Raw genomic sequence first — 72089 nt, 5'->3', positions numbered from 1 at the left:
CAGGCATTAACTCTGGTATCTCATCTGCCAGAGTTGCCTTTTTGATTGGTTTGGAGGGTTTTGGATTTTTCTTTTTGGAAGGCCTTTTTGGTTTGGTAGGTGTGGGTTTCAAAACAGTTGTTCTGCTGCTTTGATCACCTAGAGCAGTAGGCTCAGCAGCAGATACCTGAGGAGCAGTGGTAGCTGCTAAAGTCTGCTCAGGTACCCCTGCTTGTGTTTTGCAAGGTGCTAACATACGTGAAAATGTTTCAGATGTTAGACAGTTTATTGCAGTTATTTCACCTTGGTTTATTAGAGGCAAATCATCCTTACTGAATTTCTTTTGAAAATAATAGCTTAAAAACCTTGGAAACAGTAAAAATGATTTGCTTTCAACATTATTAACCAAATCTTTAAAGATTTCCCGAGAATAGTTATAATTTTCTTCTTGAAGAATCGCATATCCCAGATTTTGAATCTTTATAGGGATCTCATTGAAAGAAGTGGTTTTGTTTGAAACAAATACTAGGAGGGTATGAAATAAAAATCTTGGTGCAGGAGGAAAATAACCTTTTTCTAAAGTTAATTTCGTCATCATTGTGGCTTCATACCCTCTTTCAATGAAGTCAATGTGCAACTCGTTTTTGGTGAAGGAAGTTTTACCTGCCTGGTCATCGAGTTGAAAGACTTCGGAGATGGATTGTGGTGTAATGTGGACAGCTTTACCCTTTATGGAAGATTTGATTGCAGTGACAATGTCTCCTTGTTTTTCAAGGGTTGCATTCTTCCAAAACTCCCTTTGGGTTGCCAAGTAGATGGGTGCGTCGGCGGTGAGCAAAGTTTTGTACTTTGATTTTGCCATGATGGTGATAATGGAATCGAAAACATCTGTGGTTCCTGGTTTTGTGAGAAGACCCAGGAGATTGTGAGATTTTTTGAATGGAATTTCAGTGGAGGTTGCCTTTTGAGAGGCTGTTTTCGAAGATCTTGATGTGGGTTTTGCAGATGACTTCGATTTTGTCATTTTTGAAACGATTGATCGAAGAAATTTTGTGAGAAATGGAAAGAAAAATTGCTTTGAGAAGAGAATTTTTATGAATTCAATTCGACAGTAAAACCCTGTTTGGATGGTGAGTGGGGAGTTTTATAGGAGAGAGAGAGTGAATGCTGACATGGCAACCGTTACAAAAAGTCTGACTGCTATGTACTGCCCACGTGACAACTACTGGTGAAAATGAAGGACAGTACTTTTGGTGAAAGCAACGGATGAAAGCAGTGGAAAGGGGGCAGTGGATGATTTTTACTATCAGTGGATAGCATATCAGTGGATAAGACACTGCTTTTGAACAACATTGGTTATCAAGGAATGAGAGAACAGAGGTTGCCTTTCAGCAATGGGCAGACTTTTTGAAGTAGAGCAGACTTTTGAACAATCAGTGGTTATGGCAGACTTTTAAGGATTTTAATGAAATTTTCATTTTTAAGCTATTTTTAAGGATGGATTTTTGATAATCTGAAAACATTTTTTTTGCTTTTATTCATAGAAAAACAAGATGTTGCTTGTTATTCCATGTTCAGCATCCCAATCCTAGAGACCAGACTTTCAAAAGTGGCTGTATCAAGTGCTTTTGTGAGCACATCTGCCAGCTGGTCTTTTTTCAAAAGTGGCTGTATCAAGTGCTTTTGTGAGCACATCTGCCAGCTGGTCTTTAGTTGGGACATGATGCAGAGAAATCAAACCTTTTTCATAGCAATCCCTCACAAAGTGATGTCTGATGTCGATGTGTTTGGTGGTAGAATGAGAAACTGGATTTTTGATGATATTTTCTGCTGCCTGGCTATCCAGCATAAGTGGTGTCTTTAAGGCAGTGATACCAAAATCCAGTAACTGATTTTGAAGCCACAGGAGTTGGGCTGTACAGCTTGCAGCAGCAATGTATTCAGCCTCAGCAGTGGATGTTGAAACTGCTGCTTGCTTTTTGCTTTGCCAAGAAACTAAGCAATCACCTAGAAACTGGCACCCTCCTGAAGTGGACTTCCTTGTTGTATGACAACCAGCAAAGTCACTGTCTGAAAAACCTGAAAGCTTGATATTCCCATTAGCTGGGATACCAAGTGTGGGAGCACCTTTTATGTATCTGAGAATCCTTTTTACAGCAATGAGATTAGATTTTCTGGGAGCTGATTGACTTCTTGCACAGACACATGTTGCAAACATGATGTCTGGCCTAGATGCAGTTAGGTACCATAAAGACCCAATCATGCTTCTATAAAGTGTTTGGTCAATCAGCTCATCCTTTTCATCAGACATGACCAGCTTATTTGTGGCCATGGGTGTGCTGCATGGTTTACAATCATTCATATCAAATTTGGTTAAAAGTTCTTTAGCATATTTTCTTTGATGAATGAAAGTTCCATTTTGCATTTGCTGTACTTGGAGACCAAGAAAGCATTGCAGCTCACCCATTGCACTCATCTCAAACTCAGCTGTCATGAGTTCTCTAAACTCTTCACACATTTTGGTACATGTGCTTCCAAAAATAATGTCATCCACATAAATTTGGACGATCATTAAATCTTTCCCTCTCAATTTAAGAAACAGTGTTTTATCAATGGTACCTCTTTTGAAACCATTTGAGAGAAGAAAGTTGGAAAGAGTTTCATACCAGGCCCTTGGTGCTTGTTTCAGGCCATACAAGGCTTTGTTTAGCCTGTAGACATGACCAGGATAAAATGGATCCTCAAAGCCTGGAGGTTGACATACATATACCTCTTCTTGCAATGTACCATAGAGGAAAGCACTTTTGATATCCATCTGAAACACCTTCATGTTGTGGTTGACAGCAAAGGCCATGAACAGTCTGATAGCTTCCAATCTTGCAACAGGGGCGAATGTTTCATCATAATCAATCCCCTCTTCCTGTCTGTAACCTTGAACCACAAGCCTGGCTTTGTTCTTGACAACAATGCCCCTTTCATCTGTTTTGTTCTTGAAGACCCACTTTGTGCCAATGGGACTGACCTCTTTTGGCAGTGGTACAAGCTCCCATACTTGTTGTCTTTTGAACTGTTGGAGCTCCTCTTGCATGGCTTCTACCCAGCTGTTGTCTTTTAGTGCCTCTTGGTACTTGACTGGCTGATGGAGTGATAGAAAACCAGCAAAAAGACAAATGTTTTGGGTTTGGCTTCTTGTGAGCACCCCTTCATTGATGTTGCCAATGATTTGATCAGGTGGATGAGATCTCAAGAAGATTAAATCTCCTTGGTATGGTATGATGGCATTTGTTGGTGAAGGCTGCAAATGTGTATCATCTGAGCTAACCACTGCTGGTGACTTTGATGACCCAGCAGTGGCTTCAAAAGGTGGTGGAATGGGTGGTAATGGAGTGGACAACTGCTGACTTTTATCCACTGTTTGAGGACTTTTGTCAGCAGTAGTTGAGGATATGGAAGCAGTGGTAGATGGGCTACTTTGATCAACAACTGTTGATGTAGCAGTGGTTGAGCTTTCACAGATGTTTTGAACAACTGATGCTTTCCCTTTGGTGGCAGACCTTTGAGGGATGATGACTTCATACCCATAGTCTGGTGTTGCATCCTCTGATGGACCTGCACTGTTAGTCTTGACAGCAGTATTTTCAAATGTGAATTTTTCAAGATCAAACAGTTCAGCAGGATTTGCTGGGATTTTCATTGATGAAAGTTCATTGAACTTTACATCCAAAGTCTCCTCCACTACCTTGGTCCGTGCATTGAACACTTTGTAGGCCTTGGCAGTGGTTGAGTATCCCAGAAAATAACCACAATCAATTTTGGCTGCAAATTTTGAAATGGAATCTTTTAAGTTCAAAATAAAGCATGGGCGGCCAAATACCTTGAAGTATGAGATCAGTGGTTTGATTTTGTACAGAATTTCATAGGCAGTCTTTTTTGCCTGGGGTTGATTAAAACTCTGTTCTGGACATAGCAAGCAGTGTTTACTGCCTCTGCCCAGAAAGTTAATGGCAAACCTGAATCTGCAAGCATGGTTCTGGCAGCCTCAATCAAAGTTCTGTTCTTTCTCTCAACAACCCCATTTTGCTCTGGTGTTCTAGGGATGCTGTACTGCCTTACAATCCCTTTCTTCACACAGAAGGCATCCAACTCCCTATTTTTAAATTCTGTGCCATTGTCACTCCTAAAGCTTTTCACTGGAAGATCAAATTGCTTTTCAACCTGTGTCACAAAGTCTTGCAAAATGCCTGCAGTTTCATCTTTAGAGTGCAAAAAGAAAGTCCATGTAAACCTAGAAAAGTCATCAACTATAACTAAACAATATCTTTTCTTTTTGAGGCTCATGACTTGAACTGGGCCAAACAAATCCATGTGCAGCATTTGCAAGCACTGGGTTGTTTTGGACTCCTCAATGGACTTGTAGGAACTTTTATGCTGTTTTCCTTTTAAACAGGAAATGCAATGTTCAGGTCATGAAAACAATTTTTGTGGAAGGCCTCTCACCAACCCATTTTTTGAAATTTCTGTTATTGTCTTAAGATTTGTGTGTCCCAGTATTTTGTGCCAAAGTTCTGTCTCTTTGTTAGAGGCAGCTGAGAACAGACAGGCATCAGCTCTTGGACACTCTTTAGACATGTCAACAACATAAACATTGCCACTTCTTTGAGCAACAAGTTTTGTTTGACCATTTTTTATTATTGCTTCAATCTTTTTGACCATTTCTGGTCCAACAATCCTACAACAATCTTTTGTGAAGAATGACCCAAACCCTTTGTCACTCATTTGAGACATACTCAGAAGGTTGAATTTTAGATTGTCTATTAGATTGACATTTTCAAATTTTACATTGCCAGATTGCACTGTGCCAGACCCCAGAACTTTCCCTTTACTATTATTTCCAAAGGATATATCACCCCCACCATGGATTTTAAAGTCTTTGAGGAGGGCTTTACATCCTGTCATGTGCCTGGAGCCTCCACTATCTACATACCATAGACTATCAAAGCATGCAGAAGCTCCCTGCACATGAAGTAAAAGGATTAGTTCATTAAGGACTCCAAAGCCAACAGGGCTTTGGATGGGGTCTCAACAGTGTCTGGTATGGATGCAGTGTGATGGGCAGTGGTTAAGTCAGGGGTTTGGACAGTTTTAGTACTGTTTCTTGCTAACCACTGTTGGGGGTCTTGCCTAATCAACTGCTGGTAACCGAAAGGATGCCTATTCACTCTGGGTTTAGAGGGCTTTTTGTAGACCTCATAAACGTGTGGAATCCTTTGGTAAGACTGTTTTTCCTTGCCCTTTCTGAATTGATTGGCAGGAGGTGCATCAGTAACCTGAACATCTCTTTTGACAGATGTTTGGTCCAGCTGTTTTGTGACAGCTGTTTGAACTGGCACAAACAGTGGTTGTTTCTTTGTGAACTTGACAGATGGTGAAGATGCTGATGAACTCAAGGATGTTTTAGCCATGTACTCATTCTTCTTTTCATTAAAGTTTTTGAGGTACACACATGCCTGAGTTTTATGGTTTGTTTTACCACAAACACTGCAACTTTCAGCTGAAGTAGTGACACTTGTTTTGGTTAAGTCATAAGCTTTTAGATGGAAACAATCTTTTGTTAGATGGTTCCTCTTCTCACAGAATTCACAAAACAAGTTATCAATTTTCTCTTTCTTCTTCCTATTTTCAGACTCCTTTGTAGCAGAGGTTTTGACCACTGCTGGAATATCCTTAAGAGGAATGACTTTAGCTTTTGGAGCCTTAACACCATCAGTTGATGTAAAGTCCATTGGCTTGAAATTTTCAAGGATATCACACTCATCAGACCATCTTGGTTTAAATTGATGATTTTCAATCTCCTCAAATGTAGAGGGACCCACTGGTCTGTCAAGTGTGATTTTGTTACCAAGTTTGTCAGTGATTTTCACTTCTTGGCCATCCTTGTTTGTTGGGATGAACTCAGTAGTTTCATCAGTGGTTGAAACAGATTTTTCAAAAGCAGTGTTTTCATCATCATGTTTTCTATAACCAACCCCAAATTTTACATTGCTTTTTATCTGTTTCTCAAGCATAACCTCATACCCTTTGCGTGATTCCACCCATTTTTCACAAGTGATCTGGGTGGATTCTAACTCCTCTTTACAAACTTGGTATTTTTCTACCATAGTTTGGAGTTGGGTTTTGGTTATGCTTTGCTCTTCTTTCAAACTGCTAATCTCTTTTTCTTTTTCAGTCAACTTGTTTTTAAGTTCTTTTAAAGATCTTTCAAATTTGACTTCATCAGTTAAGATTTTGTTCCTAAGGTTTTCATTCACCTCTTTGATGTTAGCAAAAGCAATAATGCAATTGTCAGAACATAGTTTTTCTAGAACTTGAGGTGATACCTTGGCAGCAGCCATCATTGCACAATCACATTTAGGATTTTCTTCCTCATCAGCTCTCTCTTCTTCCTCACCAGCCTTTTCATCTTTCTTGTCTTCTTCAGACCATAGATCTGTCATTGGTTCAATCAGGGTACCTGAACTTTCTCCCAGCAGTATTTCATCAGTCACAGCAGTAACCACTGCTTCAGTCACCTCTTCCACTGTTTCAACCTTCAGCTGTTCCTCCTCAGATTCAACCCCCTCCTGTATTGACTCTAATGCCATCAAACAAAATTCATTGTGAGAAGAATCATTTGAAGCATATAGTGCAAAATTTTCATCATTAAGATTTTCAGGCATACTGCTCCAGTCAACAAACTCTTGACTAAAGAAACTTTGTTGTTCAGGTTGTGTAACTACTGGAGCAGTAGTTTGAGGTGCAGATTGCACTTGTGCCTGGGGAGCAGGGGTTTGAACAAATTGGATCTGTGGAGCAGCTGTTTGGACATAATGCACTGGCATAGGGGCAACAACATAGTGAGCAGTGTTTACATGTCCTGCTGGGGCATATTGGGCATAGTGCACAGTGTTTTGAGTTTGAGGTCTAGGATTTGAACTAGGGTGAGTGACTATGGGACCAGTTGTTTGACTCCTACATTCCCTAGCAAAGTGTCCCAACCTGTTACACTTGTAACACTTGATTTTCGATTTATCCAACCCAACCCTTAGGTTCCCATGAAGACCTGGAAATTTTCTCCCAGTTCTCTTATAAAACTTGCTAGTTCTAACACTTAGCAAGGCCAGTTGGTGCAGGATGTCCATTTCTTCTAAGTCAGTGGGGTCGAAATGCTATAAATCATTGAGTTCAAAGCTTAAATTGTCTGACATCTGGTTTTCATTTGCAGTGAATGCATAACCTGTAGAGTGAGGATCAGGGTTGTTAAAGTTTGCACCAGCAGTTATGTCAATGAAGTGATCATAACCCTGATCCTTACCACTACCACCAGATTCTTCTTGACCCAGAAGAGCAGTGTTACCGAATGAATAATCATCAACGGTTTTCCCTGACTCTTGTAACTTCCTTTTCTGGTTCAACTCCCTCTCAAAGGTCAGGAGTCGACCATGGAGTTAGGTCAAGGTCAGATCCTTGAACTCAGGTGCAGTTCTGGTGACAATAGCTATTGTGTCCCATTTTTCTGGCAGTGATCTGAGGAACCTGCTATTTTGAGTCGAGTTTGAAAACGTGACCTTAACAAGCCTCAGTTCACTGATGAGACAACTGAAACGCTCAAATTGTTGAGTCAGTGATTCACCTTTAACATGACAAAATGTTTCATACTGTTGGTTCAGGATTTCCCTATTGTTTTCTATGACCTCTTCGGTACCTCCAAACTGTTCCTTAAGTGCGTCCCACAACTCTTTGGCACTGTTACAATGTAACAGTCCAGCATATATTTCGTTGGGGAGCGCTGATGCAACAATACTAAATGCTTTAGCATCCAGTTCAAATTTTTGATAATCCGTTTCAGTATAATTTTCAACAGGTTTAGGAACTTGTTTTTTAGCATCTTCAGCGCTTGGCACTGTAGGAACATGAGGACCAAAGATAACAGACTTCCAACAACCTGTGCTTTGTTGAGCGAGGATGTGACCCATCCTCCTCTGCCAGATGTTGTACTCATTTCTTTTTAGCATAGGTGGTTTAAAGAGCGAGCCAATGTTGTTTTTATCGTCCTGAGATTGTGACGTCATTCTTGTTGTTTTATAGGTACTGAGAAATCAACTATAATGGTGATTAATCCTTACTCTGTTTTTCAACGACGAAAAAACGATCAGTATCAACTGTTTTGAGCTGAACTATTTACGTCAAAATGATTGTTAAATCAAATTTGACTGTTCTAGCTCTGATACCAATTGTTGGATCTGAGTTTCCTTTTGATTGTATTTTTGTTTGTAAAATAAGATGGAAATGAACGAGTGTGCAGCGGAAATTAAGATGAACACAAACTTTGTATACAATCAAATGAGAGTAATACTTTTAATCAAACATCTTTACACAAAGAACCGAATGATTGAATTTATTTCAATTACGATTACAATGATGATGAATGAATGCAAACTCCCCCTCAGCCAGAGCTCAGCAGTTTGTTCGTGCAAAGAAGACGAATGATGTGAAGAGCTAATAGAACAATACAAAGTACTGTACTATTTATAAGCACTTGCAAACTACTGAGCATCTTTAGCTGACATCACCATGAAAGTGACATCTAACCTCCTAACAAACTCTAACCTCTGATCTATACATACACTGCTTGTGTTAACTACTGCTATTACATTCTATTACATAACAGACTATAGAACAACTGCTGCAACCTTCTACTGCTATGAACCCAGCAGCACTTGTCCGGATCAGCAGTGCTTGACTCAAGGCAGTAGATTGAATCAGCGGGACTTGAGTCTTCATCAGATCTTTAATTGAGCAGCAGTTATTGGTCAGCAGTTAGTAAGATCAGCAGATAGGAGGTCATCAGTTGTTGTAGTCACTTTCAAGGGGAGAGATATGTATATCAGCATCTGCTTATTCTGAATCCACTGAGCTGATCCAGTTTTGGCTTTACATTATCTGTTCCTCTGATAGGGTTCAATCCCAACAATCTCCCACTGGAACAGATAATGCCAAAACTCTTCATTATTGTGGATATTTTATTGCCTCATCAACAGTTCCCTTATTTGACCTTTAAATTGTAATTCAAAGTTCAGGGCATCTGTATCTTCATCATCCCTGCTAAGTGGAAGATCAAGGAGATCCTGCAAATCTTCAAGACTCAGGCCAAGAGCTTGTTCCCTTGATATTATCTTCACTTCTCCACCAGACCTGAGCAAAGTCAATACGCGGGTCTGTTTGTCAGTTGCCTAACAGTTTAGCACCAGGAATCAAGGCCAGTGTTAAGGCATCTAGACCTGCTACCTTTATGTCGGCAGCTGATCTATCTCTGTCTCTTACCCTGGATGCGGTCAGGCTAAGATCGCTAAAGAATTAGGAGGAAGGTAATAGAAAACGTGAGGACGATAACTCATAAAGATCGGAGAAGAAGCATAAGGGTAACACTGACTTCAAGAAGAAGTTTGGGTCCAACAAGAGTAGCCAAGAAGCTGAGGAAAAACCAAAGTGCAAGACTTGCAAGAAACGTCACTTTGGGAAATGCAGGCTTGAGTCCAAGTCTTAGTCTGGACCATCTGCATGTGGATTATGCAAGTCTAAGGAGCACAAGACAGTAGACTGCAAGAAGATTAAGGATGCTACGTGCTACAACTGCAACGAAAAATGGCACATCAAGACCATCTGTCCTAAATACGCCAAAAAGCCTGAGGAAGCCAAAAAGACCAATGCAAGGGTCTTCCGAATGGATGCACGAGAAGCTGTTCAGGATGATAATGTGATAACAGGTACCTTCCTTATAAATGATATTTACGTAAGGGTGTTATTTGATTCAGGTGCTGATAAGTCATTCGTAGATAATAAGTTCTGTGAGTTGTTGAATTTACCTGTTAAAACCCTAAGCGTGAAGTATGAGGTAGAATTAGCTGATGGTACCCTAGAGACAGCCTCAACTGTGTTAGATGGATGTGTTATATCCATTAGGAACCACTCCTTCCCGTTATCCTTACTTCCTTTGAAGTTAGCCGGTTTTGACATAGTTATAGGCATGGACTGGTTATCTCATAACCAGGCTCAGATCGTTTGCAACAAGAAGCAAGTGGTGATCAAGACTCCGTCTGGTGAGCCACTTATCATTCAGGGTGATACCCTGTATGGACTGCTTGAACAAGTATCTATGCTCAAGGCATCTAGGTGTTTGAAGAAGGGTTGTGTCATTTATATGGCATAGGTAACTATTGATGAGCAGAAGCCCAAGGTTGAAGATATTCCAGTCATTTCTGAATACCCAGAAGTTTTCCCTAAAGAACTACCTGGTTTACCACCAGATAGGCAAGTAGAATTCAGAATTGACATCATCCCTGGAGTTGCGCCTGTCGCAAGAGCGCCTTACAGGTTGGCACCAACAGAGATGAAGGAATTGAGGACACAACTAGATGATTTGTTAGCCAAAGGTTTTATTAGACCTAGTTCGTCTCCTTGGGGAGCGCCAATCTTGTTTGTGAAAAAGAAGGATGGATCGATGCGTTTATGTATCGATTACCGCGAGCTTAACAAGGTCACCATCAAGAATAGGTATCCTTTGCCCAGGATCGACGATTTATTCGATCAATTGCAAGGGGCAAGCTACTTTTCTAAGATCGATTTGAGGTCAGGCTATCATCAACTGAAGGTTAAAGATGAAGATGTACACAAGACTGCATTTAGGACTCGCTATGGTCATTACGAGTTCTTAGTGATGCCTTTTGGGCTCACTAATGCACCTGTAGCATTCATGGATCTCATGAACCGCGTCTGCAAACCCGACCTAGATAAATTCGTCATCGTCTTCATCGATGACATTCTCATTTACTTGAAGAGTCAAGCTGACCATGAGAAGCATCTCCGTTGCATTCTTAAACTGCTTCATCAAGAAAAGCTCTATGCCAAATTTTCTAAGTGTGAATTCTGGCTTCGTGAAGTCCAATTTCGTAGATATGTTGTTAGTGAGCGTGGTATCCAAGTGGATCCCGCTAAGATGGAAGCCATTATGAACTGGCAAGAGCCGAAGATACCTATGGAGATTCGCAGCTTTCTAGGACTGGCAGGATACTATAGGCGATTTATCAAAAACTTCTCAAGAATTGCAGCACCCCTGACTTTACTCACCCGCAAGAATAACAAGTTTAACTGGGGGCCTAAGCAGCAAGAATCTTTTGATATTCTTAAGCAGAAGTTGAACAATGCTCAAGTATTGACGTTGCCTGATGGAATTGGTGAATTTGTGGTATATTGTGATGCATCACACACCGGGATGGGATGTGTGCTTATGCAGAAACGCAAAGTTATTGCCTATGCTTCTCGTCAGTTAAAGGTGCATGAGAAGAATTACACCACCCATGACTTGGAGTTGGGTGCCGTTGTATTTGCACTAAAACTGTGGAGGCATTATTTGTATGGAACCAAGTGTGTGATCTATTATGATCACAAGAGCCTTCAACATCTGTTCAATCAGAAGGACTTAAACATGAGGCAGCGACGATGGATGGAAACTTTAAATGATTATGACTGTGAGATAAGATACCATCCGGGCAAGGCGAATGTGGTCGCTGATGCTTTAAGTAGAAAGGAAAGGGTGAAGCCCATAAGAATCAATGCCAAGAGCATTGAATTAAAGAATAGTTTGAATGAAAGGTTGTTAACTGCGCAGAAGGAAGTTGTATTGGAAGCTAACTATCCTAATGAAAAGCTAGGAGTAACTGAAGAGCAGTTATCCTACGGCAAGGATGGAATCCTGAGATTAAATGGACGAATATAGGTTCCAGTTTATGGAGGACTTCGGGATGTTATCCTCCAGGAAGCCCACAGTTCTAAATATTCCGTTCATCCTGGATCTGATAAGATGTACCGGGTTCTGAAGGCAAACTATTGGTGGATAGGCTTGAATAAGTCTATAGCTACCTATGTAGCCAAATGTCTGACGTGCGCACAAGTTAAAGCTGAACACCAAAAGCCGTCAGGTTTGCTACAACAGCCTGAACTTCCCACATGGAAGTGGGAGATGGTGACAATAGATTTTATCACCAAGTTACCAAAGATGAAGAAAGGGAATGATACCATTTGGGTGATAGTGGATAGGTTGACTAAGTCAGCCCACTTCCTACCAATTAAGGAAACACACAGCTCGGATAAGTTAGCTCAGCTGTACGTGGATGAGATTGTATCTCTCCACGGGGTGCCAGTATCTATCATTTCTGATAGGGATACAAGGTATATATCCCATTTCTGGAAAAGCTTTCAGCAATCCTTAGGCACCCGACTAAACTTCAGCACTGCATATCATCCGCAAACGGATGGTCAAAGTGAGCGAACGATTCAAACACTGGAAGATATGTTAAGAGCTTGTGTTATTGATCTAGGTGGAAGTTGGGATAATCATCTTCCATTAATTGAATTTTCGTATAATAATAGTTATCATTCCAGTATACAAGCGGCACCATTTGAAGCCCTATATGGAAGGAAGTGCAGAACGCCTGTTTGTTGGGCAGAAGTTGGAGATATCCAACTAACAGGACCTGAGATAGTCCTGGAGATGACAGACAAAATTATGCAGATTAGAGATCATCTCAAAGCTGCCAGAGATAGGCAAAAAAGCTACGCGGACAAAAGGCGTAAACCCTTAAAGTTCGAAGTAGGTGATAAGGTTCTGCTTAAAGTATCACCCTGGTAGGGGGTGATGCGATTTGGTAAGAAAGGTAAGTTAAGCCCAAGGTATATAGGACCATTCGAGATCATCGAATGTGTAGGAACAGTGGCTTATAAGTTAAACTTACCTGAAGAGCTTAGTGGTATTCACAATGTATTCCACATCTGCAATCTGAAGAAATGTCTAGCCGATGAATCACTAGTCATACCACATACAGATGTGCACATAGATGAGAGCTTGAAATTTGTGGAAAAACCTTTGTCGATCGAGGATCGACAGGTTAAGAAGCTTTGAAGGAAGTAGGTACCAATTGTGAAAGTTAAATGGGATGCCCGCAGAGGTCCCGAGTACACGTGGGAGGTAGAGTCCACAATGAAAGAAAAGTACCCTCATTTATTTCAGTAAATCTTGAGGTCGAGATTTCTTTTAAGGGGGTGAGGATGTAACACCTCGAAAATTCATGTCCAATATTATATTGACATGTGTCATGGACTTTAAACGTGTAAAGAATTAATTCAGAAGGACTAAAGTTGACAAACAAAGAATCTACGTATGTAAAAGGATTCAAAGTGTCAACAATGAATAAATATACCTCTCAATAACCCTACACGATGTTTACACCCTTAAACGAATGAATCATGGATCATACGAAGCTAATTGTGGAAGAAAGTGAGAGATTACAAACTACAAGGGTTAAATGTGTCAACATGTTTAATTTATACCTCTGAGTGACCTTTTAGCAAACCCAAAGCTTTGTAACGATTAATTATACTCACTAGAATAAGTGATAAAAATTTCACAAGGTTTCGATAAAATATGAGAAAGTTATGATAATATTCGTATAAAAGGGGTTAAAAGCGTCAACGTTGAAATTAAAGGCTTTACGGGTGATCATAAAGTTAACCGAGGACTTAACGGTGTTTGGTTATGCCTTGGAGCCCTTAAAAGTCAAGTTAAAGGGTTGAAAATGCAAGAAATAAAGTTAAAACCACCTTTAAAAGGACCAGGGACCTAAAGTGCAAATAATGAAACTTGTTTAACCTGATCCGGAAGCCATACCGGCCGCGTAAGATCCTTATGGATCCTTACGCGGGCCGCCTGAGGGTCTGCAGCGACAAAAAACATCACAACTGCCTGTTAAAGCCTGTTAACTGACTTAAGGGCCTGTAAAATGATACAAGGGGCTGTGCAAATGGATTTACATGCAATAGGGATAGTTGTGATGATCAGGAATCCTTCATAGACTTGCTTGGCATCATCTAAATCAATTGAATTCACTATATAAGAAGAACTTTGTTGCAACATTTTGATCATTCACTTGAAAACTTTCACAACTCATTTTTTGGAGGTTCCTGGAGCTCAAGACAAATTCCTAGTGATCATTAGTCGTGTATAGGACTTTAGTAAGTGTCCTTAACCTTTCTTAATTCAGTTTTACTTAGTTAATTAGCCTAAAGTCAAACCGTCGTAATTAAGGTTTGACTTCGTGATTAATCACAATTTGTCCAGTCAATTCTCGAATTGAAAGTACCTATAAGTTGGTATTTATGTGGGTAATAAACCCTTAAAAGGGTACTCTCTGATTCCCACTCTAACTAGGTCAATTGTCGGGTCAAAGCTAATTATAAAAAGTCAACAGAAAGCTTAATTTTAAATAAATACATAATTAGCAATGTAGAAGCCATGCAACCTGTTTTATCACTAATATAACTTGGTAATTAATGTAAGAACATGTCTAAACATGTTCAACCCGACAATTTCCAGTTTAAGCTCGGTTTGGAACCGAAAGTCGCATAAGTGGACTTTTACTTTGACTTTCAGTTATGACCCATTAGAGCATAAGTTAGAAATGCCTTAGAGCTTATTTAGGACCAGGTTACATGGTAGTATAACCCTATGTGATTATACAACTTGGTTCATTAGTTATCTAATTCATTTGCATGTTTCCGTTATATGCTTAATTGTTGACCATTATGCCCTTTTGACCTTAAAATGATATTTTTGAAAATGTGAAAGAATATAGACCTTTATTACTGAAAATATAAACATGTCCCTAAATTTTCACATCAGTTTGAGGTCTAGATTAGGAGTTATGATCAATAGCGTAATTAGAAAGCTTTTTATTAATTAATCGGCGTAATTAGCATATAGCCTATTTAAACCCAAATTTTTATACCAAACTTTTTACCTACTGATATAAAATAATATTTGGTATTTTTGAAGATTTTTATTTATTTTTAGGCTGAGCATAACATAGGGTTCTAAGCTTTATTCGGTAATTGTCGGTTTTGCCCTTTTGCCCTATAAAATGAGTTTTACAAAACATTTTGACACCAAACCTTTTGCTACTGATTTTATATAATAAATAAAACATTTTAAGCTTTCTGGAATGATAAAAATATCAGCTTTTCTTATAAAACCCGGAAATCGCTTAAAATCGCCTTTTTACGCGTTTTTAACGCATAGTATAAGTTAAAACTATTTTTAACATATAAGGTTTGATGCCTACTGATATTTTTAGTAAATTTTTATACTTTATTAGATTTCCAGTTTTGACCTTTTAAGCCTATGTGAAATTACCAAAATGCCCTTAAGGTGCATAGTTTGGTTATAAATGACAAATTTCACATATATATAATACCCTACTTTTATGACTTATAAAAATGAATATTTTTACTGATTATATCAGACTTGAAACTCAGATTTATAAATAATCTCTTTTATGATCTTTAAAATGACCAAAATACCCCTACAGGGCATAATGTGAGTTTAAATTCATTTTGGGCATAATGGAAAGTATCCTACTGATATCACAACATATTTAAGGCATATTAACTTAGGAAACATGTTCATGACTCAATTGGTTACCCGTTACGCACTTTTTGTGTTCGGATCGGCTTATGTAACTATTTGCATAAATTAGCCGAAACGGGTCAAACCTTATCATTTTTCTCTCAAAATCCAGAATGTGTTTAGTTTACCCATATTAAACAAGTATCCAAGCTTCTCGGGTTTAAACCACAATCTAATCCGGTCTTCGCTTAATCACGCGTTTTGAAACGTATCTTCTTTTAAAACTAACCGGTCTAAGTTTAGGCTTAATTAAAGACCCGTTAGGAATCTAATAGGTTATTAAAACCTTCGTTCCAGATTAGGAGCCTGGTAAAAGCTACGTGCACTTGCTATTTGTGATTATTACTTGCTCAGGTAAATACTTTTAACTTATTTTCCTTATACGGGCTTGGGATACGGTATTATAATAATACCGCTTGGTCGGGTGTGTAGTCATTTAAATCATATTGTGATTAATGTATTTACATAACTCGTTTTAATCTGTATTATTTGGTGTATGGCTTTTGGGGGTTAAATGACCATGTCTCGGATATCCTTGGCATCATTCAAAGAAATGGCCACGACCTAAGCACGGAGTGTAGGCATACACCTGACAATTGCATATGTAAAAACTGGTAATCCACTTAAAGGAATCAACCTTGTGGGCATTATACCTGTGGAGTGTCAGTTAATCTTAACCGGCTCTTCTAACCGGTACTAATGGACGACAAATAAGTAAAACTATATACACGATTATTTTTTTAAATAATTGTCCCAAGTTATAAAAGATATTTTTGCCTAAGTGCATTCAAATTAATTTTCTTAAACTCTTTTCAAAATGAGTCAGTTAATTGTATTTACCAGTGTAAGCTGACGTTTTTTCCAAAAAGACTAAGTGCAGGTACTAGACGAAATGGGCTGGCTACTCCTGGCATCATTAATCAAGTCTTGCAAGCTCTAGATGTTAAAGTCTGTTGAACAATTTTCCTTTTTATCTTTCGATCCGCCTGTGGATCCATTACAGTCCGTTTGTGATACTTTGATATTTCTATTTGTTCGGTTTGTAATGTGATTCATCTCTTTTGCTTTCGCTGTGCATTTAAAATTGTGTTGTTTGACTATGATGATATCAACTACGTCACGATGCTCCCCACCGGGCCCACCGGTAATACGTGGAAATATCGGGGTGTGACAATCACACACTAGCTCTAAAGTATATCATGTTTTAAACTTTTCTGGACTGGCAAGATTAAACCTCACTTAGTCTCAAGATTGTAAACACGAACTTGTTTCACTATCGCACGATGAGCTTTTAGAAATCTACAAAGAAAGAGGATATATGAAATTTTTACTACCCCCTTTTCTTTGTAAATTACCGAGTCCAACCAAATCTTATTATCTTCACCTCGAATGCACGATAAAAGTCCCAAATTTTCCCTAAACTCTAGTAAGGAGCAAATCCGAACACTTATAATCTTGTAAACGACCAGGGTCCACCATTACCGTACCAAAATTTCAAAAAAGTTTCTATCACCATCTTTTTCCCACGCGCTCGTCTCATCGCCACAAACAAAAATTTCCTTTTTTTAATACTCACCTATTCCGGGCAACACTAATAAGCCGGAACCATCCAATAATCTGGAAAAATATTCTTATTTGGAATACTTACTCCCAAATTATACCTGTCAAAATTAGTGAAATCTTCCAAATTATACAACTTCTTCCAAACTTCTGATCACAATAAAAAAATCGAAAAAACCTGAGCTTCAGACAAGTTTTCCGAACTAAACAACAAACTCTAAACAATGCTAAGTTCGGAACAAGTGCAAACTCAGAGAAGTTTAAGTGAATTCGGAAACCCTTGTAAACTTGGAACAACTTGTTAAACTCGGAACTTATCTTGTAAACTTGGAACAACCTATTAAACTTGGAACTTATCTTGTAAACTCAGAATAACCTGTGTAATCTGGAACACTTATAAACTCGGAACACTTTATTAAATCCGGAACAATGACAAATTCTGAATTCCAAAGAAATTCAAAACACAAATTTGGAATAACTTCAAATTCGGAATACAATTGATATGGAACAATAGTTCGGAATGGTTTATAAACCCGGAATTCTTGTAATTTCAAAACAACTTATTATTGTAAACTCGGAATTTGGAAATTCGGATGAATTTCTAATCCGAAAAACCACAAACCTGGAATAGATTAATTTAGAGTAGCCGGGAACAAATTAGTCTGGATTACACAATCCTCTTCCGGATTATCTACCAAAATGTGACTTCACATTAATGTCATTGATAATTTGGAAGGGAAATTCGGACAAGTATCTCGGAACTCTTAACACTTACAGAAATTTGGGCAGAGCCTTTATTAGATCAACACCTTAGGTCTAACAAAAACCGATCAATTCAGATCCAAAACTCTTTAACACGACTCAAATTTCTTCAGATCTGAACCAAACCCTCCCAAGTTCTTCAAGTTTTCTGCAGAAACTTCATTTGAACATATCAAACTTCATTTTGATCCAGAAATCAGAAACACACTCTAAAAACATCAAAATCTCATTGAATCTCACGTCTCCATGATGTTTGGTGACAACCAACATCAAATCAAGAGCAATGGTGATTTGGAAGGCGGTTAGGCCAATCCGAATCGGTAACCATGCTCTGATACCACTGTAAACGCCACGTGACCCCTAGATCGATGACACACAACTTCCATTGCACTTGAATAAGACATGAAACCCTAAAACAGAGAAGATAGAGTCGAAGATAAAAATCTTTCATTTATTTAATCATCACAGATTTACAACACCGAACGAGTATACATCATCCACAAGCTCATTTAGATCACAAAGATCTTAACCCTAGCTTTATTTCTCTAACGTTCTCTTTCTACAATGTTCACACAGAACTTTATAGAAAAGCTTTTCCAAAATGCTTGCCCTAATCTAATCTATACAACACATATATAAAGACTTGAGCGCAACCTCGGACAAAACATATTGTCCGGGATACAAAACAAAAAATCCAGAACAAACACATGCTGTTGAGAACTATCCAACAATCCAGAACACTTTATACAAAACACTATTAGTGTAATTCCAAACAATAACCCAGAACACCTCATTCCAGATTACTTAACAAATAATCGGAACCCATAGTTCTAAGATATTCAAGTAATTCGGAACCACAGATAATCCGGAATCCTGTCATGCTTCACATCTTTGACTTCTCTGACTTGGACTTCTGCTTTGGTTGACCAGAACTGATAAAGCCATAGTTACCCAACAGGTTACTGCACTTATATTAACAAACCCACAATGACGAACATCCTCACTTGTACATTTATAACCAACATTCTGTCTGGTTCACCGTTTAATTTATCGAAACCATTTACGAATCCACGTTAACTTATCAAGTCTCAATGACTTATAACAACCAGTAAACGATTATAATGGATATAATTTTCATCCTCTCTGTGACTATAGAACCCCCCACCAGTATTCACACCGTTGGTTAATAAAATTTGATCAAGAAGCCTCTATTAACAAGATAAAAGATGACATTCTTAATTAGGAAAAAAATATCTTCTTCTCGTCATATATTTAAACTCTAGAAAATGTACTACAAACCGACTATGCTGAATTCAATCGCTAGTACATGTATATACTTTTAACTTGTTTATTTAAAACTTGGGATATGGTATAAAACCCTTTGGTTCTTGTATCACATAGTGGTGCTAAATGCTTACCACGTATAATTCGATTTAATACATATTTATTGATTAACATAAAGCATTTGGGGGTTAATCATACATATATCCGTGCCCTATGATATCCATTGTTGTAATGACCATAAGCGCAGGGTATACACCTGTAATAGACGCAAATAATGTGTATATTGATCAAACACTAGCTAGTAGTAGTTTCCGAATGTGACACGCATGTAAAATTGGTAAATCAAGATACTTATCAAATGATTATGAAATATTTTATAAATGTGTCTGCTAACTGTATTTACCAACGAAGGCTAACGTATTTTAAGAATTGACTTATAGGTGGCGAACCTCATACGTAGGTTGGGCTAGGGTTTGGTTTGTTACCTGGAGGTTGCACCCCATTGTCAAGAACCAATGATGTCAGTAAGTCCTTTTTAAGGTTCAGGTTATATTGTATTGAATATTGATACACACTTTTAATATATTTTGGGAGTTTTATGTTTGTAAGCCATTTAATTGTATGTAAACTCTATGTTTTCGCTGCGATGTGAAAATGATATACAATCGTCACGCTAATGCCCCACATCTGAGCTAACTAGGAGAGCGGGGTGTGACAGGTTGGTATCTGAGCCACAGTTTGAGGGATTTAGAGACTCGCCTTTTGTGTCTAAACTCAACTAACAACTCACATTCCCATATTTGGTAGGAAATTACGAGTCTACGTCAGTAAGATTTAGGATAGTCATCCTGAGCCTAGTATTGATTTTAATGTTTTTTGTTGAACTTCGTATGGTAGAAGCACCATATGGTAGTTGGAAGTATCTTAATGTGTATCATATATTGCTTTCATGGCTGGCCATGAAGGTTAATGAATGACACCTCTATGATCTCGCAAAAATTAAATTATAGAGCATACAACCCTCCTAAATTGTTTTACGTAAAAGATAAGATTAATATACAGTTATGTTTAACTATATAAAAATTAAATGGACATAAGGCGGGCGGGTCAAATCAAACAGACCTGCCTATTTAATTAAATCTACGCAACATGTTCCATTTTACATTCTTTATGAGTGCTAAAAATATCAAACTGAAGCACCAGATACACTGAAACATATCTAAAATAAAAGGACATATGCCCATCAGTCAGACTTGAAAACAAAATACTTGTTTCACCATACCTGCATTAACCTCATGGCGACTTGTTAAGAACTTAAAGCTGGATGACTTCAAATCAATAGAAACTGTAATAAAGTAGGCCCTAATTAAGATGGACCACTCTCGAAGTACAATAGAAATCAAGATAATTCATGACAAAAAAAGACATGACTCTAGGCATATTTATTATGTGAAAAGTTGCTGGAACTTCCCCATTATTTTTGTCTTTAAGATACATGCTTAGATTAGTCATGGAGGTAATTATGCATTTGATTTAGTGGATAAATATGGGATCCCATCAGAAATTGTAACCACTCTAAGGATCTTTCCAAATCCATCCACTTCTAAATTTTTCTTCCTTTTTGTATAAACTTTTATCGGGCCCTTATCATTACTTCCCCCCCCTATAAAATAACTTGTCCTCGAGTTGAGGATAATGAACCTGCCTTACCAGCTTCTGTAAAGTGTTTCTAAAAGGGTTTGAGTGTGAGATGGTGGAAAGTGGCAGAATTTTGAAGATTTGGTGGTAGTCATTGTAACTTGTAGTCTAGACCACAAATGGTGAATACCATTGACATCTCATTCCAATTGGCTTGAATTGTGTTTAGGGTGGCTAAGAATTTAATACTGAGTACCAACTCACCCCTTAACGTAAACGGGTAAAATTCTTGGGTTATTTGAAGATTAGAGAGTTGCAGGGTGTCATCCTTGCAAAGCTGATTATATCATAGTTCCCGATTTGCACACCAAAAGGAGTCACAAATTGGGTAATGAGTTCTAGTTCATGAACCAACTTATCCAAAATGAAATTGTGTGTTGAGCAACTATCCACCAAAATTAAAATTCTAGTTGTATCCAAAGTACCATGAATTTCATAGTTGATGTAGGTGACTGACCCAAAAGTGCATGAAGTCTAATCTCAGCCAAGACATCAAGAGAGTTGTGGGTGCCTGTCACTCATTCCCTTTGTTGGTGTTCTATATTATCAACAATTTTTAAGGTGCCCGTTTTGCACTTGTGTTCCGTCCCATATTTGTTACCTCAAGTCTAAAACATTCCCCTTCAAAAACCGGTTGCGGTTTTTTGTATATGAGATTCGAACATGTGGTTTATTGGTGGTTGTGCCTGGAGTTTGGAGAGTTGTTGCGGATTCGGGTTTAGTTTGGTGGATTTAGGATTGGGTCTCAGAGTCATCATTTTTTCGGGTTTGGAACGACCAACCTTGGATTCATACTCCAATGCTAAACTCATGGCGTCATACACCATCCTTTGTTTATGAATTATGATATTGGCTTTGAGCTCTTCTTTGAGCCCATCTAGGAACACACCCAACAAACAATTTTCAGGATGATTCGACACTTTAGCTGCTGATGCAGGCCCAAGTATAGAGGATTGGGCCATGACATTTTTGGAGGCCCATGATCGAGCTTCCAAGGGTGATTGACGAAAACAAGCATAACTTTGGCCATGGGTCTCCATTTTAGGCGTTCGACCAGTCAAATCGAAGCTTGAAACGAGGAGCACGTCGTGGCAAGGCCCCAAAGAGGCCTTGTCTAAGTTTCGCCACAGAAAATGCATTCTAATGGGAGTTTTGGACATTTTTTATGTTTTTTCGGTGTTTTATGCATTTTGTTTTTGGGCTTGTGTTTGGTCCATGGCCTTTTTGTGGCCCATTTTGAATTTCAGTCTCTATTTATGTATTGTTCTTGTAATTCCAACGGTCAAAAATCAATTTCGATTTTAATCACTTTTCACTTCAAATTCTCTGCCCTTTTGGTTGAATTTTGGGGGTTTGGGGAAGATAATCATTGGTATTCGTAGTATCAACGTGATTTGTTCTTCGTTATCATAACACACGCTACATCAGTTGGTATCAGAGCCGAATTTCTCGCTCAAAATGCCTCCAAGGAGAACGACCGCTCGATGAAGTGTATGAACGGGAGTTGGAGCAACGACTTACGGCGCGAGTGGATCAACGTTTGGATCAAGTGGTCGATCAGTTGACTGACCGGATGGCTGACTTGATCAATCATAGGAGGCAGGGACCCAATGATGGGTATGGTTCTGATTTTAGTAACCCATTTGGTGATGGTTCAAATTCAGGTCTAGCTTGAATGAGAAGCTATTGGATGCGTAATCTAACCTTCCTAGTGAAGGATTGGGTGGAAGTGTTGATCAATTGTCACCTAGGAAAGATGGAATTCTTAGATTCAATGGTTGAACCTGGGTTTCAATATTCTGTTCACCCTGGAGGTGACAAAATGTACCAAGATTTAAAGAAGAACTATTGCTGGATGGGTTTGAAGAAATCCATAGCCACCTATGTAGCTAAGTGTCTGGCGTGTTCACAAGTTAAAGCTAAGCATCAAAAGCCGTCAAGACTTCTACAACAGCTTGAAATTCCCACATGAAAGTGGGACACGGTAACTATGGATTTGATTACCAAGTTACCTACGACCAAATGTGGTAATGACACGATTTGGGTTATTGTGGATAGAATGACTAAGTCAGCTCATTTCTTGCCCATAAAGGAGAAGCATATCTCCGACAAGTTGGCCAAGTTATATGTGGACGAGGATGTGTCCCTGCATGGTGTGCCAATATCTATTGTATCTGATAGAGATACTAGATATACTTCACATTTCTGGAAAAGTTTCCAGCAATCATTAGGCATATGATTAAACTTCAGTACGACTTACCATCCTCAGACAGATGGACAGAGTGAGCGTACAATTCAAACTTTGGAAGACATGCTTAGGGAATGTGTGATCGACTTGGGTGGTAGTTGGGATGACCATTCCCCCAAAAGAATTCTCCTACAATACTAGTTACCATACGAGTATCAAGGCTGCTCCTTTTGAGGCCTTGTATGGGAATAAATGTCGAACGCCCGTTTGTTGGGCTGAAGTTGGGGAAGCCCAACTATCAGGATCAGAGATTGTCCTGGAGACCATGGAAAGGATAGTGCAAATCCATGATCGTCTCAAAGTTGCCAGGGACATGCAGAAAAGCTATGCTGACAAGAGGCGTAAACCTCTTAAGTTCCAAGTAGGGGACAAAGTTTTGCTGAAGGTATCACCTTGGAAAGGTGTGATGCGCTTCGGAAGAAGGGAAAGTTAAGCCCAAGATATATAGGATCATTCGAGATAATCGAATGTGTCGGGTCTGTAGCTTATAAGCTAAACCTGCCGGAGGAGCTTAGTGGAATTCACAATGTGTTCCACATTTGTAATTTGAAGAAATGTCTAGCCGATGAGTCGCTAGCAATGTCACATCAAGATGTGTAGATTGATGAAAACCTGAGGTTCGCTGAGAAACCAATTTCGATTGAAGATCGACAGGTTAAGAAGCTCCGAAGGAAATTTATACCTATTGTAAAGGTTAAATGGGATGCCCATAGAGGCCCCGAATATACGTGGGAGGTTGAGTCCACTATGCGACAAAAGTACCTCCCATCTTTTTGAATAAAATCTCGAGGTCCAGATTTCTTTTAAGGGGGTGAGGTTGTAACACTTCGTAAATTCATGTCCGGTAATGTACTGACACGTGTCCATACTCTCATTTGTGCCAAATGTTGGACGAGAGGGACTATTTTTGTCAATATTTGAAAGTATGAATATGGAGGGACTAAAGGTGGAAACTTGTAAAAAAATGGTCTTTGTTCGTTGTATACGGACCGTAGACCTTTAGTCTATACGGTCCACAAAGGAGCGGAGAACCAGGTGTGCGCATGGTCTTTACAGATCGCAAAGGGATCCCCCTACGGTCCGTAAAAAGTTGCCAGCTATGAATTTTTGTTTGGGCATCAAGCGAACCTGCATGAAACCACTTATACGAAACCATGGGCTTCATGGCTGCTCATGCCACGTTCTAGGACACTTGTAGTGATCCTCTAACACCTGCTAACACCTGGAACAATCTCAAACATCCCATTCAAGTATAAATAGGTGTCCGTTTCACACTTCACAACTTGCACCTTCTTGAAATTCATTCTATCTCCATCCTCTGGAAGTTCCTAGCTGAAAGGAGCATCCAACTTAATTCTATTTCGTCCAAGGATCACTTGTAAGTGTTCCTCTCCTGTGCATTTTTCGTTTTATAGGCTTTTATAGCCGAAAGTCAAACAAAATCGATTTTTGCTTTAACTTTTGGTCAGACCATTATGGTCCAGCCATTGTTCGAGTCGAATATAGCTACGTGATCGTAATTAGGTAGGTGTTAATCCCTCAAAAGGGCACATCCTGAAAATCACGTTAACTTGGTCAATTGACGGGTCAAAGTTTAATTATTTAAAAAGTCAAAAGTCAGTTTTTCGTAAACTTTATAAACCGATCATATGAATGTTATAAACTATGTTTTGACACTTAAATAAGTGGGTAATTAATATCAGAACATGTAAAACATGTTCAGCCCGTCATTTCCAGTTTTAAGGTCGGTTCGCAACCGAAAGTCGAGCAGTTTGACTTCTGCTTTGACTTTCGATTCTGACCCGATTTAGCATAGTTAGCTACTTAGTTTAAGTTGTATTATGATCACATTATAATGTAGGATAACCCTCTGAGGTTATACTACATGATCATAATCAGATTCTGAGTTTATATGCAAGTTTCTATAAAATGCCTAACTTTGACCAAAATGCCCTTTTTGCATAAAACTTGGTTTTAATCAAAGATGAACTTACAAAATAAATACCTACTGATATGTTATTATTATTATTATTATTAACACGTTTTGGTATTATAATTCTGTTCATAACCTGGGTTTTTTTACAAGTTCCTAAATTATGTTATAATATGATGAAAATGCCCTTTTGGCACATAATATGGTTATAGACCATAAATACTATACAAAACTAATTATCTACTGATATGTTATTATAAATAACATATTTTGGTATTATGAAGTTGTTCATAACCTGAGTTTTGATATATGATCATAAATTATGTTCTATAATGACCAAACGCCCTTTTGGCGCATAGTATGGTTTTTAACCATAACTATTATTCAAAACTTATTACCGACTGATATTATAACATACTTAAAGTGTTTTCACAGAAGGTACTTGATCATAACTCAGATTTTATATGCAAGTTCTTAAACTATGTCGCTTAATGACTAAAATGCCTTTATGGTGCATATTTTGATTTTAAAACCTTAATGGTTATATAAGTTGATAACCTTCTGATGCTACAACTTATTTAAAGTATATTGGCATATAGAATTTGTTTATGACTCATCCGGTTACCCAATATCGCTTATATGCGTACGGTTAAGCTTGTGTAACTAGTTTACGTAACTTTAGCGAAACGGGTCAATTCTTATCATTTTTACTTCAAATTCCATAATGTATATTGTTTACCCATATTATACAAGTCTTAGTACTTGTTGGGTTTAAACTACATTCGATTCTGGTCATCGCTTAATCAAGCGTATCATAATGTTTTCTTTAGTTTAAGTTAACCGGTCCAAGTCTATGACTTGAATAGGACCCGTTAACATTCTAATTGGTTAATTATACCATCATTCCAGACTAGGGCCTTCCAGTAAATTGCAATCAACCTTAGTTAATTGATTACGGCTGAGCTATTTATAATTCTTGCATTTATAAGAGGAGTTTTAGCTCAGGTAAATACTCTTAACCTATTTTCCCTATACGGGCTTGGGATACGGTATATTATTATCGCTTGGTCGGGTATGGGATCATATCTTGGATTATGACTACAAAATATTCATAACCCATTTTAATCTATTTTGTCTAATAACTTAAACATTGTGGGTTAACGCGACCGTGTCCTGGATATCCTCGGCTCATTTAAGTTACTAATGGCCACGACTAAGCACGGGGTGTAGGCATACACCTGACAAATGCTAATGCTATTATAAAATGTTTTTCTTACCAATTAATTGGGGATACACCCCTTGTGGGTTTAAGTGGCGTGCCGGTTAATCATGTTATCGGTGTTTAGTATTGGGCCCCATATGTATTAACAGGCAAGTAAAACTGTATACAAGATCATTTTGAATTGTCGCAAGTTATTTATAAAATCATGCGCCTTGTGCACTAAAATGATTTTTGAAATGTTTTCAAAATGTGTTAGTTATTTGTATTTACCAGTGTAAACTGACGTATTTTCAAAAGACTAAGTTACAGGTTGCAAGAATACGTAAATAGGTTGGAAGTTGTCTGGTAATGTTAGAAGAGGAATTTGCAACTCCTTTACATAAAGCCTAGTATTCTGATCATCTCATTTTTGTACATTTTCAATCCGCCTGTGGATCTTTATTACAAGCGGTCAGTAATTATTATTTTGAACACTCGGACATTATTTTTGTAATAATATTTTAACTCCAAGACTTCCGCTGTGCTATTATTAGGGGGTATAAAATTCTTATTTTTTATTACTATTTTTATCAGCAAACTTCTATTAGAAAAGCCAGAAACATCCAACTAGTTAGCAAGGAGCTAGAAAAAGGCCGACATACAACAACATGAAACAAGCTCCCCGCTTCTACTGTTCCCTAAATGAAATATAAAAGACGCAATAAATAATCCATCATAATTATCTATTACCCGTCTTTGATCCTTATCTCCTTAATTCAAGATTAACGCCCTTCATTATTCCCCGCAATCTTGAATTAGGCCAATTTCTTCACATCCATACCATTATCCATAACTTCAATTTCTTGACCAAGTTTGGCATCCCTCTACCCGGGCCACCAGAACTACAACGTTCTTGACCACTGATCAAAGAAAAAACAAGCTCCCCACTTCTACTGTTTTATTCTTTTCTTGCTAGACACGACAAGATTCAAAGCCTCCCACTTTGACGAATCTTCTTCCGTCCGTCTACCCGCTAGTCCGATCAGATACTTCTGCTAAAAGAACAACCTACACCAGTTACTCCGTTCTTATCCTTGGCGGGAAAGACCAGGTCTTGATCTTATCTGGATTGAAATTGCTAATGCGTGAAGCTATCACCGCTAAACTGAAATGAACTGATCACTGGTCACCATCGTCATCCCAACAGTACTTCCCCTGTGACACCCGCTGACTCGAACCACAGTTCACCTTTTTTCCCTTTCTGAAAAACGTAAAGAAAGTAACCTTGATCGGTACATGAAAAACTTTGTTAATCGATCTGCACCCTTTGCTATCGACCGCCAACACAACAAGCCACCGCTATTTTCTCTTCTGCGGTTGCTAATCGAACCCCATTCAGCCCCTGCTGTCTTGTCTCTGATGCACCCAAGTAAGTTGGTTTTTTTATACCTGTCGTAGAAAAAGAACACTCACCATTTTTCTTACACGGCTAAGAAGCATTCGAACCCGACCTTGAACCCTTCTAATGTTGAATCGTCTCCACCAAAAGAAAAATTAAAACACCCTTTTTTCCTTTTTCTTTCTTTCCATTGTCCATGGCAATCAAGTTTCACCCATGTGACTTTGCAGCCTTCACCAACATTATTCCCTTGGCCCTCAAGTTTTTAACTTTTTTAAATATAAACTTAATTCCATTGATCCACTATCACATTAACATGTGACACGTAGCCACCTCTTGGGGTGTTTATAGAATCGAATATCGAATTTTTGAATTATTTTTATTTTTTCTTCAACTTGTATTCGATTAAGAACCAGCCAATTCGATCCGTATCAAATTTCGAATAATTTTGTTTTGGTTCAAATTCAGTTAAAATATGTAATAAATTCATATAAATTATGGGTTTGGTAATGGTTCGTTTAATACTTGATTAATTTATAATCTAACACAATAAAAGTTATACATCCATTATATATAAATATAACAAATAAATATGTATATGTTTAATTCGAATTTCGAATCGAATTTAAAATTATAAATTCGTATTCGATATTTTTGACTCGAATTAAATCGAATTCGAATTTTTTATAATGGAAGCGAATTCTTGATAATCGAATCGAACTAAATCGAATTTCAAAATTTTCAATTTCGAAACGAATTCTGAACAACCCTAGTAACCCCTATACTTCACTTGTGGCCCGATTAAACATCTTCCTACGCATGAACTTTCTTTTACAGCCCACACGACATCAAAGAAACAATCGAACTACTATTATTTCTCGAACCATAACACCTTTCGGTCTTCATTGATTTCCGACCTTTTTTCCCTCACTGCCAAACCTTTTTTTCTATTTTCCGTCTTTAGTCACTCCGTCAGTTTACCGTCGTTGCAACCCCACAAGGGGCGACTCCCCATTCTCGTATAACGACTCTAAAAATTGTAAAGCTTCAATACCAATTGTTGGAAATCCGACCCTTGAACGAACACACAAATAGGGTTTGAACGAACTCCACTTGACTCTTTTTATTATTTATCAATAAAAATACACAAATACAATAACTCTAACCATTTATTTATACTAAACTCAATCTAGTCCTAACCCGTCTCAAACTCTATTTATATTTATATAAATTAATAAACTCCTAGATAAACCATATATTAATTAAAACTAACAATTATCCCTAAATGAAATATAAAAAAACTCAATAAATAATCCATCATAATTATCTATAACCCATAATTGATCCTAATCTCCTTAATTCAAGATTAACGCCTTCACTATACATTGATTTAAACTTACATCCCACATCTATAATATAACTAAAATACACATTTATTCATAAAAAATAATTTGTTCACTTTTAAAAACCCCTACATCCAATTTCGCTTAACGTTGGGGTATCGCACACACCGGAATGGTGTGTGACGCCTTTAGATGCTGAGTTGGCTGGGTTTTTCACACACACTACACGAATTCTTATAAGAATTTAAATTTTAGACACAAAATTAAATATTTTCAAATTAAACCCTCTTCTCAACAAATAAAAATATAATACATACCAAGATAACATGAATAATAATTTCTCATCTTTTAAACAAAATAAAACATCCATAAATATTACATCAAAAATTTCGAATGTCACACACCATGCACACTAGTCTGCTACCGAGTTAATGGCAATTTACAGATAGTGTTGAGGAGAAAGGAGAGTCATATAGTAGTGAATGTTTTAATATAAATTACTTCTATTTATCATTTATTATATTATAACTTGTTTATTATGCAATCATATATATATATATATATGTCTATTTTATATTCATTTGTGAATGTGAATGTCAATAGACCCAATAGAGAAACACACATCAAGAAAATCTGACCTCAATTTGTGATCCACTTCATACCAAAAGTCCAAAACAAATTAAAGTACAAGTTTACAAACTAATTAAAACCTTAAACAACATACCAAAACAAATTAAAGTACAAGTTTACAACCTAAATTAAAACCTTAAACAACGTTGACAGTCAATTTCTATGAGTTCATAGTAATTCTTCTTACTCCATAAAGTCAAAGAAATTTATTGATTGCAGCATAAGAATCTGATCTTCATTTGAATCCAGTTTTTCCAGTCCACTCCCACAACTAGTCAAGCTTCTTTTCTCTTTCAACAACTCCCGTTGCTTAGCCATTTTGAACACTAGCGGCACCGAATTAAGGAAGGTGTCTTCAAGGCGGATTGTTGGCGGCACACAATAACAGCCATGGAAGAAAGGATGCTGAAGCGCTTCCATGGCTGTCGGCCTATCACTTGGACACCATGAAAGAAGTGAAGCAACCAAATTAACCGCATCAGAGCTTGCGGTCGGCAACAACTCAGAAAACCGCATGCCAGGAAAATCTGGAAACCGATATAACACATTTCTTGCAAGATCCAATCCCGAGAGCCATGTACTTTCTGTTGGGGTGCCTAACACGCCGCATATCTTTTGCATTACATCCGCATCAGAAGAACCATCAAAAACTGCTTGGGTGGTGTATAACTCAGCCATGATTGCACCAAATGCCCACATATCAACCGAAGAGTTGTAACACGGAGATCGTAGAAAAACCTCTGGGGCGCGATAGCATAACGTTGTAACATTATAATGGGTGTATGGCTGTTCACCATTTGTCTCTCGGGCAGAACCAAGATCACCAATCTTTAGTATATTCTTGGAAACAAGAATGTTCTCCGGTTTGAGATCACGGTGCATGTAACCCTTGTGGTGCATGTATGCTAGACCTTGAAGGATTTGGAAGCACATGTTTCTAATCTCGGATTCTGTAAAAGGCTTTGTTCGTTCAACCATAAGTTGGTAGAGATCGCCTTCCATGTATTCGAATATCAAGAACAGCGTGTTGTTTTCTCTTATTATTTCCTTGAGCTTTACGATATTCGGATGATTCACAATCTTGATGAGTGATTTAACTTCTCGCAGGTTCATGCTGTCTTCGTTCGTCTTGTACTCATTGTTGAGTTTCTTGATGGCAACCACTTCACCGGTTTGCTTGTTCATCGCCTTCCACACAACACCATACGACCCACGTCCAATTTCCATGATTTTTGTATACTTCTCCATTGCGTAACTCCTTATTTCTTAACAAAGTAAACAAGTAGCACTCACCAGATCGAAGAAAAAGTACGATGGTTTTGGTTTTGAAAGCGAGTAGTGTACTAGGGTTTGTATAGTATCTTATTTATACCACTCTTTCGGATATTCATATAAGGATTTGGAATTATTATCATTATCCAAGTCTTTCAAATTAATTAATACGAGAAAAGTTAATATTTAAAAAATCCTGATTAATTTTGCAGTACATATTTATTTAATGATTTTGAAGGGTTTCTGTTTTTCCTTTAATTATTTAGTTCAGATTTAACATAACAATTTTATTATTGTTTAGCTTAACTATTTAATTTATTTTTGTGTTTTTTTTATTTTTATGTCTTTATTTTATTTTCACTTACTATTAACTATTTTTTTTAAAACTGTTTATCTAAACAACTTTTTAATTGCTGAATTTAATTTGGTGAAAAAGTTTTTCCGTATTTAGATAATTAAAAATAAAAACTCACAAATCAAACTCAAACTGATATCAACATCATTTTGGATATCTTAAGACTTTTAGTTTATGGTTTTCGCTTTCGGTTTCTATAACGGACGGATTGTTTTCCTTTACTATTTAATTCAGTTTTTAAGGGTTTTTTTTTCTGAGGACGTGTCAATAAACTTTTCGGCATAGTATTACTTTTATTTTGTGTGTTTTCTCTTTATGTTTACGATTCGTGAACCCTCCCGATAGCTTATGAAATTCGTAATAAACAAAGCCCAACAAATTAAGATCCAGCAACGTCATCCATGGCATGCGGGCACAACCCCCTACTTTTGATTAGAAGTGATTCTTTTATTTTTTTCCCTTTGCAATTAAGAGTTGTAATTCACCTTAATTAAGTTTCTTTTCAAATGATCATTCCTCTTTTAGAAAGAATACCACAAAGAATGTAAAATGATATATCAATTTCTAAATTGTTAATTGGTAAATGAATATCATATTTTAAAAATTTATGATCAAAACATACGAAAGGTTTTGATTAGTTATCTATATTTTATATTTTATGATTTCTTTTAACTAACCTTTTTATATATACATTACTCTTAGGGAAGCAAATACAGTACACTAAAAAACTAATTTGAATTTACTTTAGAAAAATATTCGAAGCAAATACAACACACCGAAAAACTAATTTGAAATTAATTAAGTAAAAACATTCGAACCTGTAGAGGGACATGGCTTGAACTCTCATCCCACACCTCAGTATATGTGAAATTGCGATAACAACTTTGATGGATGTTTTTTTATCTGATCCTGCACAATCAGCCTTCAATCTCCAGAGATTCTTTGTGTGTTTTGCGATCACAACTTCGATGCAAATCTTGAACTTATGATCGCGATTAATGATCACAATGAACGTTGCGTAAATCCATATAAATGAGGAAATAAACTTAGTGATCGGGATTTCTATTTCATGCATAAATCTATACAAATGACACTATTCACCAAAACTACTTACACTCTCAAATAGAATCCACATGGTAGCCTCCCTTGTTATTTATAATTAAGTCAAAAGTTCGTGAAGTTTAATGATATCAATTTAGCTTTAGTGAAAGCAAGTTCTTAAAAAAGAGAGAATGACAATACTTCCAATTAACTTTTTTAGAAGCAAGCTTTCAAGTTAGTGGGAATAACAATACTCCCTATCATTAAGTGTTTTACCAAAAATTATTGAGCGTACACAAACAATCACAAACATGTTCATTTCCTTAATGAACAAACACGAAGATAAAATCCCGTTCTATAAGTATTCATAAACACTTCGTGAACACAATTATTTCCATTTCCTTAGCAAATGAACATAAATAAGGCCTTGTTAGTATTTGTTTGGTTCGTTCACCAGGTCAATGTACTCTTTCCTTAGTCTTGTTATGTTCTTTAGCTTTGAAATATTGGTAGTTAGTTCGTTTGCTTTATGTTAAAAAAAAGAAATTTGGGGTTGGAGATTTTATGCTTTTGGTTGATGTTGAATGGTTTTAGCGATCACTTCTTCCCAAAACCATACATTGGGGTCAATGTATCCCAAGTGTGGGGATGGGGGGAAAATTGTTTAAAATTTTTTTAAATCAAGTGAAACATTGTTAGAATTTAAACACCTTGTACTACCCCGAGTGACACACCGGCAACCCTTAATTACCCTTTTTCTTAGTGAGAGTTGAAGTCACAATTGTAAATAAATAATGATTGTCTTTGATGAGAGTGGCAAAGGATGAGGGTGCATTAGAACTTGTGCTTGAATTCGTTTTGAGGCCTTAGTTAAACATGAATGTAGAAAGGATAAGGGCATTTAGGTAACCTCGTCTTAGTGTGTGCGAGTGTGGGATTTGGGGGGTTGGACCTCATAAATTATATATATGAGCTTGGTAGTGAGAGGGGCGGGGGTTTGGACATTTAGTTGCCCATTTTGTGCCGAAAGCCAATCATTTGTAAACCCTTACCTAGTTTCCCAAAAAAAAAAAATACCCGATTTGACCCGGTCTTGTAGTGTTAGTAGTTGTTATAGTTGTGTTTAGTTATGTTATGTTGGATGTTCCTCTATGTTGAGAAAAAAAAAAGAAGAAGAAAAGAAAAGAAAAAAAAATGTGAAAAAGCAAAAAAAATATATATGAAAAAAATGATGTATGAGTTGTTTTGTATATAAAAGTCTTTGTTTTGTTTTGTTTGTTTCTTTGTGTAATATAAAGACCGGGTTAAGTCCTTCACTACTACATATATATTTCCATTTCCTACCCGTATGCCTAGCCACGTTACAACCTTAAAGTCCCTTTGATTTGCATTCATGTTTTGGCACTTGTTAGGCGGAGGACCGATTTAGGTACAAGCATATAGTTGTGCAATCACCCGTTTGCCTTTTGTGTGTCTAGCATATCTTTGCTAGTGTTTACTTGTAACCGAGAGGAGAGACATGTTTATGCTTGATTTATGTTGATCGCTTGTGCACTTGGAAATGATTTGTAATGGGTTGCTTGGGGCAAGCAACGGTTAAGTGTGGGGATGTGACGGGTGGTCCATGGGACAACCCTTAAGTGTGTTAAAAGACGAGTTAATCCCTCATTTGATCATGTAATTGTCTTGAATTAGATAACTACGGTTGCTTGTGTTTCAGGTATATTTGGAGCTTAAAAGTATGGAAATAAAGCTTCGAATAGACACAATTGGATTGTAGATTGAAAGACGGAGAATAAATGAAAAAATAAAATTTTGGAATTGAAAAATTAGAAGATAACATGATATAGGATGAAATTACGAGAACGTAGGCGAAAACGGTGAAGAAAACGGAGTTGAAACGAGAAAGTTATGAAGAAAACAAATTTGATTGCTGAAGCCTACCGTAAATTACGGTAGCTAACGTAATTTACGGTAGACTCTGACAAAATTTGATGCCGTAAGACAGTTTAAATCCCCCGTAAACCATTTTAAGCCACCGTAAGCTACGGTGGCCACCGTAGCTTACGGTGGAGCCTGCGAAAAAAGTGTAACTCCCCACTTCTAAGGTGTTTTATGGTGTCTTTCCATTGGCAATCATGGTGGGACGTTTTGGAGCAGTTCTTGGGGCGATTTTGGCTGTTTCTTCTTAGTTCTAAACAATTCTAAACAATTGGTTTGTGTTTTCGATTCATATGAACATTAATCCTTTTGTTATGATGTTTGTTCAAGCCATGAGTGGCTAAACTTTTTATGATTGTCTTTAGTTGAAGGTTTGTAAGACTTTATGCTTTGATTTCCTTATTTCTAGAATAACAAACTTTATCTTTATGTTTTGTTTGTTATGGTGTGTGATTAGTTGTTAGTAAATTATTGATTCTTATTTTAATCTAATTTGAAATCATACGTTCTTGGTGCCGTTGGCAATCGAGATATCATGGGTAGAATTAGGCTTGGGTAAGGGTTAATTGGTCATCGGGTAACAACCTCACGTTCTAGGAATCTGAGTACTTAGTTCCCTTTCATCACTACAAGTAATCACACATGAACTATGTCTATGTAGTTCTTTCTAGCGGAATGATACCATGAATGTCAATGCAAACCGGAAACTAAAGATAGTCATTCGTCTCTAAATTGTTTACAAACCAAAGCTTTCATTTTGCAATTAGAATAGTAATCTTAGTTTTTAAACTCAAATCAATCAAACCAACTCTTGAACTTTACTTTCATTGCAATTACTTTAATTTTAGTTAACTTAGATAAACCTTTAAATAACACATATTCCACAAACTATCTGTGTTCGATACCCACTTGCCACTAACTATTTAGTAGTAATTGGATTAAATTTGATTGTGACCATGACATCACGTCACCAACTCATTTACTCCATCTGCAGCGTGCAAATATTGCTAGTTTGAAGCCCAGCCCATATATGCTATATATATATATATATTAAAATCTGGAGGCCCTAAAGATATGGAGGCCCAAAGCCCAAGCCTCAAAATACTTGGGCTTGGGCCTGCCTTGCGAACGGTCATTTTCGCCTTGAGTTGCGCGCCCCCAACGTCTCTCTCGTTCACCTCCGCCAACACATTAACGTGATCACCCACTAACGCAACCCGCTGTACGGACGCGGTGTTCCGGTCGTTAATGGGTGGTGTGACACGTTAATGGGACCCTAGTTAAACGAGAACACATATTCTTAAAAAATTAAATCCGACAATGCTATTTATTACATTTTCATTTTAGAGATTTTGAGTCACATGTTAAAAAATCAGTTCCATAACTATCTATAAATATTTTAGGGACTTTCTAAATGACATGCTTAAAAATCAAATCCAATAACTATTTTATTTATAAACTAGCTTATGACCCGTGTAACACACGGGTTTGTTTTAGTCAATTAGATCAAATTTTCCATCAAATCAATCGTAAGTATATAATGTTTTAAAAATAATTCCTTAATCGTTTACATAAAATGTTATGAATAAATACACGTGTTCAAACGGATCAGGTCAAAACCTTGTATTAACCATCAATATGCACAAATCACAATTCGTTGAAAATCTCTTTATACACCACATTAGTTGTTTATCTGTAGGTTTACCATTGTTATCAACTATTAGTGATTAGACTCCATCTTGTGTTTTTACCCTTCATAAAGCAACATACAATTGACTATGAGAGAATACGGGTTATTTCAAGTACAAACCAACTCTAGAAAGTGACTGCCCTTGACTTTTGTTGATTGTCATTGGCGAAACATACAACAATGAAAATTGCCTCCTTTAAAAAGCAAAGGGAATTTTTTTTAATAGAAGGGATTAGGGCAATTATTCTTTCTTTAACTACAATGTGTGGAAACGTATCGAAATTAGCCCGAACACCAGCAAGTGATAGAAAGTCATTTAAAACCCACAATTTGAATCCACACACATAAACACATGAAATAAAAAAAAAACTTTGGATAAATACACCACTTAACATAGACAATTGATCAAAGCCATGCGATCTTCGGTAGAGGTCGCATTCCAATAAAAGCTTGCACGTATCTAAGTTAAACACATGCTTTGCAAAAAGTAAAATAAAACATTTAAGTTATTGTGCCCTCTAAATTCACTATTAGGTAAACTTTAAAGCTATACCTAAACATGAAATATATCAAACAGATAATCTTTACGCTACTGCTCAAGGTCTTCCAAATCCGTTGAAGGGAAAACAAAAATTGTTGACAGGTCAAAGTAAACCCATTTTGACCCGTTCTGAAAAAATACTCATCAAATATGTAATGACTATAGGTACTAACTACATTATGGGCAGTCACCGGGTAATCCTAATTAGTATCAAATGAGATTCTTACTACATTATGCGCAGTCACCGGGTCATCCTAATAAGTATCAAATGAGATTCTTTATAGAACTACAAAACATGTAAACTTTTTTTTTCTGAATTTTGAATAATATAAAGTCACTTGTAAAAGAGCTAATGGAAACTATTTTCATAATTTAAAACATTACATATAAAAGAAACTATGACTCGTTGAGATCTTCGGACATCTATTGAGCCGGTTCACAGTCTAGGTATTGCTAGAGAATTATGTGGTCATCTTCGTGCATAACTCATACTAAATAGATTTGCTACCATATATGAGAAGGATATGACCCTGAAAATAAAATTCCAGTTAAGTTAGATAAGGTAAAAATTACCAAGAAAATAAGTTTTCACATAAGAGAAAAGACAATATACCTGAAGTGGCAGGGAGTATGATTTATGTGGACTTTAGAGGTGCAGAAAGATTGAACTTGACACCGTCTTCTCGGCTCACACAACCATCGTTCATAGACGTCGAATTTGCAGTGGATCTAAGGTTACATTGTTTGGATACAATGGAGCTTCATCTGTTGCTAGATCCATTAGATATCGAAGAGCAGAGAGTTTAATCCGATGAACTGTTATAACAGGAAGACGATTCGGATAGCTTAACTGCGGCGAGAAGAAAGCGGCTGTGATACTGTGTGTGTTCGTTTGCTCCGTGAATTGAAATGTCACAAGATTTACACAGAATCGCTCTGTCTTCTTTGCAAAATAGAAAGGCTCTTTTTTCCTGTTTTCAGTAATTTAACCATATCATTTTGAATCGTTATAGACGTATATCAATGAAATCATGTGAATAATTAAAGGCATTAGACGTATATCAGCGCAATCGTATGAATATAAATAATTAACGGCAACCGAATTACATACATTCTGTCATAAGCAACCATTCGCTGGTTTAGATGGGTTGTCCAAATAGTGGCAGCCTCCACTTGAATAACCATCATCAATAATCATCAATAGGTGTTGATGTATCCTTTGCTACCTGTAATACATAAAGCATTTATCACAAAAAATACAAAAAAAAAAAAAAACAAATGGACTAATTAAATAGTTGTAAGATTAAATGACTAATGTACATGCTCCTCAACAATGAAACTAAATCCTCCAAAGGACTTGTACAAAAAGTGTGACGATTGTCCGTACACTTCTTTTCAAGCTGATGTTCATCTTCCGTCTCGTCTTTCAAGAAGCAGCAATCACCACAACATCGATACTCGATTTCGACAGGAAAATCCTCATGTATACTACAAAAACCAAAGCAACCAGTCGCTACCTAATACAAAATCCAATTCAATTTACTGTAGATACTTTTTAGAGAACTTAAAATTTAGAAGAAACATGAAAAGAATCAAAGAAATTGCAAGCTACAATAGTAAGAGGGAATATAAAAAAACAAAATGTAACTTCTGGCCTTAGGATAAACAACGATGGTAAGATTCATGTTTGAAAAAGAAAAAAAATGATTTTTGATGGTATAACTTCTCAAAATCAACTTAAACATACTTGTATAAAACAAATTCATTTTATCTTAATAATAGTATTGAGCTTGAACCAAAGAGCCGAACAGATTACGCAATAAATATGTTGATACTCCTTGATGCCTAAAAATAAATATATATAACTACTTTTAGAAAATGTAATCTTGTAATCGGTGATCAAATAAAGTATCATAAATGGCACCAACCCGTAACAGACCACCTTCTCAAACGGCTCATTTCTTGCAAATGTTTGAAACCAACCAACCGAAAGTTTAGAAAAAAACACCAACCGTGAAACCAAACCAATGACCGGTTTGGACGGTTTCACGGTTTTAAACAAAACCATGAACACCCCTACCATTCAAAATATAGGTAAATGGGTTTGTTAATAAACATGCATAGTATCTGGCACAATAACCCAGTCCCTTAAGCTATATTGCCAACAATCTAAACCTTAGTCTCCTGTTAAAATATTAAATCATAAAAAAAATCCATCAGTGGTTGAAGTAAATAATTTATTATAAACCCTATTATTAGAATACCAAAAAAGTGAAGTACTTTTGATGCCTCAAAAGAGACTTGGTACCTGCCGCTGCAGTGTAATGAAGGTAAAGACTTAAAAGATTGAGTGTTTTCCTGCAACATTGTTACCCATATCTAAATGAAGGTAAATATTGACCTTTTAGGTCAAATGGCTTAAAATCATCCACTAAGTCATCATAATTTACTAAAAAATGGTTCTAAATGAAGGTAAAACAACGCTGGGTAGAGAAAACATGAACTAAAAAAAATAGTTCTAATAGGAAGCACTAGAGACAGAGCATACACAGAGGCAAGTGAAGGGTCAGGGTACTTATCTTCAATAAGGCTATGTGGTATGGTGATGGTCCTCCCTTGGAGGATGATCCGTCACGTAGCATTTTCTTTAAAGAAAAATACCAATAATTTGATATAACAAAACAATAGCATAGATAAACTTAAGGAACTAAAAATGTAGGACTGTGGGCAGAATGAAAATGGATATACCTCAGTGAGGACTCTATGGCAAGCTGAGAAAACCGCAGGCATCCGAGAAGCAACATAAGCAATTGTTTGGTCATCTCTGTACTTAAAACCAATGTCACCATAATTTCTCTTAATTTTCCATCTTTTCGTCGACCCAACATATTTAAGAGGATCTTCAATTAGCTTCCTGCCATTGAAGCAGGAGACAGACCAGTAACTTTCAAAGGGGATCCTCCCAAATGGAGGTTACACTATCCGAGTACAATCGATACCATCACAAAACAAAGGTCACTTTCGTCATAAAGAATTCAGAAAAAAGAAGAAGAAAGATACATATTTTTTTTCACTATCTTGATAACCTTCAAATGGAAATTAAATATTATTACTTACATATTATAGCCTCCGAAAATCCACACATCATGAAACAACTACAAATCATAATAAAACCAATATTGGACATAAATCTTTAAACAAAACTCATGTATAAAAATACAAAATTTTACAAAATCCAAATTGTATACAAAACTAAACCCTAAAAACCCTAACTTTACTTACAGGTAACAAAGATTTCCAGAACTCCATATCAGTATTAGGTGCTTCAGCAACTTTTGTAGCCCAAGAAATAAACGTACACATTCTGGACAACCAGAAGACATATTAGAACTATAGAACATCAGATGTGAAAATTAGGTCAAATTATATGAAGAAGAATAGTGACAAGAATACTGATACATACCTAAATCGTCGGAACCGTCTTCTACGTCTTCACAAACGAATCTGAAGGTAAAACATGTGAAATCTATGTAAAACATACACAAATCAAACAATAACACATACCGATTGATGAAGAGAGATTGAAAGGAAATGGTTTTGCAACTATTCTTATTCAGATTATGCAACGACAGAGAAAGAAGCGTGGAAGCGTGATTGGAATTTCAAAACTCTAGGGTTGGAAGTTTCATTTGATTAAATGGCATGAAGGAGAGGTTGGAATGGCGTGCAAAAAAGCTGCAGGGTTTAACTGGGGGAGAAAGTTGGCCCAATGAATAAGCTGCAGAGTTTTAAATAATCTAGGTTATAGTTTAAAAGCAGTCATTAATTCTTTTCATTTATTTTTCTTTTTATTTAAATATAAAATTCTTTTATTGGTTAACTTATGTATGTATGTGCGCATGTATGTGGTCATGTATGTGTTTTAGAAAAAAGATAACATCATTTTTTAAAGAATTGACATCATCCTTTTTAAAATAATTGTCTATGATTGGGGGAAGGTTGTTTTATGACATGAGCCTTAATCCCCATTTATTAGATAAGTATGATGTGTATTTGTTCGTATTATTAATAACTTGACATGCAAAAAAGTATTGGTGGGCCTAAAGTTCATCAATCTTTTGTTAACACCGACACAAGTCATGCTTCAATGGCTTCTTGAGAAATGAGACTCTAATCGTAACTTTGGATGGGGGAGGTATTTCATACTTTCGAACTATGACATGGCACAATCATGGTAGTGAGAGGCTATGGACTCGAGGTTAAAAGTTTGTGGCTACAGACGGCTATAACGACGAAAGTAGAGAATGAGAGCGGGGACGTCGAAGGTTTGTGTAAAAACGCCAACGTTATTTGGCGAGAGGGGGATGGGTTTGTGGGTTAGGGATGCGTGTAGCTTAGTTATTGCTGGTTGGTTTTAAAATAAGATATAAATTCTGTAATATTAGAGTTTTAAAATCAAATCAACTATCATTACAAGTCTCAAAAAATATTTATATAATGGTTCATAACAAGCAAAATATTATATTTGTGGAATGAAATTATGTTATTTTTGTAATTTGTGACACAAAAATCAATAACTTCACGTAACTCGAATTGTGACTTTGGATTATCGAGATAGTTTATACTTCCATACAAACTGAACGCAAAACACTTGTTAAATTAAACACATTTAAATGCAACCTTTTATATTATAACTTGCTTATTATGCAATCATATGTATCTTATATTCTTCTGTGAATATCAATAGACCCAATAAAAGAATCACACATCAAGAAAATCTGACGTCAATTTGTGATACACATAATACCAAAACAAATTCAAGTACAAGTTTACAAACTAATTAAAACCTTAAACAACGTTGACATTCAATTTCTATGAGTTCATAGTAATTCTTCTTACTCCATAAAGTCAAAGAAATTTATTGATTGCAGCATAAGAATCTGATCTTCATTTGAATCCAGTTTTTCCAGTCCACTCCCACAACTAGTCAAGCTTCTTTTCTCTTTCAACAACTCCCGTTGCTTAGCCATTTTGAACACTAGCGGCACCGAATTAAGGAAGGTGTCTTCAAGGCGGATTGTTGGCGGCACACAATAACAGCCATGGAAGAAAGGATGCTGAAGCGCTTCCATGGCTGTCGGCCTATCACTTGGACACCATGAAAGAAGTGAAGCAACCAAATTAACGGCATCAGAGCTTGCGGTCGGCAACAACTCAGAAAACCGCATGCCAGGAAAATCTGGAAACCGATATAACACATTTCTTGCAAGATCCAATCCCGAGAGCCATGTACTTTCTGTTGGGGTGCCTAACACGCCGCATATCTTTTGCATTACATCCGCATAAGAAGAACCATCAAAAACTGCTTGGGTGGTGTATAACTCAGCCATGATTGCACCAAATGCCCACATATCAACCGAAGAGTTGTAACACGGAGATCGTAGAAAAACCTCTGGGGCGCGATAGCATAACGTTGTAACATTATAATGGGTGTATGGCTGTTCACCATTTGTCTCTCGGGCAGAACCAAGATCACCAATCTTTAGTATATTCTTGGAAACAAGAATGTTCTCCGGTTTGAGATCACGGTGCATGTAACCCTTGTGGTGCATGTATGCTAGACCTTGAAGGATTTGGAAGCACATGTTTCTAATCTCGGATTCTGTAAAAGGCTTTGTTCGTTCAACCATAAGTTGGTAGAGATCGCATTCCATGTATTCGAATATCAAGAACAGCGTGTTGTTTTCTCTTATTATTTCCTTGAGCTTTACGATATTCGGATGATTCACAATCTTGATGAGTGATTTAACTTCTCGCAGGTTCATGCTGTCTTCGTTCGTCTTGTACTCATTGTTGAGTTTCTTGATGGCAACCACTTCACCGGTTTGCTTGTTCATCGCCTTCCACACAACACCATACGACCCACGTCCAATTTCCATGATTTTTGTATACTTCTCCATTGCGTAACTCCTTATTTCTTAACAAAGTAAACAAGTAGCACTCACCAGATCGAAGAAAAAGTACGATGGTTTTGGTTTTGAAAGCGAGTAGTGTACTAGGGTTTGTATAGTATCTTATTTATCCCACTCTTTCGGATATTCTTATAAGGTTTTGGAATTATTATCATTATCCAAGTCTTTTAGATAATGCGAGAAAAGTTTATATTTAAAAATTTAGATTTATTTCGCAGTACATATTTTTTTAATGATTTTGAAGGGTTTGTGTTTTTCCTTTAATTATTTAGTTCAGATTTAACATAACAATTACCTTAACTATTTGTTTTGTTTTTGTGTTTTTATTTTACTTTTATGTCTTTATTTTATTTTCACTTACTATTAACTATTTTTTAAAAACTGTTTATCTAAATAACTTTTTAATTGCTGAATTTAATTGGGTGAAAAAGTTTTTCCATATTTAGATAATTAAAAATAAAAACTCACAAATCAAACTGATATCAACATTCTTTTGGATATCTTAAGAATTTTAGTTGGTGGTTTTTGCTTTCGGTTTCTACAACGGACGGATTGTTTTCCTTTACTATTTAATTCGGTTTTTAAGTTTTTTTTTTATTTTTGTTTTGAGGACGTGTCAATAAACTTTTCGGCATAGGATTACTTTTGTTTTGTGTGTTTTCTCTTTATGTTTCTAGAACGATTGGTGAACTCTCCCGATAGCTTATGAATTTCGTAATAAACAAAGCCCGACAAACTAAGATCCAGTAACGTCATCCGCGGCATGCGGGCACAACCCCCTACTTTTGATTAGAAGTGATTCTTTTATTTTTTTCCCTTTGCAATTAAGAGTTGTAATTCACCTTAATTAAGTTTCTTTTCAAATGATCATTGCTCTTTTAGAAAGAATACCACAAAGAAGGTAAAATGATATATTTGGGAGAAAAACTTTTTAAATGGTTAAATAATTAAAAAATATACAAACAAACCAAACCTGTATCAACATTCTTTTGGATATATTAAGACTTTTAGTTTGTGGTTTTCGCTTCTGATTTTTACAACAAATTGTTTTCCTTTTACTAATTAATTCATTTTTTAGGCTTTTTTTTTTGAGCACATGTCAATAAACTTTTTGGCATATTGTGACTTTTATTTTGTGTGTTTTATCATTATACTAGTAGTAAAACCCGTGTGCAAACACGGGTCGTTTTTAGAAAATCATGCATAATACATTTTAATAGAAAGTATAAATAGGTATATAGATATTGTACCAAAACTTGGTATCTATTATAGATAACAGACAACTATAAACATAGATCAACGGCTAATATATCAGTTAGTTACATACGACTATTTCCATTCTCCTATCCAAAACGAAAGTTCATCACCAAAAACAATATTTTGGTTCTTCAGATAATCACGCCATCCAACAATATCGTAGCTGAATCCAGTATTAGTTTTTTGAGATCTTGTAAATAGTTCCTATACTTCACCTTTTAGATTTTGGATCTTAACAGGCTTAAGAGTATCAGTATCCATGTTAGGATCTGTGTTTGAATTGTTTGTGTTTGTTTTAAGATGAAGAATGGAAGATGATAATAAGATGAACTAATATGCCAGCGGAATGAAGAAAAACTTTATAACACAAACAATGGAAGATATGCCTTCATCGTGAATATTTTTTGTTGAATGATTGAATATACAAAGAGTTTCGTAAAACTTAAGGTGTGTAGCCTCCTCAACTGTTTGGGGGTTAGCAGATTGAATAGGTTCATACACAGTCATTTGTTGGCTTATACTCTCAGTAATGTGTTGGAGAGAGGGATTGCTTTGAGTCTGAATTTCAATTACTCACTACTACAAAATTGGGCAGTTGCGACCAAAATTTGCCACCGAGAAAATAAGTGGCAAAATTTGCAACCGATTTGCCACCAAAATTTAAAAAGGTCACCTATAACTCATATTCAGTAACAAAATGGTGGCAAAATTTGCTACCTTAAATTTTTGGTAGCAAATTGGTGGGAAACATGATAAAAACCAATAAAAAGTTAATTAAATGAAAAAAACATTAAATTGTGACCGGATTTATGGTAGCAACTTGAAAATCTAATTTGACCGAGTCCCTGCGTGTCACACCCCAACCAATGGCGGAAACATCGGGATGAGACGAAGTGTGAAGATTGCTCGAGACATCATAACGCTATAATTGTGACAAGTATTTAAATAATCATTTCATTCCATTTCTAAAGGATCAATTACAAGGCTTTTGAAACAAAGTACAACAACACGAATAATAAAATGATACAATACAAATACAATTCTTTCTAAGTGTGTATCTAAGCATCCTATTAGATTCCATGCGCCGTCAACATCCACCTGTAACATGTTAAAAATAAAGTCAATGCAAAAGCAAAGGCGAGTATACAAGTTTGGTACATACATAGCATAAGATAAAAGTGTGAACAATCCCTCATAGCAAGCATGCGATTCAAGATAAACATTAAATATGGCATGTGTCTAACATATCAAACCAAGAAAACGCAACTTGCTCATGACATAACCAAAGTTTCAGTAGAGGCGGGTCGTTAATCCTATAGCGCTACATATGTCAAGGTTTGGCTCGTACGAAGTTAATGATAAGTTCAACACATAAGAATCACCCAAATTTAAAGTATCAAGCCATCACATATACAAGCATGTTATAGGAATGTTCATGTGTTTAGAAAAAAGTTCTTGTGTAAGTTTCAATAAGTAAACATGTTACGCCCCAAAAGTGGTAAAAGTAAAAAGGGGAAAAGTACGAGTATACTCACAAAATTGCTAAGTCTTCCGATTATCCAAGTGTCGATGAGTGTGAGGTTAGGATGATGGAACACCGATGTCACCCTATATGGGCCAACGCAGGCATATGAGAAATCGGAATTACGACGAAGGATTGAATTGGAAATTAGAGTATAGCTAGTTAGTATATATGCATATGTATACATATATATTTATATTGTTTAAGTAAGAATTCTAAATTAAGCCTATCAATAGCATTATAAAAGTGTTGACAACATAAATATACGTTTATACTTATTGTTATAAAAATCATTTAGACTTCGATACGTTTTCATTAGCGGTTTGCCTAAAAAGTACATATATATATTTTTAACGAAAATCGAACAGAGTTTCCTCTGTTTTTGTACGATCCCGACAACGCAAGTTGTCGTTAAAATTCTCAAAATTCAATAAGCAATAAACGGAACAATATGGATATATTTACTTATCTATTATGTTTACAAATTATATCAGGTGCGGTTCCGCGACAAAAATAAATAAATAAATAAATAGATACGAAACAACATAATTTATATGCGCGACGTTATTATACCGAGGCTCGTGTCTAACCCGTCGACCCGAACCAGATAAGACTGACTCGACCGGTGCTGACCCGAACTCGATTCTGACCGTTGACCGCGGTTTGACCGAGACCCGAATCCGCACCGAAACTGAAACAGAACCAGCAAACCTGATTAGAATTATACGAATTTGAAGCTTAAACAAACATAACCCGAATCAGATTCTAACCTGAACATGAAGTCTGAACCGGTTTGACTGAGCCGAAACTGAACGTGAGCCGAGACTGAACTGAACCCTGACTCGAGCCAAAACTAAACAGACTGCTCGTGAAACCCGAGCCGAGTTAGGATTCGAAACAAGTCAGAACCCGAAATCAGGCATGCCAGACCCGACCAAAAACAGAACTGAGACGAAACTTGAATCAGAACTTGAACCAACATAATCCGAATCAATCTCTAACCTGAACCACCGTCGCCTTGTTTCGACGACCACTAACGTCGTCGTCGTGCGCCGGAAAATCATCACTGTCGTCTTCAACACCAGCAGTTGAGACCTCCGCCGCCACCGCCGTCTTCTGTCGCGAAACCAATACCCACCGCCGCCGATGATTAATAGAGGGAGGAGACGAGCGAGAGAGACGAGAGGTGCGGTGTCGGGTTTGCTTGTGAGAGAGAGAGAGATGGTGCTGCTTGCCGTTGAAGGAACCGGCGTCGGCCAGGGTTGCTCCGGTGGCCTGATTACGCAGAGAAAGGAGAGGAGAAGGGGGGGTGTCGGCTGAGAGAGATGTGAGGGAGTTGGCTGCTCTTTGTTTAGTATTAGGGTTTAAAGATATCTTATAAGGGTAGGTTTAGTTAGTGGGTTGGGTTTCAGGTTGGATTTAACGAGAGTGTAAGTGAATTATAAACCAGGTTTTGTTCGACGTGAAGGTGCAGCTCAGTTGGTTATGTGCGCGTGTGGAGAAGCTTGTGACCCGGGTTCAAGTCCCGTGGTCATCAGTTTGTTTTATATTTTTTTTTGTTTAAAAAAAAGAAAACTAACTTTATCATTAAATTAACTAGGTTAGTTGTATTATTTTCTAACTATCAAATCTAACGAGACCAACCAGATTAAAACAAAACTTTTAAATTTGCAAAGGTAATTAATTTAATTAATTAAACAACGAATAAATAATCATATTTATAACGAATTAAATTTAAGATAAGGATTTTTCGATGATTATAACGAAACGACGAATATAAGGATACTAAGGTTTCCAAAATAAGAATACGAACAATGGTTTCTAAATATGGAAGGTTATGAAAAAAAAAACGCGGAGCGTTACAGTCTCCCCTCCTTTAGGAAATTTCGTCCCGAAATTTATTCAGAAGGAAGACTTGAAAGGGTTAAGGCAAACAAAGGGGGATCGTTTAAAATTGAGGCTTCGTAGTTTGAGACAACAGAGGATATTTGAGGTATCAGGGTGAACGATTGATCTAATAACGATTTTGAGTATAAGAATAGCATAAGAATGAAGTCTCATCGTGGATAATCGGATATAATATGTTTGTGAGTTGTTTAATGTTTGTATTAGGTCTAAATAGGTCCGTAAAACACTGAATTTCTCATGACACGTTTTACGAAAGTTTGATAACGTGGTGAAAACACTTATATATAGGAAGTACCAGCGGCGTATCCACCATGTTTTGACCATGTTACGTCCGTTTCGTTATTCGTGTCCTGTTCCGTTCTGTGTCTTACCATACACATTAGTACACTCTATGATTTTCATACGCCTATCACTACAATCCCGTGTGCACCCGCGATTGTTTTGATCGTCGCATGATCCGCATAGCTTGTACTAGTTGCGTATGAGTCAGGGTATACATAATTTATAACAAGATAAGAATGTGTACGTATAAGAATATAGTGTAAAAGCAGTCCATACTTAAGTATGTAGGGGACCCACGTAAGCGAATCTCTCGGATTACGCTCGCGTACGGGTACGAATGAGTGAATCATGTGTATGAATTAAAGCACAAGCATAAGTATAAGCATAACGTGTATGAAAGTGAGTATAAAATGCGAATACAACCATGAGTACAACGAATGACGTGAGTATAGACACAATTCGTATAAATGAGAGTACAAACAAAAGTATGAGTATAACAGAAATCTTATAAACGTGAGTATAAGTGCAAGTACGAATATAACGTAAATCGTATAAACGGGAGTATAACTGCGAGTACGAGTATAACATAAATCGTATAGATGAGAGTATAAATGCGAGTACGAGTGTGAATACGAGTATAAATATGAGTATAAACACAAGATGCATGAGTATAGATGTAAACGTGAAAATTAAGTGTAAAACATGAATGTTTAAGTATGAATAAAATACATGTGTATGAGTATAAGTGTACAAAGTTGTAAAAGTACAAATGAAAAACATAACTCGTATGTATATGAATACGAATGTAGTATAGACATGAACGTAAAGACAACGTAAATGTATAATTGTGAGTGTGTGTATAAACGTAAAACATACGAATTTTTGAATCATAAGTATAACATAAATGTGTAAGCGTGAACATAAGTGAAGGCATAAAATGTATAAATATGGATATAGGAATTAATGATTTTGTTTACAGTAATAATCGAAATACACAAGTTTATGCGCGTAAATGATTAAAAGTTTTGAGTATGAAAGAAAAAAAAAAGAACGAGTGACGTGCGTGTGATTGTTGAGAGATATTGACTGAAACGTGTAAAACGATATGCATATATAGTGGTGCGCGCAAAATGCGAAGTTAAAATAGATTGAGTTGTCATGGAATGTAAAAATCTAGTTTATGAATGTAAGGAGAATATAAAAGAAAACATCTTTTGATTATGCGAAATGATACTTTGTAAAAGAATGGAAATGCCTATTATGGTTTTAAAAGAATTTACATAGTTGCGAATTTGCCGGTTCTTATGAAGTTTCCTTGTCCACGTGTTTTGAATTTAATTGGCGTATCGAGTGAGGTTTTGAAAAAAAAATTTCTAGAGATTAATAAGTTTGCGCCGTTTTAAGTAACTTTGTATTAGAAGGTTTCGAAGTTTACGGATTTTCGTGAAGAGTTGATCCTTTAGAAAGAGGAATTTGGTATATGGATTTAGTGTTTGCTGAAAAAGTGTCTTTTAATAAAATGTTTTATTGCTTTTGAAAGAAGTTTTTGTAAATGTTGAATAATATTTGTAATATTTTATAAGTGTTTCAATAGTTATGTTGAATACAAAATTTTGTGAGCAATGGTTTTGTTGGACCGATTAAGTTGATGAGTAGCATTTCGTAACGTTTTGAATGTCGAGAAATAAGCGTTTACGAAAAATCTACGAATTTTGTGTGCGAGCTAGATGAAAATAGATTGTAAGATAAGAAGTTCGTTTATATAATCAATGCATTTTGATATAATTAGAGATTTGACTAATGATAAGCGATTTAGATATAAACATGATCGTGTTTACATAATATAGTCTATTAAAAGAAAGTATCGGTAACGATCACCTAGGTAAGGGAATCACCCCTAATCCGTTGATGATGTCGTTGTAAGATGAGAAAAGAAGTGGAGTTAATCATCAAGTTAAGGAAATCACTCCTATCTCAATGATATGTCTCTGCTCGTTGTTATAAAAGGGTAAATAAAATTACGTGAAATCATGCATGCTAATAATGTATAATCGTATGAAAAGTAAGAGTATGATGTTGCGCAACGATGAAATCTCGAAAAATTGATCAAAAGTGACAAAAGATCAAAAATAATAAAGCGTAAGTTCGAATAAAACTTGGATGGTCCCAAACGGAACATTGACTAACCAAAGTGATCGAAAGATCTTTTGGAATTAAGACACATGCTTTGGCCTAATAGGTGGAATACTCTCGCCGATATCTCGGTTAACGGTATTCACCCTTCCAGTCACTACATGTTCCCAATCCATCGAAAATTCGAGACTTGGCGGGATTTTTGAAAATCAAGGAGTGGGACTAGTCGACGAGGTGCGGGTTTCACCCCTAGCTTGACGACTTTGTACCCTAAGTGTGGTTGGTACTCGTTGGGTCAAAATTTAATTTCGACATGTTAACGAGGGTCCACTAGAAAATGATATTTGAAATTTGAAATTTCCATTAAGATGTGGATTTCACTTCTAACTTAATGGTGTAAATTCGTGCAACAAAATGAAATCAAACAAAATGAAAGTCGTTTACCAAATTGTGGGTTTCACGCCTATTTTGGTAAACTTGTCTCTTTTGTACAATATGAGTGTTTTCGAGTTTAAGAAAAAAAATCGACTAAAATGCTTTAGAATAGGGGAGTGTGTTAAAAAAATACGCAAACAAGTATAAACACATAAGAATGCACCTCAAGAGCGGTACATAAAGAATAGGACGATAAAACAAGTACCAACACATAGAGATATATACCAAGAATACACATAAAGAATCGAACGATGGAACAAGTATTTACACATACTAAAACAAGTATAGCATGTCAAGTGTTAACACATAAGCGACATATATGCTTAAAAGATCAAAAGAGAATAAATAAGAACAAATAAGGTAGCATGCAAGTAGTTTCAAGTAGAACACAAGAATAAAGCCCTAAACTATAGACTAGGCTAAAGCATTCCTACTTTTCCAAATTCCCTATAGTTATGGCTCTGATACCAATCTGTCACACCCCAACCAATGGCGGAAACATCGGGATGAGACGAAGTGTGAAGATTGCTCGAGACATCATAACGCTATAATTGTGACAAGTATTTAAATAATCATTTCATTCCATTTCTAAAGGATCAATTACAAGGCTTTTGAAACAAAGTACAACAACACGAATAATAAAATGATACAATACAAATACAATTCTTTCTAAGTGTGTATCTAAGCATCCTATTAGATTCCATGCGCCGTCAACATCCACCTGTAACATGTTAAAAATAAAGTCAATGCAAAAGCAAAGGCGAGTATACAAGTTTGGTACATACATAGCATAAGATAAAAGTGTGAACAATCCCTCATAGCAAGCATGCGATTCAAGATAAACATTAAATATGGCATGTGTCTAACATATCAAACCAAGAAAACGCAACTTGCTCATGACATAACCAAAGTTTCAGTAGAGGCGGGTCGTTAATCCTATAGCGCTACATATGTCAAGGTTTGGCTCGTACGAAGTTAATGATAAGTTCAACACATAAGAATCACCCAAATTTAAAGTATCAAGCCATCACATATACAAGCATGTTATAGGAATGTTCATGTGTTTAGACAAAAGTTCTTGTGTAAGTTTCAATAAGTAAACATGTTACGCCCCAAAAGTGGTAAAAGTAAAAAGGGGAAAAGTACGAGTATACTCACAAAATTGTTAAGTCTTCCGATTATCCAAGTGTCGATGAGTGTGAGGTTAGGATGATGGAACACCGATGTCACCCTATATGGGCCAACGCAGGCATATGAGAAATCGGAATTACGACGAAGGATTGAATTGGAAATTAGAGTATAGCTAGTTAGTATATATGCATATGTATACATATATATTTATATTGTTTAAGTAAGAATTCTAAATTAAGCCTATCAATAGCATTATAAAAGTGTTGACAACATAAATATACGTTTATACTTATTGTTATAAAAATCATTTAGACTTCGATACGTTTTCATTAGCGGTTTGCCTAAAAAGTACATATATATATTTTTAAAGAAAATCGGACAGAGTTTCCTCTGTTTTTGTACGATCCCGACAACGCAAGTTGTCGTTAAAATTCTCAAAATTCAATAAGCAATAAACGGAACAATATGGATATATTTACTTATCTATTATGTTTACAAATTATATCAGGTGCGGTTCCGCGACAAAAATAAATAAATAAATAAATAGATACGAAACAACATAATTTATATGCGCGACGTTATTATACCGAGGCTCGTGTCTAACCCGTCGACCCGAACCAGATAAGACTGACTCGACCGGTGCTGACCCGAACTCGATTCTGACCGTTGACCGCGGTTTGACCGAGACCCGAATCCGCACCGAAACTGAAACAGAACCAGCAAACCTGATTAGAATTATACGAATTTGAAGCTTAAACAAACATAACCCGAATCGGATTCTAACCTGAACATGAAGTCTGAACCGGTTTGACTGAGCCGAAACTGAACGTGAGCCGAGACTGAACTGAACCCTGACTCGAGCCAAAACTAAACAGACTGCTCGTGAAACCCGAGCCGAGTTAGGATTCGAAACAAGTCAGAACCCGAAATCAGGCATGCCAGACCCGACCAAAAACAGAACTGAGACGAAACTTGAATCAGAACTTGAACCAACATAATCCGAATCAATCTCTAACCTGAACCACCGTCGCCTTGTTTCGACGACCACTGACGTCGTCGTCGTGCGCCGGAAAATCATCACTGTCGTCTTCAACACCAGCAGTTGAGACCTCCGCCGCCGCCGCCGTCTTCTGTCGCGAAACCAATACCCACCGCCGTCGACGATTAATAGAGGGAGGAGACGAGCGAGAGAGACGAGAGGTGCGGTGTCGGGTTTGCTTGTGAGAGAGAGAGAGATGGTGCTGCCTGCCGTTGAAGGAACCGGCGTCGGCCAGGGTTGCTCCGGTGGCCTGATTACGCAGAGAAAGGAGAGGAGAAGGGGGGTGTCGGCTGAGAGAGATGTGAGGGAGTTGGCTGCTCTTTGTTTAGTATTAGGGTTTAAAGATATCTTATAAGGGTAGGTTTAGTTAGTGGGTTGGGTTTCAGGTTGGATTTAACGAGAGTGAAGGTGCAGCTCAGTTGGTTATGTGCGCGTGTGGAGAAGCTTGTGACCCGGGTTCAAGTCCCGTGGTCATCAGTTTGTTTTATATTTTTTTTGTTTAAAAAAAAGAAAACTAACTTTACCATTAAATTAACTAGGTTAGTTGTATTATTTTCTAACTATCAAATCTAACGAGACCAACCAGATTAAAACAAAACTTTTAAACTTGCAAAGGTAATTAATTTAATTAATTAAACAACGAATAAATAATCATATTTATAACGAATTAAATTTAAGATAAGGATTTTTCGATGATTATAACGAAACGACGAATATAAGGATACTAAGGTTTCCAAAATAAGAATACGAACAATGGTTTCTAAATATAGAAGGTTATGAAAAAAAAACGCGTAGCGTTACACTGCGTCTCAAATATTAGGGTTTTTTTTTTAAAAAAAAGAATTTACTTGCCTCCCAAAATTTCATAGCAGTTCAACCATTTTCCCCACTTAATTCTGAATTTATTCCAAAGTACCCTTCTCTGCCTTAGTTATCCCGCTTCCTCAAAATCCCTAACCCTAAACTCACTCCTAATCCCGCTTCATCAAAATCCCTCTCCACCGCACCATCAGATGAACCAGCCCCAAAATTTCATAGCAGTTCAACCCAAGGGAACTTTCTATGGATAAATTTGCAATCAGCTGAACTTTAATTTGCACTCTTTTGTTCAACACTATTGCAATTTGAAGTTATGCCACTTTGAAGGTATTTTTTTACTCTGCATTCCAACCTTTGTGTCTTACCATGAGTGCTAGAATATATGATGAAACTTGATCTGTGCTTTAACTTTGGGGTTTAGTTTAAGATAATGTATGTAATTAGTGATGTTTAGATTAAATGCCTACCAAGTGTTTGATGAAATGTATGTGTTAGTTTTTACCTCTAGTTTTATTCACCATTGTGCATATAACTTGGTTATTATCTGTAGTTGATGATAACATGTTTGGTGATGGTTTTTCCAATATGAAAATTCCATCAATTCATATGATGCTATTTTATTAATGTCACTATCAACTTGAGCCAACATGATTTAGCTAATTGTATGTCTTATTTTAAGTGTTGGTTAATCACCACCATTTCATATAATTCTATTTTATTAATGTCACTATTAGGGGTGCAAACGAGCCGAGCGGCTCGCGAGCTACTCGAGATCGGCTCGATAAAAAGCTCGAAACGAGCCGAGCCTTATCGAGCCCGAGCTTGAGAAAATTCAAACAAGCCGAGTTCGAGCTTTGAAAACAAAGCTCGAATCGAGCCGAGCTCGGGCCCAATCTCTCATAAGTTAACCGAGCTCAAGCTCGGGCTCGGTTCGGCTCGTTTGCACCCCTAGTCACTATCAACTTGAGCCAACATGTACACAATTAACAAAACCGGTAGGTGTGGCCTCTTTAGGTACAAGTTCACTAATTGTTTTTGTACTGCCATTTTTTTTTAATCGTGAATGCCTATGTCCTTAGCTAAATCTATGCTTTTAATTGTTAATGCCTATGCCCCTTTAGCATCACCCTTCTTATTTGGCTTTAGTAATAATCTTTTTCGAGATTTGCAAGTTGTGTAGTAATAGTGCACTTTGTGAAGTCACATTAAAGAATCAATTGGTGCTCAAAACACACGTATTGAACATTTTGATAATAACACCAAAAGGTAGGAAGCGTCTGCTAAAATGTTCTAGAGATAAAAACGTAGACAGAAACATCATAACTCTTGACTCGAAAAATAGGTACGCTTTCACAATTCTTTATTCTCTGCTTCTGTTTAATATAATTACTTATTATGAGCCAAAAATGTGTATGCTTGAAGCCTTGAACATATCATCTTGTTTAAATCTTGTGATAAAAAAAGGATGGCAGTAAAGATTTTAGTACTGAAGACCAAGATAAAACCATTGTTGTGAAAACACATTCAGTGTTTGGTTGACTTGTTGAAAAGAAAATGTATTTTCTTTTTGGGTTAAAATCCCTAATCAGTTTAAAAGCTAAAACTTTCTTCTTGTGGCCGATGAATATTACTATTTAGTTACATGGGAATTGGGATAAATTGCTTGATTATATATGTTTTTCTTATAACAAAGTAGATGCACTACTGAAAAGAAGATAAATCATAGATGTGACAATTTTAATTCATGTATTTGAGCATTAGGTTAATTTGGGTTAATTTTTATCTCAAACGAGTCAACCAAACCTAACCCATCCCTTGTGACCAGACCTGGCAATCCCAACCCACATGTGTAAGTTTGGGTTGATTTGGGCTTTGAATATAAAATAATGGGTTGATTTGGGTTAACTTAATAATATTAGGGGGTCAAGATGGGTAATTTTCAAAAACAACAAAAAAGAGAATAGGTCAGGATGGGCTTTGAATTAAAAAAGAATGGTTCAGGATGGGTTTTCAAAACTTATCCATTGGCGACTCGTTGAGTTCATATTCAGTTTTGAGAAGCTCCCTGAGATGATTTGTGAAATAGCAAATGTTAAAATTTCTTTATAGAAAGGTGTCAAATGTGGATATATAATAAATAATTCCTTTTTTTGCAGCAGACAATCCTTTGATATATTTACCCGAGGTTGCTAAATAGAATGACCGATGAAGAAATTTATGACCAGTTTAATGTCATGAAAAAGTTAATGGATGATCGATCAGATGGATAGAATATATACAATCAAGTCATTGTCACACTAGTATCAGTTTGCACAGTGAACAAATAACTTGTTTCACTCTACACACGTTTTGACACTAATGTGATCTGTTTGGTGTTAATTAAACTTTTTCAGGTGTACTAAATGGATCAATGACAACGTTAGTCGGATTCGTCTTAATGGTTTTATGATAAGGATCGTCAAGGGATTCGATGAAGATATACATGGCATGAGGGTAGGTTTAAACATTATTGAAGATGAACATAAACACAGATTGGTGGCTGCAGTGAAATATTCTCACTTCATACAAAGGGTTGCAGGCGGAGTAAGAAACATCATGATTTATTGTTGGGCTGGGGGAAAGAAAAAGTTAAAAACATTCGGAGTCTGTATGCTAGAAAGGTATCGAAAAAAGGGTCTCTTTATAGTTGATTTTTTTTTATTTTTTTATTTTATTTTTATTTTTTTTTTAATTTTTTGATTTTTTTTAATTTATTTATATTTTAGCCTATCATGCCCAAATCCATCTTGACGAAAACCCATCTTGACGTAAACCCATCCTAACTCATTTCTTAATAAACCAATCCTAACCCATACCCATTCTAACTCATACCCATCCTAACCCATTACCCAAACCTGCCCAACCCGCCCATTTTGCCACTTCTACTTGTGACCCATACTTTATAATAACAGATTGGAACATGATGTTTATTGACTTGTTACCCGATCCGTGAAACAAATAAAGACAATATAGTTTAAGACTGATTAAAAAACAATCAAATTGACCCATTTGGCAGCTTTTTTTAAATATAATCGGGTTAACCGGTCAATGCGAATCTCCCTAAAGTTAACTGATTACCAATCCAAATACGATATTTGTGTTCGCTTATTGACATTATTTGGGTTCGGGTTATTTGGATTTGGGTTCCTTGTAATCGGGTTTGGGTTTGGATTAAAAATCTCACCCCTAGTCATATATTTAGATATGGATCAGTAGGAGTTATAATTAGTAGGATAGTAACTAAAAATTTAAATGCTTTTATATTACTTTGTACATTATTGTTAACTTCTAATACTTCTCACCAATACCTGACTTATTTCGTCCGGTTGTGTGAATTTGTACGTTTTCTTTGATTCTGACTTCTTGATTTTGTTCATTATTTGTTTTGTAGATTGAAAAGTCGAACTTGGTTATCAAGGAGCTCGTTAAGGAAAATGATGAAGAAAAAGAAAGGTTAAATGGAGTTATTGCGGGCTTGTTGGTTGAAAAAGAAAAAGATAAGGTGGACAAAGATGTTATGCTCAATAGGATGTCACAAATTGAAGCTATGTTAACCGCTATGGTTCGAAGATAGGCTATAAACACTTGGTTTTGAACGTTTTGATGTTTATCATATTAGGATAATTTCGGTAATTTGATGTTTTAGTTGGCATTTAGATTAGAATGTTTTATAATTTTATATATTTTTCGGATTTTGTAATTTTATTCAATTATTTTATATGAATTTGTAATATTTTAGAAATGCATTATGATAAAAAAGCATGGAAAATGGAAAATTTGGAAATAGAGAAACAGTTATGGTGGCAAATTTTTAATGAAACGGTAGCAAATATGTCATTAAATTGTAGCAAATTTTCAATGAAAACGGTGGCTAAATGGTGAGAACATCGGTGGCTAAATGGTACCAAAACGGTGGCAAAAAAACCGTCACAACTTGGTAGCAAACAAGGCCATCGAGTAGCAAACATGGAGCGGTCACAAATAATTTTGATCGTTTTTGTGGTGACAAAAATCTGGTAGCAAAGTATAAAAGTGGTGGCTATTTGGTGACAATAGGGCAATTGACACGGGTGTTTTTGCCACCGCATTTTCGGTTACAAAATGGTGGCAATATGGCAATTGCTACCGTTTTGCTACCGAATATGCGGTGTCAAAAGCTATATTTTCTAGTAGTGACTTCAAACAGTGGTAATATGGTTGGTGGAATTGGAGAAGAAGGTGGTGGTGTAGAAAGCGACATTGCCCCGGGAGAAAGGGCTTTTAAGCATATTTTCAAATGAAAGATATGCTTCATTGTGTGGTGTCCCTATGCTTACAACATGATCCTTTTGTGAGGATCCATGATGAGTTTGGTCTATGGGTTGAGATCTTTCCACACGTTGTGAGGAAGTAGCAGCAGTGGTTTCAAGTGAGATTTGTGTTGTCACTCGGTTAACCTCTGGGATCTCATCTTCCAGAGGACCCATTTTATTGGTTTTGGTGGGCTTTTTGGTTTTGACAGGTTTCTTTTTGGTTATCGATGGTGTGGGTTTCACAACACCGGTTGTGGTGTCATGTTCACCAGGAGCAGTGGGCTCAGCATCAGAGGTTTGAGCAACAGATGTGGACTCATCTAAAACATTCTCATCCCCCTTTACTTGTGTTTTTGAAACAATTGACTCTTTTGTCATAAGGCGAGTAAAATTTCTTTATTTTAAAAGTTGCACCTTGTTCAAAATCCTTTTTTTGAAACATGTTTTTGCAGGTACTAGCTTAATAGTCTAGGGTACATCAGAAAAGCATTATTTTTCTCATTAGTTGCCACCTTTTTTAATGTTGTTCACATTTGTGTCCAAATCAAAAAACAGTGCTTGGGCGTAGTTAAATTCAGAATTTGTTAAAATTGCATACCCCAAGTACTGGATTTCAAAGGTAGTATAGAAGATAGGAGGGCAAAGTTTATAAAAAATGAGTGAAAGGTGGAATGTTTTATAGGTTAATAGGTGGAATTAAATTAAAAAACTTAAATTTTTTGTTTGTTACCGTTGAAAGAAACGGTTGTTTTTTGAATGGTGTGCGGATTTTGGCGTTTTAAATAAAACGCTTAGGGAAAATTTTTGAAAAAAACACCCCTGGGGCGGTCTCCTAGGCGTGGAAGGGCGTTTTTTTGAGGAAAAACGCCAAAAAAAACCCACTACAGGTGGTCTAAGATTTGGTTTATATACAGTGGTAAAAATGCTTTGTTTTAAATGTTTAACAGTTACATGAGCGTTTTTTAATGACTCCATACTCCATCATGCTCGTGATCACCACCACAGCGAGGAAGGAAATTATAGTGATCACAAGGCTTGTGCCAGTATAACCATGATGGTCACGCTATCACAAAAGCCATCACGATAATACCCCGACCCCCATGTAAAAAGGAAATACACTTCATTCTTATTTGTATCCTTCTCGATTTTCAAGATCTCTGCGATTCTTCTCAGTAATTGAAACAAAGACAAGAACTTATTATAATCCCTTTATTTTTCTCATTTGACCTACTCCAAGCAAGTTGCACAAATATCCATGTCCGACAATTTAGTAATTTCGACTTCAGGCACAAAATGGAGTATTATCAAATTTAACCCTATCTTTTCTATTCTAGATTATTGGATTTGTTTTTCTAAACATATAAAAGTTTTATACAAACCAACATAATACCATGAATAAAAATTTCTCATTATTAAAATCAGAAACATATTCGTAAATGCTACATCAAAAATTTGCAAAGTTACGCACAACTAGTAGGACACTAGTCCGCGATGGAGTAATGAAATGTATGGATAGTGTTGAGTGTTGAAAGAAGAGGAGAAAGGAGAGTAACAGTTTTTGTGAGTAGGGGATAATATAAATTATTTTATTTGTTATTTAGTAGATATGGGTGTGCACGGTTTAATTCGGTTTGGGTTTTAGCCAAAATCAAAACCGAAACCAAAATGTTGGTTTTTGATTTTTTAAAACCATTCGGTTTCGATCTTTTTGGTTTTTAAGGTTTTTACACTAGTTCCGTTTGGTTTTTTTTTTTTTTTGTTTTTGGAACAAAATTATATAAGATCCAAAAAATAAAAGGTATAATTTAAAATTTAAGAATATTTCTTATATTTTATATTTAATTTATTATATTTAACCTTTTTAATTAATATTGTTCATTTAAACCTAAACTTTTAATTTATTTTTAGTTTCTCTAAAGTTTTTATTAAGACATTTTCCTTATAATACTTAAAAGATCATTTAATTTTTATATTAATTTTTGTTATTTCTTGTAGGCAATAAATAACTTATAATAATTCCAAGATCATTTAATTATTTACATTAAATTTTGTTATTACTTGTAGGCAATAAATAAATCATTTCAATTATTAATAAATATGTTAATGTTTTTTATAAATACCTAAACAATTTAAATTTAAACTTTAACATAAAAATACATGGACTAAGCATACTATTGTAACTTATCAGTTCGGTTCGGTTTTTTCGATTATTGAAAATGATTATTCGAAAACCGAACCGAAATTTTCGGTTATTAAAAAACCAAAAACCGAACCGTCGATTTTTGTTTCGTTTCGGTTTATCGGTTACGGTTTAATTATTTTGGTTTCTACTCACCTCTAGTGGATGAAATAGTTAAAATAATTTATTTTTAATGGATGTTAAGTGTAATTAGTCTAAATGGTATATTTGTGTTTTTAACTATGTGTTCTGGGTTAACACATTTTTTCATTAACTAAGAAAAAGTGCTACCACATCAGCACCAACTCAACACACTTTCATTAACTAGGTGTTGTCGTTTAACCAAACTTCAATCATTTAACAATAATAATTCTCTTTATATAAAATATCTTTTATAGAATGTAAAACAAACTTTAAAAATAACATCTAAACTAAAATCCACAATAAAATTTATACTAATTTTTTTAGATTTAGAAGTTTTAATTTAAATTTATAACCTACACAAACTAGAGGGGCTAAATATGTCAAAATCCCAAAAAGTTTTTTAAAACCCAACACCCATTACCCTCCTTTTGCTTCTTCTTCTTAAGAACCTTGCAACAAAAAAAAAAAAAAAAGAAAAAGAAAATTCAAACACCAAAACCTAGCAACACCAACCCAAGTTCAAACATCAATCCAAGTTCCCACCACAACCGATGTCAAACGGTCAGGGCCGGTTCAACCATTTTTGTGGCCTAAGACAAAGTAAAAATTCGAGGCCCTTTTCGAAAAAAAAAACTCTTCAAATGTACGATATCTATTTGACATTATAATTTATAAATCTATCACAAATTGTAAAGTATATCACAGATTCACAAAAAAACACTCACCACAAATTTCAATTAGGGCTAATTGCTAAGGGGCAAAATATATCACAAACTTCAATTAGAGCCTAATATCACATAATCTAATTGGGCAATTAGAGAATTAATATATAATGTACCTTAATATTGAATCGAAACATTCAATTTCGTCACTTGTTCACCACTCAACAACAGCAGCCTTAGAATTCGTCTCGAAGGCTTTCAATCTCGTCACCAAAGCCTTAGAACTTTGAACAGAGAATGAATCATATGAATCAATAGATGAATGATGTTGATTCGTGGCAGAACAATGAAAGACTCCATAGTCGATGATTCAGATGACCGTTGTGATATTGGATGATCAACGACCTTTCCGTTCTCCCTCTCCCAATCTGTTAGCGCCATTACAGGTGACAATTTATTTCCCTGAAGTCTTGTAGTTCGTAAACTGCATCCGCAATGAAAAAAAACCTAAGGCCAACTCATTTACTCCATCTGCAGCGTGCAAATATCGCTAATTTGCAGCCCAGCCCATATATGCTATATATATATATATATATATATGTATATTAAAATCTGGAGGCCCTAAAGATTTGGAGGCCCAAAGCCAAAGCCTCAAAATACTTGGGCTTGGGCCGGCCTTGCGAACGGTCATTTTCGCATTGTGTTGCGCGCCCCCAACGTCTCTCTCGTTCACCTCTGCCAACACATTAACGGGATCACCCACTAACGCAACCCGCTGTACGGACGTGGTGTTCCGGTCGTTAATGCGTGATGTGACACGTTATTGGGACCCTCGTTAAACGAGAACACATATTCTTTAAAAAATAAATCCGACAACACTATTTAATACACTTTCATTTTAGAGATTTTGAGTCACATGTTAAAAAATCAGTTCCATAACTATCTATAAATATTTTAGGGACTTTCTAAATGACATGCTTAAAAATTAAATCCCATAACTATTTTGTTTATAAATGTGTATTTGTTTGTATTATTAATAACTTGACATGCAAAAAAATATTGGTGGGCCTAAAGTACATCAATCTTTTGTTAACACCGACACAAGTCATGCTTCAATGGCTTCTTGAGAAATGAGACTCCAATCGTAACTTTGTACTTTGGATGGGGGAGGTATTTCATACTTTCGAACTATGACATGGCACACTCGTGGTAGTGAGAGGCTATGGACTCGAGGTTAAAAGTTTGTGGCTACAGACGGCTATAACGGCGAAAGTAGAGAATGAGAGCGGGGACGTCGAAGGTTTGTGTAAAAACGCCAACGTTGTTTGGCGAGAGGGGGATGGGTTTGTGGGTTAGGGATGCGTGTAGCTTAGTTATTGCTGGTTAGTTTTAAAATAAGATATAAATTCTGTAATATTAGAGTTTTAAAATCAAATCAACTATCATTACAAGTCTCAAAATAACAAGCAAAATATTATATTTGTGAAATGAAATTATGTTATTTTTGTAATTTTTGACACAAAAATTAATAACTTCACGTAACTCGAATTGTGACTTTGGATTAGAGAGGACGGGGCGGTCCAGTTATATTATCACGGAAACATTAATAACGCGTGATACATTCCAAAATCCCACCCCGCCTCCTTGCTATAACGCGTGATACATTAACGGAATTCCATTTTCGTTAATTTTTCCACACCGTGATGGTTTTATTTGTGAGGGTATTTGTTGGTTGGGGGGAAATTGTTGGGTGTGGTGATGAGTGATGACCACCCTCACTAAAAAAAGTTGTGAGTGATGGAAAAATGGTCAATGACATGGCGAAACTTGATTGGCGCTTATGAGTGATAAATTCTATCACTAGTGAACCACCCTCCTCCCCTTATGGAGATAGTTTATACTTCCATACAAACTGAACGCAAAACACTTGTTAAATTAAACACATTTAAATGAAACCTTTTATATTATAACTTGTTTATTATGCAATCATATGTATTTTATATTCTTCTGTGAATATCAATAGACCCAATAAAAGAATCACACATCAAGAAAATCTGACGTCAATTTGTGATCCACATAATACCAAAACAAATTCAAGTACAAGTTTACAAACTAATTAAAACCTTAAACAACGTTGAGAGTCAATTTCTATGAGTTCATAGTAATTCTTCTTACTCCATAAAGTCAAAGAAATTTATTGATTGCAGCATAAGAATCTGATCTTCATTTGAATCCAGTTTTTCCAGTCCACTCCCACAACTAGTCAAGCTTCTTTTCTCTTTCAACAACTCCCGTTGCTTAGCCATTTTGAACACTAGCGGCACCGAATTAAGGAAGGTGTCTTCAAGGCGGATTGTTGGCGGCACACAATAACAGCCATGGAAGAAAGGATGCTGAAGCGCTTCCATGGCTGTCGGCCTATCACTTGGACACCATGAAAGAAGTGAAGCAACCAAATTAACGGCATCAGAGCTTGCGGTCGGCAACAACTCAGAAAACCGCATGCCAGGAAAATCTGGAAACCGATATAACACATTTCTTGCAAGATCCAATCCCGAGAGCCATGTACTTTCTGTTGGGGTGCCTAACACGCCGCATATCTTTTGCATTACATCCGCATCAGAAGAACCATCAAAAACTGCTTGGGTGGTGTATAACTCAGCCATGATTGCACCAAATGCCCACATATCAACCGAAGAGTTGTAACACGGAGATCGTAGAAAAACCTCTGGGGCGCGATAGCATAACGTTGTAACATTATAATGGGTGTATGGCTGTTCACCATTTGTCTCTCGGGCAGAACCAAGATCACCAATCTTTAGTATATTCTTGGAAACAAGAATGTTCTCCGGTTTGAGATCACGGTGCATGTAACCCTTGTGGTGCATGTATGCTAGACCTTGAAGGATTTGGAAGCACATGTTTCTAATCTCGGATTCTGTAAAAGGCTTTGTTCGTTCAACCATAAGTTGGTAGAGATCGCATTCCATGTATTCGAATATCAAGAACAGCGTGTTGTTTTCTCTTATTATTTCCTTGAGCTTTACGATATTCGGATGATTCACAATCTTGATGAGTGATTTAACTTCTCGCAGGTTCATGCTGTCTTCGTTCGTCTTGTACTCATTGTTGAGTTTCTTGATGGCAACCACTTCACCGGTTTGCTTGTTCATCGCCTTCCACACAACACCATACGACCCACGTCCAATTTCCATGATTTTTGTATACTTCTCCATTGCGTAACTCCTTATTTCTTAACAAAGTAAACAAGTAGCACTCACCAGATCGAAGAAAACGTATGATGGTTTTGGTTTTGAATTGAAAGCGAGTAGTGTATTAGGGTTTGTATAGTATCTTATTTATACCACTCTTTCGGATATTCTTATGAGGATTTGCAATTATTATCATTATCCCAGTCTTTTTAAATAATGCGAGAAAAGTTTATCTTTAAAAATTCAGATTTATTTTGCAGTACATATTTTTTTTTAATGATTTTGAAGTGTTTCTTTTTTTTTTCCTTTAATTATTTATTTAGTTCAGATTTAACATAACAATTTTATTATTTTATTGTCTACCTTAACTATTTGTTTTATTTTTATTTTTGTTTTATTTTATTTTATTTTATTTTTATGTCTTTATTTTATTTTCACTTACTATTAACTATTTTTTAAAAACTGTTTATCTAAATAACTTTTTAATTGCTGAATTTAATTGGGTGAAAAAGTTTTTCCATATTTAGATAATTAAAAATAAAAAACTCACAAATCAAACTGATGTCAACATCTTTTCGGATATCTTAAGACTTTTAGTTTGTGGTTTTCGCTTTTGGTTTCAACAACGGACGAATTGTTTTCCTTTACTATTTAATTCGGTTTTCAAGTTTTTTTTTTCTGAAGACGTGTCAATAAACTTTTTGCCATATTATGACTTTTGTTTTGTGTGTTTTCTCTCTTTATGTTTCTTGAACGATTGGTTGATAGCTTATGAATTTCGTAATAAACAAAGCCTAACAAACTAAGATCCAGCAACGTCACCAGCGGCATGCGGGCACAAAGCTACAAGAATACGGAGCAATAGCGGCGACATGCCTTATGTCGCTGCTATTGATCGATCTGTAACCCGATGTCCCACAATAAACCCCAGCCACTTATTCCTTATCATGATTGAACGGCTCGGTTTAATTTAACTCAATAGCAGTGATAGGAGTACTCAATAGCGGCGACGTGTGTCGCCCTTATGAACCCTAAAAAGCTGCAGACCCTAAAGGCGAGTTTCTTCCCTCTTTTCCCACTTTTCCCCCAAAACTCTTCAGTTTCTTTCTCCTCCTTCGCCTATGAATGCTCAAGATCGTTAAAAGGTATATTTTTGTTAGATTTTGTTAAAGTTCTTCTATAATTTATGTTATATATGTTATATCCTCTATAATTTTTGTATTTGTATGTATGTATGTTAGATATCGAACCACCACCTCGTCTCCACCGTCATCACCTCGTCTCCATCGTCACCACCTAATAGAAACTTCAAATTAAGGTTAGTTTATGTTTATTTTTGTTCAAAGATGTGAATGTTAGTAAATGTACGTTAGGATGTATGTTTGAAAGCGAGTAGTGTATTAGGGTTTGTATAGTATCTTATTTATACCACTCTTTCGGATATTCGTATAAGGATTTGGAATTATTATCATTATCCAAGTCTTTCAAATTAATACGAGAAAAGTTAATATTTAAAAAATTCTGATTTATTTTGCAGTACATATTTATTTAATGATTTTGAAAGGTTTCTGTTTTTCCTTTAATTATTTAGATCAGAATTAACATAACAATTTTATTATTGTTTAGCTTAACTATTTAATTTATTTTTGTGTTTTTATTTTATTTTTATGTCTTTATTTTATTTTAACTTACTATTAACTATTTTTTTAAAAACTGTTTATCTAAACAACTTTTTAATTGCTGAATTTAATTGGGTGAAAAAGTTTTTCCGTATTTAGATAATTAAAAATAATAACTCACAAATCAAACTGATATCAAGATCATTTTGGATATCTTAAGACTTTTACTTTGTGGTTTTTGCTTTCGGTTTCTACAACGGACGGATTGTTTTCCTTTATTTATTTCAGTTTTTAAGGGTTTTTTTTCTGAGGACGTGTCAGTAAACTTTTTGGCATAGTATTACTTTTGTTTTGTGTGTTTTCTCTTTATTTTTCTAGAACGATTGGTGAACCCTCCCGATAGCTTATGAATTTCGTAATATAAACATAGCCTAACAAATTAAGATCCAGCAACGTCATCCGCGGCATGCGGGCACAACCCCCTACTTTTGATTAGAAGTGATTCTTTTATTTTTTCCCTTTACAATTAAGAGTTGTAATTCACGTTAATTAAGTTTCTTTTCAAATGATCATTCCTTTTTTAGAAAGAATACCACAAAGAATGTAAAATGATATATCAATTTCTAAATTGTTAATTGGTATATTAATATCATATTTTAAAAATTTATAATCAAAACATACGAAAGGTTTTGATTAGTTATCTATATTTTATATTTTATGATTTCTTTAACTAACCTTTTTATATATACATTACTCTTAGGGAAGCAAATACAGTACACCAAAAAACTAATTTGAATTTACTTTAGAAAAATATTCGAAGCAAATACAGCACACCGAAAAACTAATTTGAAATTAATTAAGTAAAAACATTCGAACATGTAAAGGGACATGGCTCGAACTCTCATCCCACACCTCAGTATATGTGAGATTGCGATAACAACTTTGATGGATGTTTTTTTATCTGATCCTGCACAATCAGCCTTCAATCTTGTCCCGGCCCCGGCCCCGGTTTGACCCGGTCAGGAGCCGCGGGACAGGAAACCCGTGGTATTTAATTTATGCGACAGCGGAAGGTTTTAACAGGATCTTTTAAAACTTGAAATGCCCGATTATTTTATTTCATAATTCGGGATAAACCCCGTAATTTACAATAAAGTGATTTTACTGGGAAATCCTTATTTTACAATACATGTTTCTTTATTTATATTGAGCCACTTCCTTAAGCTTGTAGTACTTCATGGCACTTTTCCTGGATCAACCATCTACCCACGGTATTTGTCACTCGACCACCTATTGGCTATCTCGTTGTCCAATGGTGTCTGTGACTATGGTCACTCACCCCTTGGCTAACCCGTTGTCCAATGGTGACAATTATCAAGTAATGTATACAAAACCCCACATACCAGCTGTAATGGAAGACTACAAACACTTAATCCCTGTAATTATAACTTTGAAAACAAACATGATTTTGAAAGCAACTTTGTAAAAAGAGAATGACTCACATTGCAGATTTATGCGGGCAGAGTTTAGCCTACTGATTAGCCTGATAACCTAATTTAAATAACAATGCACACGAACTAGGTCAGTAACTAATACAGCATTTACGATAACTCACGAGATTAAACCCTCACGATGAATGACAAAGTGCAATACTTAAACATCCATCGAATTAACGACGAATGACAAAGTATAAACCCTAATTTGAGCAGCACTTAAACATTCATCGGATAGTTTTAATCGATCGGACATAAAATCGTAGCAGCGATCGAGTTAATACACGGTATCCTAGCAGCACTTCGCTATTATGAAAGTAATTTTTGATTTTGAGCAGTGAGAATTCGTTTTTGAAAGTTGTTTTCGACACCAGAGGACTGCTCATGGTCGAATCTATTTATAGGTGAAATATGGGGCTCTCGCGGCCCGCGTGAGCCATAAGCTCACCTTTACGCGGCCCGCGTGGCCGCCTAGTCTACATGTAGGCTTGCTAGGTCACGAGTAGGTGTGCCAGGTGGATGCCACGTGGATCCGGAACACTTATCCGGTCAAAAATAAGTTGACGCCGCCCGCGTAAGGACATGCTTAACCTTTACGCGGCCCTCCTGAAACCCAATTTTCTTGATTTTTCATGCACAGTAGGGTTTCAGGGGTCCGGGTTCGCATTTATGGGTGGTTTAGGGACATTTTTGAAGGTCCTTACATCCTCCCCACCTTAATTAAAATCTCGTCCTCGAGATTTATTGAAATAAGTGAGGATATTTTCGTTTCATCTCTGATTCCAGCTCCCAAGTGTATTCGGGTCCTCTTTTTGAATCCCACTTGACTTTAACTAGCACGAGTCGTTTGTGTTTGAGAAACTTAATCTTTCTGTCCTCTATTTGCAGTGGTTTCTCCACGAATTTCAGCTTTTCATTTACCTCTACATCTTGAAGAGGTACTACCAGGGATTCGTCAGATAGACATTTCTTGAGGTTGGATACATGAAACACATCATGTACTCCAGCTAACTCTTCTGGTAGTTGTAAACGATAAGCAACTGCTCCTATTCGTTGGATTACGGGAAATGGTCCTACGTACCTTGGACTTAGCTTTCCTTTCTTACCGAACCGTACTACTCCTTTCCAAGGAGAAACTTTCAAGAGTACCTTGTCTCCAACTTGAAATTCTAGTGGCTTGCGTCGATTGTCAACAACTCTTTTGGCGATCTCGAGCAGTCTTCAGTCTTTCCTTGATCTGAGTAATCTTTTCAGTAGTTTCTTGTACCATTTCCGAACCTGATAATTGACTTTCTCCTATTTCTGCCCAACAAACTGGAGTTCTGCACTTGCGTCCAAAAAGTGCTTCGAATGGGGCAGCTTCGATGCTTGCCTGATAACTATTGTTATAGGATAATTCGATTAAAGGTAGGTGATCGTCCCAGTTTCCACCGAAATGTATTACACATGCTCGGAGCATGTCTTCCAGGGTTTGTATCGTCCTTTCACTTTTCCGTCTGTTTGTGGATGATATGCGGTACTTAAATTTAGTCGGGTTCCCATTGCTTCTTGGAAACTTGTCCAGAAATGGGAAGTGAAACGACTATCCCTATCTGATACAATGGAGAGTGGAACTCCATGTAAGGATACTACTTCATCTACATACAACTTAGCTAACCTTTCCATGCTAAAGGTTTCTTTCATGGGTAGAAAATGAGCTGATTTGTTTAATCGATCCACAATTATCCAAATCGCATCAGTACCTTTTCTGGTTTTGGGTAACTTAGTAACAAAGTCCATTGTTATGAGTTCCCATTTCCATACAGGCATTTCTAATTGCTGTAGTAGTCCCGAAGGTTTCTGATGTTCTGCCTTTACTTGCGAACAAGTAAGACACTTAGATACATATCTAGCTATATCCTTTTTCATTCCTATCAACCAGAAATTATTTCTTAAATCTTGGTACATCTTATTGTTTCCTGGATGTATGGTATACCTAGATTTATGAGCTTCTTCTAAAATCTTATCTCTTAACTCTCCCTGCTTAGGTATCCAAATTCTTCTCTTATGGAATCTCCAAATTCCATCATTTCCTTGCTCTAATTCTTTTATCCGTCCTTTCATTCCTTCGGCATCGTCTTCTATTGCTGTTTCTTGAACTTTCTTTAATTGTTCCATTAAATCCAATTGCAGATTTAATCTAAGAGCACGAACTCGTTGTTGCTTTTCATGATACTTACGACTTAAGGCATCTGCGACTACGTTTTCTTTTCCTTCGTGATATTGAATATCACAGTCGTAATCACTTAGGATTTCCATCCATCTCCTTTGCCTCATGTTTAATTCTTTTTGCCCAAATATGTACCTTAAACTTTTATGATCCGTATAGACAGACAGTAAACTTACTTCCATATAGATAATGTCTCCAAATCTTAAGGGCAAAAATTATGGCTCCTAACTCTAAGTCATGAGTTGTATAATTTTCCTCGTGATTTTTCAATTGTCTTGAGGCATACGCAATTACCTTCTTGCGTTGCATTAACACACATCCTAGTCCTAGCTTTGAAGCATCACAGTATACTTCAAAATCTTCCGTTCCTTCTGGCAAGGCTAAAATTGGAGCATTTGTTAATTTTTGCTTTAAAATCCTAAAAGCCTCTTCTTGCTTAGGTCCCCATTCAAACTTAACTGCTTTACAGGTTAGCTTAGTTAATGGCACGGCTATCGTAAAAAAATCTTTAATGAATCGCCTATAATATCCGGCTAACCCTAGAAAACTTCTAACTTCCATAGCTGATTGCGGGACCTTCCAATTGGTGATTGCTTCTATTTTGGAGGGATCTACATGAATACCTTCATGGTTCACCATGTTTCCTAAAAATTGTACCTCCTGTAGCCAAAATTCACACTTCGAGAATTTGGCATAAAGCTTTTCCCTTCTTAACAAAGTTAAGAGTGCATGGAAGTGCTGACAGTGTTCATCCTGAATTTTGGAATAAATAAGTATATCGTCGATGAAAACAATTACAAATTTATCCAAATATGGTTTACTGATCCGATTCATCATGTCCATGAATGCTGCAGGTGCATTCGTTAGTCCGAAGGGCATGACTGTAAACTCATAATGACCATACCTAGTCCTGAAAGCAGTTTTAGGTATGTCTTCTTCTTGTATCTTCAACTGATGGTATCCGGAGCGTAAGTCTATCTTAGAAAAATACCTAGCTCCCTGGAGTTGATCAAAAAGATAATCAATCCTAGGTAATGGGTATCGATTCTTAATTGTAACCTTATTCAATTCTCTATAATCAATACACATTCTCATTGACCCATCTTTCTTTTTCACTAATAACAATGGAGCTCCCCACGGGGATGAACTAGGTTGTATGAATCTTTTACTTAGCAATTCATCTAACTGCTTTTTCAATTCTAGCATTTCAGTGGGTGCTAACCGGTAAGGTGCTTTAGCTATCGGTGTAATTCTAGGAATTAGATGAATCCTGAATTCTACTTCCCTATTTGGTGGTAATCCCAGTAGTTCTTCGGGAAATACATCTGGGTATTCTGAGACTACTGGGATTTCATTAAGTTCCTTACTTTTCGTGTTAATGATTACTGAAATCATATACACTACTTCTTGTTTTCTTGAATAACTGGCCAACTTCATTACTGAAATGAATTTCAGTGGCTTTCGTGGTTTATTTCCTGTAATTGAAATTACTTCTCCTGTAGGTGTATGGATTTCTACGGAATTTTTATCACAAAGAATTCTAGCATGGTTGGCTACTAACCAATCCATTCCTAACACCACATCGAATCCGGCTAAATTCATAGGTAACAGAATTGTAGAAAATTTGTAGCCTAAGAGTTCTATCTTTCCTTCTCGCAAAACCTTATCTATGTTAACAGAATTTCCATCTGCCGTTTCGACTGTAAAAATCTGCCTAAGGTTGGATAAAGGTAGATTAAGAGCTTGACAAAATGAAGTATTGATAAAACTTTGGTTTGCACCCGAGTCAAATAATACTTTTGCATACACGTTGTGCACTAGGAACGTACCAGCTATCACATCTGGAATGAGTTCTGCTTCTTGGGTAGTCAGCTGGAATGCTCTGGCATTCTTCTTAGTAACTCCGTCGGCCGTCTTGGCCTTGTTGTTTGCTGGTTTGACCAATTTGGGGCATTCGGGTCTGAAATGCCCAGCTTCTCCACAGTTAAAGCAGATCCTGGTCTTTTTCCTACAATCTTCCTCACGATGTCCTACAACTTTGCAAAAGTTGCAGGTTTCATTGCATTTTCCAAAACGTTTCTTTCTGCAATTCTTGCAGAAAGGCGGAGTGGAAGATTGCCCGGTTCCCCTCTTCTTAAATTTGCTATTATTACCCACTCGAAATCCTTGGGTAATTTTCTGAGCCAATTCCTTCTTCCGGTTTTCTTCTCTTGTGCGTACCAGTTCGTCAGTTAGGGTGTTAGCTAATTCTACCGCATCGTCAATAGTGCGAGGTCTCGCAGCTTTAATGATATTACGGATTTCGCCAATCAATCCCCAAATATAGCGGGAAATAAGCACCGGTTCTGGCGAAGCCAGGGTTGGTACCACTCTCGCATACTCAAAGAATGTTGAAGTATATCCTCGACAGTCTACACCCATCATCCGATGGCTTAGGAACTTATTTGCCATTGTTCCTTTTCATATTCGAGATAGAATTTTCTTTCCATTAGCTTCTTAAATTCCTCCCAATTAATGGCATATGCCATATTTCTTCCTTTGGCTTGAAGTACCGTATTCCACCATTCTAGCTCCCCTTCTTTAAAAAGATGCGACACATACATAACCTTGTCTTCTTCAGCACATTTACTTTGTGACAACTCGAACCCTTGATCCTGATCTTCGAGAGACGAGCCTGTTGTTATTATTATTATTATCATTATCAATAACCCGCAACGAGAAATAGGATTTGTCTATCGGATAACACGAATCATACATAAAATAACTGTCTATAATTTAAACCGGGTGTTCGGGCTTGGTGACACCTAGTATTAGGTGGATCCACATACTTGGGCTAGGCCAACCTAACCAACCTAAACCCTACACTATTTAATCATCTTAAAGCCCACCCCCTCATTTTTGGACAAAACCCTAATCCACAAACATTTGGAGCCGCTCACACCACTCCTCGTTCCTCTCTGCTACTCCGGCGACCGGAGCCGATTCCGGCGAGCTTCGGCGACTCCTTTCTGCCGACAACACGCAACCACACTCCCTGTCTCTCCTCACTCTCACTCTGTCCGATCGCACACCTCAGTCACGCTATCCCTTCTCTCTCTCTCTCTCTCTCTCTCCTGGATAACACGGCCGACCACCACCACCGTGAACGGTGGCGGCGCTGGATAATACCCCAACAGCCAAAACCATTCAGCAACTCTCGGCGGCGGCAGGAAACGTCACTCTGACGACACAGTGGTGTGACGGTGGAGAACGGTGGCGAGCGGAGGTCTCCGGCACCACGATTCAAGCTATAGCGGTGGCAACATGGCATCT

The 72089-nt window shown here is 36.5% G+C and overlaps 3 protein-coding genes and 3 long non-coding RNA genes across 7 annotated transcripts; 1 reads left to right on the top strand and 5 right to left on the bottom strand.

The window, feature by feature from the left end:
* Positions 1-29704: 29704 nt before the first annotated feature.
* Positions 29705-30879, bottom strand: LOC110936745 (cyclin-dependent kinase F-4). The gene has a single exon (XM_022179162.2). It carries the CDS (start codon positions 30836-30838, stop codon positions 29774-29776), a length of 1065 nt encoding a protein of 354 aa, XP_022034854.1. The 5' UTR covers positions 30839-30879; the 3' UTR covers positions 29705-29773.
* A 5842-nt stretch (positions 30880-36721) lies between these two features.
* On the bottom strand, positions 36722-40173 carry LOC118481683. Of its 2 annotated transcripts, none has more exons than XR_004865979.1 (9): positions 39995-40173; positions 39894-39934; positions 39713-39794; positions 39548-39585; positions 39179-39408; positions 37751-39075; positions 37542-37656; positions 37044-37401; positions 36722-36960 (listed from the first exon to the last, which is right to left on the bottom strand). It is a non-coding gene; the product is annotated as an uncharacterized LOC118481683 (long non-coding RNA). The 2 variants fall into 2 exon arrangements; XR_004865986.1 differs by having other exon boundaries at positions 37818-39075.
* A 1121-nt stretch (positions 40174-41294) lies between these two features.
* On the bottom strand, positions 41295-42445 carry LOC110936736 (cyclin-dependent kinase F-4). The gene has a single exon (XM_022179152.2). The coding sequence runs from the start codon at positions 42388-42390 to the stop codon at positions 41326-41328; it is 1065 nt and encodes a 354-aa protein (XP_022034844.1). The 5' UTR covers positions 42391-42445; the 3' UTR covers positions 41295-41325.
* An 8168-nt stretch (positions 42446-50613) lies between these two features.
* On the bottom strand, positions 50614-52478 carry LOC110936730. Its single transcript, XR_004865964.1, has 3 exons — positions 51855-52478; positions 51098-51775; positions 50614-50660 (listed from the first exon to the last, which is right to left on the bottom strand). It is a non-coding gene; the product is annotated as an uncharacterized LOC110936730 (long non-coding RNA).
* A 373-nt stretch (positions 52479-52851) lies between these two features.
* LOC110868085 lies at positions 52852-56670 on the top strand. Its single transcript, XR_002552164.2, has 3 exons — positions 52852-53255; positions 55322-55588; positions 56359-56670. It is a non-coding gene; the product is annotated as an uncharacterized LOC110868085 (long non-coding RNA).
* Positions 56671-62393: 5723 nt separating this feature from the next.
* LOC110936721 (cyclin-dependent kinase F-4) lies at positions 62394-63490 on the bottom strand. Its single transcript, XM_022179136.2, has one exon. The coding sequence runs from the start codon at positions 63478-63480 to the stop codon at positions 62416-62418; it is 1065 nt and encodes a 354-aa protein (XP_022034828.1). The 5' UTR covers positions 63481-63490; the 3' UTR covers positions 62394-62415.
* Positions 63491-72089: the final 8599 nt, after the last annotated feature.

This window comes from Helianthus annuus, chromosome 1 (genome assembly GCF_002127325.2).
Source record: "Helianthus annuus cultivar XRQ/B chromosome 1, HanXRQr2.0-SUNRISE, whole genome shotgun sequence".
In the NCBI taxonomy this organism is placed as follows: Eukaryota; Viridiplantae; Streptophyta; class Magnoliopsida; order Asterales; family Asteraceae; genus Helianthus; species Helianthus annuus.
This window is presented reverse-complemented; position numbering and strand designations above follow the sequence as displayed.

Excerpts from the sequence above, each read along its gene's own strand:
- LOC110936745 (XM_022179162.2), bottom strand. The coding sequence starts at position 30,838 with ATGGAGAAGTATACAAAAATCATGGAAATTGGACGTGGGTCGTATGGT.
- LOC110936736 (XM_022179152.2), bottom strand. The coding sequence starts at position 42,390 with ATGGAGAAGTATACAAAAATCATGGAAATTGGACGTGGGTCGTATGGT.
- LOC110936721 (XM_022179136.2), bottom strand. The coding sequence starts at position 63,480 with ATGGAGAAGTATACAAAAATCATGGAAATTGGACGTGGGTCGTATGGT.